Consider the following 72,089-nt stretch of genomic DNA (forward strand, 5'->3'; position numbering starts at 1 on the left):
CAGATGAAGCTTCTTAAGGTACCCCCCAAGTTTTGTAAACATTGGGTCAGGGGGTCCCGAGATATGGGCTCCCCCCTTTTTCTTTCCATGGCTGCAGGGGGCGCATTTTTAGGGGTACAGATCCCAAACTTTGAGCGGAGTTTCAGACCAGTGTTCTTAAGATACCCCCCAAGTTTTGTAAACATTGGGTCAGGGGGTCTCGAGATATGGGCTCTCCCCCTTTTCCCTCCCCCCTTTTTCCATTTATGTGGCTGCAGGGGGCGCTTTTTTGGGGATATAGCCCCCAAACTTTTAGCATAGCTTCAGTCAGTTATTCTTAAGATGCTACCCAAGTTTTGTAAAGATGGGTTCAGTGGGGGCAGAAATATCGCCTCCCCCCTTTTCTCTTTCCATGGCTGCAGGGGACGCATTTTTGGGGGTGCAGATCCCAAACTTTGAGCGGAGTTTCAGACCAGTGTTCTTAAGATACCCCCCAAGTTTTGTGAACATTGGGTCAGGGGGTCCTGAGATATGGGCTTTCCCCTTTCCCCTTTTCCCTATTGGGATGAATGGATCAGCCGTCCGATCCTGTGCATCTTCTCCAGAGCAAAACGTTCCGTGCCTAATTGGAATCATCTTGGATTACAAGTCCTCTCTTCAGCCCCTCTTGATGGAACAGAAGACAGCCACAGTAAGACCCCTTTGGGGGCTTTAATCTATAATTTTTCTCCTGTGTATGTGTGTGAGGGAGGGGGAAAGCAGAATCTGTGTGTGTGTGGGGAGGGAGCAGTTTCTGTGGGTGGGGGGGAAGCCAAAGGGGGCTTTCGTCGGTTCTGCCTGGGTGTGTGTTCCCCCTCGAGTCTCTCGCTCCCTGGTTTGAGGGGGGAGGTTTCAGTTGTGTGTTGCAAAGGTGTTGTTTAACAAGGTTGTGTTTGCAGTTGTTTTGCTAATTTCTCAGCTGTTGTCAGGGCTGGAGCTTTGTGCGTGGGCGGCAAGCTCTGCTGAGAGATGCACATTAAGGGTGGGGGGGACCCCTTTCAGGGCCCATATCTCAGCCCCCCCGACCCAATCTTTACAAAACTTGGTGAGTCTTTCAACAAACGTCCTTTAAAGCTCTGCCAAAAGTTTGGGACCTCTAACCCCAAAAATGCCCCCCCAGAGCCGCGGAAAGGCGCGATTGTGTTTTTAATGGCTTTATTCGGCCAAATTTTTTTCCGAACTTTGAATTCCCGCCGAATTGAATGGATCTGAAGTGGGGGAGTTCGGACTTCGGCACGTACCAAACCCACAAGGGCCAAATTCGGCCGAATCCGAACTGTACTGAATTTTTTTTTTGACAGCCCTAGATACAGATACCAGTAATAGATATGGAACTGTACCTGTCTTAAGCAATATCAACTTTTCTCAGTGGTGCCAGCAGTTTTCAACATAACATTAGTTATAGGAGTACAAGGTGCTTAAAAAAAGATAGTAATTGTTCTATCATGAATAGGCAACTTTACCCCTTCTATAAGTAGCCCTGAAAAAGATCTGATTATATCTGATATATTTATGATTCAGTGTCTACAATATGGAAATTATTTTATTTTTGGACTGTGAGCAATCAAAGAAGTCTCTAACTTGTACAGCTGTTTCACATTACCGCAAAAATTGGATGCTGCTTTAAAATACTGGCCATGGTGGCTAACATGTGGAAAGCTATTCATATGAAGCAGCCGGCCACACAGATTGTCTGATTTTCTCTGCATCCAAAAAAGGGCCAAAATATGAGTCTGCTACCATGTAGAGAAACTTTCCTTATCCACATGACAAGTTGCTGCAAACATCTGTCATGTGGCATAAGTTTGAGTGGTTTCCAGTTCACACCATAATGTGCAAACATCAGCCCTTGGTCATAGTCTCTATATTCTTTCGCTGTGTCACAAACAGGACACAGGGTCTTATTCCAAGACACTGAAAGACTGGACAATTCTACCAACTATTTTGTCAGATTGCACAGAGAAGCCATTGAAATTCATAAACATCAGCACAACTTTAACAGAAAAGAAGAGAGTTTAAGAATGAATAAGGCTTGGCTTCCTGTCCTGAAAACCTCCAGACTAACAAAGACTACAGTCCACAATAGCCATGCGGATTAGCTTTGGATTCCACATGTTAACAGATCACTTCAGGATACAATGGTTCCACATTAACATACCACACCCTCATTAGCACATTATCTTGATACTTACAGGACAATGATTAGCACATTACCTTTAATACTTTGCAGGACAATTACTCAGCTCAAACCCAACCCCTTTCTGACTATATATTACTCTTCCTACACACCTGACACTGAGAGACACTGTCCTTCAGTGTTACTCCTCTGAAGATGCCTGCCACAGCTGCTGGCGAAATGTCAGGAAAGAAAATACCAAGAGTACGGTCACACAGCCCGGATAACCTACAAGAACCAATGAACTCTGACGGTGAAAGCCTTCGACAATATTTTGAACACATACACTACTTGCTATTTTCCCAACTTGGCTTTACACATGCACTGATGGGATACAAGTATATTTCCTCAGTGGTGCAAATACAGTAGTAGCTTCCTGTGAGGAAACTCAACCTACACATTTATATCTGGGGTCCACTCACAAACCCCAAACCAAATTCAGTGTATCATGAGTTAGTAAAACAAACAGATTTGGTGCTAGAAGGCACAGCCTAGATAACACTTTAATGTGAGGTGGAATGTTATTTAGAATTACCCCTCCTCTTTTTTGTGCATATTGAATAACCCACAGAACTTAAAGCTTAACAAAGCTTTACCTGCCTTCCGGGGCGGGGGGAGGTCATGGAGTGTGTTATACCCCAATGATGACCCCTTCTGAGTTCCATTTTTTGAGACAAAAAAAAATACTTAGTAGTTTTATTGCACAGGATTTATGACTATGTGCTTTTTTTCTTAAAAAGAAAAAGAAAACCATCAGTGCAACCCCTAGCAGAGTTTCAACCTTCTAAACCCACAGGCTTGAAAGGGAAGTCTGCCTAAATGTACTGTGTAAACGGTAAGTGGTTGTGTTTTGGAGTATCATTATATTGTATTCTGAAGTGGGTCATTAGAGTGAATTAAAAAAAACCACACAATGGGGCAAGGGTCAGACAGGGTGTACTTTTCTATGGGCCTACAGAAGTGCCAGGTTTGCAAGAAAATATAAAATGTAAGAGAGAGAGAGAATTCAAGCCTCAGTAAGTGTCAGTGTGTGGGGGTTGGGGTGGAGGAAGACAGGTGAAAAAAGTAAAAGATAGAAGGGAAGGAAAGCAAAATTGTAGAGAAAAGTAGAAAATGAAAAAAAAAGCAAAACTGGGGATGGGGGGAACAGAAAAAGCTGGGTGAGTGCATGGGGGGACGGAGGCTTCTAGGGGAAAAACAGAAACCAGTATGTAGGTGGGTGGAAGAAAGAGAAAGAAAGGGGAAGGGCTGCAAGTACTGCTGGGCAGGCAAAAATAGAACCAAGAGGAAAACAAGGAATGGAAACATGAGATTCCATCCCTTGTGAGTCCTCACGGGAATCTACATATTCTGCCAAAAAATGCGACCAAGAATGACTTTCACCCCAGAAGATAACAGAACTATTACTACAGAAGGCTGCTTGTCTGTATAGAGGCCTAATGTTTATAAATTTGCTTTAAGTAATTGACAGTGCAATCCTAAACAGAGTTATTCCTTTCTAAGACCATTGGCTTCAATGGACTTAGACTGGTATAACTCTTCTTTGAGTTGCGCTGTTAGCCAGGGCCACCAAATACACAACAACAACAAAACACATTGGCAGGACTGAGCATAGAACACAGATGGTCTATATCCTAGCCACCCAGCGCTGTCCTTTGAAGATGATGTTAACATTTGTTTTCTGCAACATTTGTTCCTGTAAACTGTACCAGCTGAAAGATTTATGGAAAGCATGCAGCACGGAGAATACCATGCATTGCAATTATTTCATTGAAAATTCTACTTCATTGGGCCAATGAAAATAATATTGCAAAAAAAAAATCACTTTCTTAACCAACTTTACTAACCAGCTTGATTAAAATGTCAGTATTTTCAGATGTGCTTTATTATTTATGCAGTGCGGTACTGTTTCCAAGCAAAACCAACCACAAGTGGCAAGACCCAAACTCAGAATGAAATCCATATGTGAATTTGGAGAAGGGTCAACCACAAAATCTGCCAAGCTTGGCCAGCATTCTCCTGCCATCAAGGCTCTGGCCAGCAACACTGCTTAGGAATTCTGATGAGCAATAGTACTAAAGTATTTCAAATTGGATTGCGGGATAATTAAACAAATATACCTCATATTTAGGCTCTTTTTGGCTAGCATAATGAGCACATGAAGCTGCCCTATACTGAATCAGATCCTTGGTCCATCAAAGTCAGCATTGTCTACTCAGACCAGCAGTGGCTCTCCAGGGTCTCAGGTAGAGGTCTATTCACCTCACCTACCTGCCTAGTCCCTTTAACTGAAGATGCTGGGGATTGAACCTGGGACCTTCTGCATGCCAAGCAGATGCTCTACCACTGAGCCATGGCCCCTCCCCTAAAGTACTGTATAGCATAAGTCTTTATATTTTCCCTTTGTATTTATTCTCTCTCTGTCCTTCTGTCTCTTTGTGTTTGGCTGTTTTTCAATATGTCCAGTTCTGGCACCTGGCCCCACCTCAGCTGGGCTCTGGGCACTGAGCACAGACTTGCCTGAGTGGGCTCCCCCACCCCCCGGCCCTGCAGAAGCTGTGGGGAGAGAAAGGAGTGACTGGGACATGCCTGGAGAAGACGACAAAGCTGGAGCAAAGAGCAGGAGCTTTGGCTGTAGCAGAGGGAGGGAGCTAGGCTCAGAGCTCCCTGCAGCAATGTCCCAGCCACAAAATGCCCATGACATCATCAACTGGTGCCAGGGGAGCAGCACCAGCCAAGAATAGGACCCAAAGGGCTCAGCAACCCCCGCAACTACCCCCCCAGGACCAGGAGCCAGTGGTAGCCCACTCCTACCCCTCCTGAACATGCTGGGCAGGCGATGTTGGTAGGGCAGGAGAAGATGGGCAGCTGGGCACCACCTAGGGTTGCCAACCTCCAGGTGGGGACTTGAGATCTCCTGCTATTAAAACAGGTCTCCAACTGACAGAGACCTGGAGAAAATGGCCGCTTTGGCAATTGGACTAGGTGGCATTGAAGTTCCTCCGCTCTCCAAACCCTGCCCTCCTCAGGCTCCGCCCCCAAAATCTCCAGGTATTTCCCAGCCTGGAGCTGGCAACCCTAGCACCATCAGGCTGGGGAGGCCGTGCTTCACCCAGGAAGGTTGGGATGGGAAGAACCATGTCAGGATTGGAGGGCAGTATGGGATGGGATGGGATAATCACCTTTGAAAGGGAGTCTCCATGAACTGGCCAGGGAGAAGGTTGTTGGTCACCCCAGGTGGTGCACTAAGGCCTGAGCACAACAGGGATGAGGAGGAATTAGTTGAAGCAACCCCTTCCATTTGAAGGCCTGGGAAGCTTCCCTCAGACAGGGCACAGGATGGTGGAGTCCTGGCAAGTATCACTGGAGTGGGAGGAGCTTCCCATCATAAGGTTAACAAATGATAGCTTACTATTTTTACAGTATTGCAATAGAATGAGTTCCTTTCATATTCAAGGCCTTTCAGCAAAACTAACATTGTGGTTGTTAAGGGGGGGGGGGCTGTGGCTCAGTGGCAGAGCATCTGCTTGATATGCAGAAGGTCCCAGGTTCAATCCCTGTCATCTCTTGTTAAAGAAACCAGGCAAGCAGGTGATGGGAAGGACCCCAGCCTGAGACCCTGGAGAACCGCTGCCAGTCTGAGTAGACAATACAGACTTTGATGGACCAAGGGTCTGATTCAGTTGAAGGCAGCTTCATGTGTTCAAAATGAAAACATTCCAGCACACAGCAGAAAAAGCTCATAAGCATTCAGAAGGCGATACAACAGCCCTGATCCAGAAACCACCTACACAACAGCTGGCCTCATGACTGCTACTGAGGAAAGAGAGATCCCCCTGCTTACCTACTCAAATGATGATTACTGTTATCCATCTTGGCCCCACTGATTGCCTCCTGAGACAAAGGTGGGCTACTAGAACACAGCAGTATAGCACCAACAATTAAGATAAAGTGTACTTGTGTTTACTCAGCACAGCAAGTTTTGATTTATAGGACTGGCAGGCTCTTCCACCCTTTCTATTACTTTCTCTTTCCCTGGTCTGTCTTCTCATATACTTTGATGAAACCCTTCCGTGTGTTTTCCCTAATCCAGGTCTCACCTGCACACCTTGCTTATTTGATACCGTATTCCCTAACAAGGACTGGTGAGAACCTGGATAACTTGCACTCCAGGTCTAAGAAGATGAAGAACCTTTGTGTGCGTCTCAAGTATCTCCTCAGGGAGACCCAGGAGCAATAGTGAGGTGTATTTCTGCCTCATTGATGCAGGGACTTGCTAGAAGGCAGAAAAGCCAAACAGAGGGTGGGGAATGAAAAGCCTAAGACGACCTCCCCCAAAGTATTCAATGGTCCCTTCATTTTTTCCCTGGTCTTTTCAAAACAAGGAGTCTAATTAATAGACTCTGTGGGATACCGTTGCCTGAAAATATTTGTCTTGTGTACCAGATCTCCCAAACCAGAAAGAGAAATAATGGGAGTTTTTAATCAGATTTATTTACTTGTCCCACCTCAATAAGTTTGTATTTTACAGAGTAATGAAATCTGCTCTGGCAGTTCAGGTATTGAGATATTGTAGCTTAATAAGCCTTAATGTTTAAATCTTTTCCTTTTACTCTGTCAGACCTGTAGGATGTTACAGTTGTAACCGGTAGCCACTTGTAATGCTGTTTTCTTTAGCCATTTGAACAGAGTTTTGCGATGAACAATAACACTGGACAAAAAGACTTGACTGACTATATCAAAATTCTATTAAAAAAGGGCTTTTCATCTGGAGAACGCAACTGGCAGAATTACTGTAGACGCTTGTATCTGATAAAGTGGGCTCTATTTTGTGGAAGCTAATGCTAGAGCAGTAGGGTTGCCAGGTCTCTGTTTGCCACCAGTTTTTGGGGCAGAGCCTGAAGAGGGTGGGGTTTGGGGGAGGGGAGGGACTTCAATGCCATAGAGTCCAATTGCCAAAGTGGCCATTTTCTCCAGGTAAACTGATCTCTATCGGCTGGAGATCAGTTGTAATAGCAGGATATCTTCTGCCACTACCTGGAGGTTAGCAACCCTATAGAGTAGGGGTCCCCAATATGGTGTTCATGGGCACCATGGAGCCACCAACAACTTACTTGTTGCCTGCCAAGTGTTATCAGAAAGTGGACGGGCCAGGTGGAGCTCTTGTGTAGTATGGCTTCTGATTGGCCACTGGAGATCTCTGTATTCTGGAGATCAGTCATAATTCCAGGAGAACTTCGGGCCCCACCTGGAGGTTGGCAACCATACTGGAATTTCTTGCCTGAATTTCCAATACTGAGGTCCTAATAGGGGCTGGGGAGGGAAGGCGGCATGGTGTGGCCCAATCTCATCAGATCTCAGAAGCTAAGCAAGGTTAGTACTTGGAAGGGAGACCACAAAGGAAGACTCTGCAGAGGAATACAAAGGCAAACCACCTCTGCTTCTCTCTTGCCTTGAAAGTCCCTTACTGGGATCACCATAATTCAGCTGTGACTTGACGGCACTTTACACACACAGCAGGGGCTGACTGGTCCTTTAATTTACCAGGAAAGTTTTTTGTGGACCCCTGTCCAGAAGAGTCACTGGAAGTCGGCAGAAAGCTAAGTGGCCCTGAGCTTTTGGTAGTCTCACAGGATCCATGTGGCTTGGACTCAGGGAGTGACAAGGATGGCAACGGGTATAGGCTTGCAGCCTTGCAGCAGCCACTGAGTTCACCTTGCTGCCAACCTTCTGTTGAGCCCTCAGACAGGGATCGCCTGTGTGGGTTACTATGCTGGGAACATGCATGCTCTATTCCCACACTGACTCAAAGAGCTGAGCATATTGCATTGCAATAGTTTTTGTGCCAGTTTTGAATAACAAGTAAACAAAGCTGGGTTCATTAAAGGACCTTCTTACACTAAAGGGAAATTTTTTTTGCATCAGAAGAAAGCATCTTCCATTGGAGGAAGACCCACTGGGGGGAAAGGGGGGAATTGTTCAAAACAACTCATAATAGTTGCATTTGAAAAAACAACAACAGCGATATGTTTAACTTTGTCAATATCTCTAAAAATCCAGTGCCCATAAATACAATATATATTTTAAAAGACTACTTGTTGATCATTAACTTACAACAAATGTCCATTTTTCCCAGGCCATAATAAGACATTCTTTGGGGTGTATTGATAAACTTCTTCATGGTGCAGAGCTGCTGTATGCTTCTGACAGATGAATGTTTGTGAGTAGGGAATAGGAGCTCAGAAATTCTAGCTGAAGTTGTATTTTCAGCAAGGATGTTCAGAACTCTTAAACCCACTGAAATCAATAATTCCATCTTGGTTTGTGGCCAGTATTTGAATTTCATCTCTTTTTAATTTTATTTTTACATTAGTATCAAGAAACTCAATCTTGATTCAGGATGTATATTATTTTGATGATTACCACTCAGAGGTTTGATGGGTCTTTTTTAACATTGCTCTAGGGATATAACATTATCAGTGTACTGGGCCTTTTATAGAATGTTATGTTCTATGCTGAGCACATAAGCCAAAAATGCAATTACACTATACACAATATCAATGGGAGGATATCTTCCTCCTCTAAAACATTCAGCCCTTATGCACACTGATGGCAAATTTTTGAAATCTAATATTCTTCAGGATTACTGAGCAAAAATTAAATCTTTTTCACTCTTTCAATAGACTTGGACAAAATGTAACCTTGGAACAGGACCCAACATCATGAAGAATGAGAAAGAAAGAGATTAGAAAGGAGGGAAGCAGATATTTCCCTAAGGATGTATAAACAAAATAAAACCTTTAAACCAGAGACCAGATAGCGGGGGAATGGAACAAGCAAGTGAGAATTCCATTTTAGTCTAGTATTTTACGCAAGGCTGGCAGAGGGATGGACTCCAAATCTGAAGCATTAAACCATTTCAGCATTTACTTCCACGAGATCTTTTTGTACATAACAGAATGATGTCATATTACTGGAAATGTGACACCACATCCAATTGGCAGCCTTTTTCATACAAGTTAGATTGAATCCGTACAGCTATTTAAAAGAGGGGGGCTATTCCATTGTCACATGAAATATAGTAACATCTGACAAATGCATTCATGCCTAAATGAAACATTCCTTAGTGTATGTTTGTATGCACACACACAGAGTTCACAGAAGGACCCTTTGGAGGATCAAACCAATTGATAGCTGATCTTGTGTGCCCAACCTCCTCCAGCAGGAAACGGGCCCTCTTTAATTCAGTATTCAATATACATTATTGGCAAATGTAGCAGAAATGTTTTCTGTTCAAGCTGTTCCCAAGCGCAACTGTTGTCTTAGTGACAAGATGTATGCTTCTATCAGTGCCTAATGCAGTGAAAGTTAAACACAGCACATCTGGTAAGGCAGTCTAATGGCTGAGCCTTCTCTCCAGGAAGGCATCAGCCTCCTGTGAAAAGATACTGTGGATGCATCAAAGTTGTGTGCTGAGGAAAGCTGCACACTGAGAAACAGCCCCCAACCCTACCCCACCCCCACCAAAAGAAAGTCATTTAAAGTTCCCTCACAGAGTCAACTTTTTAGGGAAGCCTTTGGAAACCTGCCCTCAACTGGCACAGTCCTTTACAGTGCCATGCCACTCAGCTTCAGTTGACTGCAAGACATAGTTTAGTCCAGGTTGTCGAACTTATTTGCCCACCAGACCCTCACCAACAGGCTATATTTATTTTTTAGATAGGGTTGCCAACTTCCAGGTAATGCTTGTAATCATAAATAACAGCACGAGACTCCTCTTAAACAAAGCAATATTATTTGCTGCCAAATATAAGGGCTATAATACACACTGGAAACAATTCATATTACTGATACCAAACAAAACAAAAATTATATCCCCAACCGGGGTTACATCACCCAAGTCCGGAAATGCTCTCATAAACGGGAAAATATCTTCCCGCAAATTCAAGTCCTTGTGGTCTTTAACGTCGCCTCTGAACAAAGTAAGTCCAGATGATGAAGACGTTGGTATAGAAAAATTATATATATCCTTCCAAAAGTAAATTTATGATTACAAGCACTGCATTTTCAGAATAGGTTAATTTGTAGTAGATTGTATCAAACTTCCAGGTAATAGCAGAAGATCTCCTGTTATTACAACTCATCTCCAGTCGATAGAGATCAGTTCACCTGGAGAAAATGGTCACTTTGGCAATTGGACTCTATTGCATTGAAGTCCCTCCCCTCCCTAAACCCCACCCTCCTCAGGCTCCACCCAAAAAACCTCCCATCAATGGCGAAAAGGGTCCTGGCAACCCTATTTCTAGATGCTCTGTGACCACAACATGAATAAAACTTGACTTGTCTTGACAGGTGCTCCTGCCCAATAACATGAAGACATACAAAATCAAAAGGGAATTAATTAAAGATTTGACTCAGCCATATCAAATAGATCAGGAGAGTTACCGAGTCCTTTGGTGTTCTCACTGTGAATTATAACTCTGTTACCATGCTCCACTCAGGAATTAGGAGTCAGGAAATCACGCTCTGGGTAAGCAAAAGGGCTTGACCCACTAATGGCTGCTACTATGTGCCACAACACAAATGTGTCCTCATTCTATCTATATTAGCAATGCACATGTCAAGAACTATGGAGAAAATGATTTGTAAATTGGTCAGAATTAATGACCTTCAGTGCCTGGAAACAGAATAAGGGGAAATGCCACATGGTAACAGTGTTCTGTGACTGGAACTCCTGATATGAACTATGATCACAGAGCTGAACAAAGTGGATTAATTCTTCCCATTCCTATTCCTCATGCCATATTCCCAATCAAAATTGATGTCTTGTACTTACTTAAGCTCTAGTAGGGAAAAAGACAGGGGTGGCTGCTACAGGGTGATGGGAGGGAAAGGTTCTGAGGCAACAAAAAGCACTGCGCTCAGCTGGTAACAACTTACTGGTGGTCCCTGGCCCCAAAAGCATCTGGCTGTCCTTGACCAGAGCCAGAGCCTTCTTGACCCTGGCTCCAACCTGGTGGAACTCTCTGTCAAATTAGACCCGGGCCCTGTGGAACCTGGCTCAGTTCTGCAGGGCCTGCAAGACTGAGACGTTCCACCAGGCTTGGTTGAAGATAGCGACAGTTCCACTCCAGCTGGCCTCCCTGTCCCTGCCTCTTCCCTTTTCATTGTTTCTCGTTCCCTTTTCTCCTTTCCTTTTTCTTCTTTCCCCTCTCCTTGATTACTTCTCCCATTGTTAGTATTATAGGGGCACCGTCTGGAATATTAATGTTAGAAAAAATGGATGCTTTGGAGGGTGGACTCTATGGCATTGACCTCCACTGAGGTCCTTGTCCTCCCCAAATCTCCAGGAGTTTCCCAATCTGGATCTGGCAGCCCTATCCCCCACCCCCCACCAGTGGCCAGGGGGACCTGGCAAGCCTATATGTAAAAATATCCCTAAATGCATTCTCAGTACAAGAGCAAAGACATTTCATTTTGCTTAACGTTTAGATTGAATAGGTGTTGATGTTGTGATCCTAGGTACACTTACAGTACAATCCTAAAGTTACTTTCCTGGGAGGAAGCCCTGCTGAGAACACTTGGGCAGGATTGTGAGTAAACCTCCTTAGCATAACTCTTTTACTTAGGAATAAGCCCTATTGAACTCAGTGACACTTCCTTTCCAGTTAACATGCACAGAATCTTGTTTAACTGTTATCTTATTATGTCTCGCTCCTTACAAAGTGTATCTTTCTCCTCTGGATTCATAAACTAAACCCTTTATGGAGATTGCTAGGTTGGAAAGGTACTTATTTTTGTAGCACACCTCTCGTTGGTTTTACTTACTCTTAATATCATTTGGAAAATCTCAGTTAAAACAAAAACATTTACTGTAAAATCAAAAGCTGTCACCTATCACATGTGAAAAACTTAAGCCATCCTTTTAAAAATCTTGATATATGGATTTAGAACATAAGTGTCATAAACCATATTAGAACTGCCAAAAATGTTGAAAGTATGTGGGGAATCGTACTGATGAGAAATACGACAGGCTTTTGAAAATGCATTACACTTCAGGACTACTAAAATTAATGGGAATTTGAGGGTTGAATGAACGCCAGTTGCCAAGGAAACTAAAATGATGTACTTCTGGTAAGTCCCTTCCACCCAAAATAATTATCTTATGTTTGCTTTCTTTGTATCAGAGCAACTGTCGCCAGCAAAATACATTATCAATCAAACAGTGTTACAGGACCCGTTAACGATTCCTCCATGGTTCAGTTTCTTAATATGACCTCCTCCAAATTTCATGTGTTAATCATAGCATATATACTCATATTTTTCTTCATGGATAGTGCTTGCTAGTGGTGGTGGAAAGGGCTGTCAAGTCTCAACTGACTTATGGCAACCCTGTAGAGACAGTTCAGAGGTGGTTTGCCATTGCCTGCCTCTGTGTAGTGACCCTGGGCTTCTTGGGTGGTCTCCTATCCACATACTAACCAGGGCTGACTCTGCTTAGCTTCCAAGATCTGACGAGATCAGGTTATCCAGGACTATCCAGGTCAGGGTGAGCGCTTACTTGTGTTTCCAAAATATCAGTTTAGTTTGGCTAACACACTAAACACTTGATTCTCTTCTTATTTGTTAAAAGAGATCTTAAAATGATCCTGTAATATAACCTGGCTATAAGACTTACAATTCTAAGAGTTAATTTAATTTTTGGGACACAGTTGACTACTGAGAACCTCTAATGTGAAGAGAAAATTATAAAGGCCCCTTTAAGAGAATTAGCTTGAGCTACCGTTGAGGAGTATATGACAGTCAAAAGCAGAGCTAGATGAAGTCTTAATGCGAACTCCTTCAGACAACTATCACCGTATATTAATGATTACTGAGAATCCACAAGTTTCTGGTGCAAATATTGCCTTTGCTGCGAATCCACTAAGGCTGCATTCAGACATCTTATTCTTCCACATTTCTAAGTATTGTACAGAGTTTTCAGTTTCTTCCATTCATATGCATCTTGCGGTGCAGTGGTTGTGTGTGTTAAGTGCTGTCAAATCGCTTCTGACTCATGGCAAACCTATGAATCAATGTCCTCCAAAATGCCCTTATCATTAACAGCCTTGCTCGCAAACTGAGGACAGTGGCTTCCTTTATAGAGTCAATTCATCTCATGTTAAGTCTTGCTCTTTTCCTACTGCCTTCAACTTTTCCTACCATAATTGTCTTCTCCAGTGTCTTGTCTGATAATGTGACCAAAGTATGATAACCTCAGTTTAGTTATTTTAGCTTCTAGGTACAGGCTTGATTTGATCTAGAACCCACTTGCCATTGGCTTGCCATTGCCTTCCTCTGCAAAGTCTTCTTTGGCAGGTTCCTATCCAAGTACTGACCCTGCTTAGTTTCCGAGATCTGTTGAGATCAGTGTGTACTATGACATACCACATCCCATGGTGTATATATTACCAACATGAAATGCAGCAAGGCAAGAGAACCAAGAGAAGGGGACTATAGGGACAAAATTTTATTACCTCTGGTCAACCTGGGTGTCCATGAAGCAGGGCAAGCTGTGATTTACTTTCATATGCTGTTTTGGTTGAGTCTGGTGGGTTGAGTGGATTCCATAGGGAATCTTTGTCTGGGGAACCTGTGCTGGGTGTTGGCACTCCTGCAGGAAGAGAGAAGGGATGCTGTTAAGAAGACTTGAGGTAAGCAGAATAATAATTTGGAGAAGAAACATACATTGCAAATCAGAAAGATCTCTACTGACATTATCTTACATTCTTAAAGCAGAGAAGAGTACACACTTAATTTGAAGCACCATAAAGTAGCCTGAATTGTTGATAGACCAGCTCTTTTTGGAAATGTCTTAGTTCCTTCTGTCATACTAAGATACCTCAGTTAATTGGAAAAAAACAGAACAGCAAACCTATTTAAGGGCCTGTTGGGTGTTCTGCTTTATGTTTGGCTGGTTACACAACTGAGTCCTGCCCAGATCCAAAAAGCAATGAATGGGTTTGTAAATTAGTTTCACTAACTCCAGTCCAGTGAGAAAAGGATGTTAGCAACTATCGGCGCTCTCATGTGAACAGCTCAACAAACACCAGCATTATTTTCAGCCGAGTATTGATTGGACTTGTTCCCAGCAGAGAATGACAACACAGAATTGAAACCATATCTGCAGCTCACATCCTTTCTACACTATAATGCTGTTAGCACTTTATCAACTGAAATAGTATTTTAATAGTTTTTTTAAGCCTGTAGAAAACAAGAGCATGGGGGTCCTGAATTATTCTTCATAAAAATAAAGCCGCAGTATAGCATGCAAGAAATAATACCCTACTGATCCTACTGAGAAAAAGAATTTCATATAAACAGTATGCATAGGTAAGTCTGAAAGTAATAAAGAATGCAAGCCTCACTCTATTCTGGTCAGTAGAAATAGCATATTGTTAAAACAAATAGGATTGTCTCCATGCATATTTTACACTACCAGGAAAAGATGTTTCTAATTAGCACTGATAGTCTATGGCAGGGGTGCCAAAGGAGACTAGGAATATAAAATTTTGGGAGTCCTGATCACTCTAGGGACATGGGTAAATCATGTGAAATACTTTCATAAGATGATTGGGTTAGTACTGAGTGGTATGATGAGGAGTTCAGAGACAATCTTTTTTTTTTTAACTTCCTGTCAATCAGGGTTCTCAAACCGGTATAAGACATCTGCAGTTAGCTGTCCGTCACGTACTTTTTTTAATTGATGAAAATGCATTCCTTGACATGAAGTGTTAAAACTCCTTTCTGCTTTCCAGAAGTTCAAATAGACAGCATTGTTTTAGTTTTCCTCCCTAAGGCAAACTAGAAAGGAGAATGTTAATCTCTCATTTGGAAATAAATAGGACTTGACAGTATTCTTCCTCTCCTCTCCTCTCCTCACCAGTGGCTGTTGTGCAAACTGAATATTGGTCCAGATTGGTTGCATGCCATTCTTTTTCTTTTTTCTTTTTTAGCATGCTTTGTTTTAAACTGCAGAAGTTTTAAACTGATCAATATGACCTTTGTTTCACAGCAGTTTCTGTTGCAGTTTCTTCACATGCACACTCATAAACAGACACACATAGCCATGCATCTTCACCTCCATTCAGCTGGAAGTGGTTCCCATGGATACTTAACAGGCCCATCATAGGGCTGCCTCTGAACAATTAGTATCTGTTGGGAAAATATCAGCCAGCCATTCTTAGTCATGACCTGAATGAAGGCATGGTCAGTCAACATTCATAGCCATACTATTGCAGATTGCAATGGAATACTTGTTATGAGTCTCTGAGAAAACACACCCACCAGAGAACAATAATGACATCCTACGACATAAAAGAAACACAGACAAAACAGATATTCTTGTTGAAAAGTTGGTAAAATGTAGTTTGGATCCTATTACTATTTATGGTTGGTTTTTTTTAAATATCAGGAATACATTTTAAGGCATGGCTATCAGCACCCAAGCAGCTGGCGCAAACTAAGAGAAACTACAACTCAGAATTTTACTGCAGTCCAGTTGATGGAGCTCACACCCAAGAAAGTTTTCTTAGAGTGGGTTAGTTCTTCATTGGTTTGGTTAGGGTGCCACTTAGACTGCTGTACGGCACTGTACCATCTTATCTGACCACCAGCTGCTCTGCAAGCCAAAGACAAAGGATTTTCTCAGCAGAAGATTCTTGCAATTGTAGCAGCTGGAAATTGAAATAGAATTCTGCTATGGCCAAAGAAGTTACTAACTAGCTGTCCAACATTTTAATTCTCTATGACTTAAGCCCCAAAGTCTTTGCATTCCAGTTCCTTGGTAAATATAATTGCTGAAGGTCAGGGTATGCCTTCCACCTTTCATTTGATTTCTATCTTTGTTGAATCTTGATCAGTTTTAGCTCACAACATATTTGCTGTCATGTCTTCAGTCACTTCACTGTTTGAATTTCATTATTGTATGAAAAAGCCATTTGCAGTCCTGCAGAAAGTGAAATTAAGCCATGCAATACATAAGGGGCAAAACCGACAGGTTTTCTGCCAAAAAGCATAAGCAAATGTGAAGTGGCAAATAATTACCTGTTTCTTTACTGACCTGTGAGCTGCCATTATTTGTCATATGTTGTGACCATATTCAGCCCAACTGAGGAACAGGATTTTGCAATAGCACCAGTAAACACAGGCTGAGAGGGCAATCAGAGGGAGAAGTAGTTCACTACATTCATACTCAAAAGCCCTAAACTCACCAATATAGCTGGTATACAAGAGACAAGGGTGGGGGGCACTTACAAGGAAAGGGTATCTAACTGAATCACCTGCCAATTGTGTCCTGCATGTGAAACCCAAAGTCATTTCCTCTTCCAAAAAAAAAAAGTAACAAGCCTTGGGCTTCCTTACAATCTGGCGGCGGGGGGGGGGGGCTCTTTAGAAATGATGAGACTGATGAGCTTCTTGCTAAGCTGAATTGGTAGGAAAAGTAAGAGTTAAGCATTCTTTACTAGGGTTGTGCATATTGATATACCCGAACCAAAAATAAACCCAAAATTAGCCGTTTTGGCAATATTCGGGTTTTGGGTCAACCGAATACCAAAACCTGGGAACTTGCCCAAAGCCAAATCCACAATTCTATTCAGCTTTTTCGGGTTTCAGCTATTCACCTTTGCTCAGATGCACAGCTCTGTGCTTTCTCCCATTTTTTCTATCTTTGACTGGCTTTGTTAGGCCCCCATAGTTCTGAGGTAGGGGTCGTGTAATTGGAGCCAACTTGGTCTGACCAAACTAGTCTTGAAGGGTCATTTTAAAAGATGGGGCTCACCCAGTCCAGTCTCGGGGGATACACCCTCCAACTAAAAAACACCCACCTACAGCTACTTATTGGGCTTTCGAAGAAGATTCCTCACCGGCGTGAATGAGCAATCTCCTTCACAAGAGCTGCCTTGGTCATGACTTTGGCTGGCTCCAATATCACCACCACCACCCCTGAAAACCTCCTTTCAAACTGAAGGTCACCCCGAAGGCTTTATTTCCCCACACGGTGACTATCTATTGATGACTATAATAAAGAACTGTTCACAGGATGTAATTTGCCACCAAAAGAAATGTTTCCATGCCTTATTTTTCTTGCATTTAAGCCGTTTTCCTCAGTTTGGAAGTTAATTTGCATGGCCATCATGCTATGCGCCCCAGATATGGAGGCCCCAGACTTTGAGGTGCCAGTCTGTCAATTGGCTCTTTCCACCAGTCCTCGGCAACGCTGAACTTCTGAACTTGAAAACCGATGGACAGCTCGCAAATGCCTGGAGGATGGGGGTGACCCCTTTGCAGGTCCATAAAATTGGACCCCCTGTCCCAATGTTCACCAAACTTCAGTGTCTGTCTAAGGAGAATTCCTTGTAGCTACGGTGCAAATTTGGTGACTCTACCTCCAAAAATGCTCCATAGACTATTATAGACCTGATTTTTTTCGGTAAACCCGGAAATAAAGATGAAATACCCCTTTACTGGTATGGGTATCCAGCTTATTCTGGGTTTACCAAAAAAAAAATCAGGCCCAATAAACCCAAACCCAAAATTTACCAAAAGAATTTTTTGCATGACCCTGTTCTTTACTGCTTATTGATAGTTCCCTGCAAATGCCTCCCAGCCCTTATTAATGTTACACTGGAACCATGGGGTCACCGTCCCAGGTCAGGTAACATAATCCAAAGGCAAAGTCCAAAAGCAGCCCAAGGTCACAATCTAGGATCAAGAAACATATTTCAAGGACAAAGTCCAGAGGCAATCCAACATTCAGGCAACAAAGTTCCAAGAGTTAGCAACAAGCAGGTCAGGCTACTGGTGGGATAGTCAGCTCGGCTGCAGACAAGTGGATCCTACACTGGCTCCAGTCTCACTGCAGACTGATATAGGGTGTTTCCCTACAGGTGATTCTGGGTCCCACATTAGGCTCCTCTCCACAAGCTGAGTCACCTTCTGTACTCATGAGAAGTAGGGGGGCCCAGATCCTGTGATTTCATTTCTCTCTCCTGGCACTATCTCAGCAGAGCAGAGATAGTCTCAAGCTGCCAAGGGCACTCTCCTGTGCCTGATCCAGGCCATGACCCTCGTTCTGTGGCAGGACTGGCAGTAGGCAATTCCATGCTGGGGCCTTCTGGTCTGAGGGCCCCATTGGCTCAGGGGTAGGGTTGCCAACCTCCAGGTAGTAGCTGGAGATCTCCCGCTATTATAACTGATCTCCAGCTGATAGAGATCAGTGCCCCTGGAGAAAATGGCCACTTCAGCAATTGGACACTATAGCACAGAAGTCCCTCCCCTCCCCAAACCCCATCCTCCTCAGGTATTTCCAAAGCCGGAGCTGGCAACCCTACTCAGGGGTGGTGATGATGTCCATGAAGGGTCCCTTCGAGGAGGCCCTGAGGAACCCACTTCACAGGAAGGGTCTGCCAAGGGCTTGGGGGCAGGCTGCCCTCCTCCTCTGGTGAGATTCATCTTCCCATGCAAAACCAGGGTCATCCATAACCCCCTTTTGGGTAGTCTTAGAGGATGCCTCCTTCTTTTTTCATAAGCTGAGAAGCTAGTTGGATCCAATCTCATGGTTTGGGATACTGTATATTTCCTTCAAAGCATTTAATTCCACCCTAAATCTACCTGCCTTCTCCCTGTTAATTTGTAAATGTTGATAAGACTGTGCTAACACTGTTGCCAATTTTAGGAGAGTCTAACAGCAGTTTGAAATGTTGGTGGCAACTGTACTGTTTTCAGTGGGCTCTCTAAACTAGCACGTGTATTTTAAACTGGTAATATTTATTTTAGCACCAATTTCGTAAATCAACAAAAACATTTTCACAGTTGATGAAAACTGCTTCCCTTACAAGTCAAGAATTTAACTACAGTAAATAGACAATTTAATACACTGGCATTTATGTGCTTCTGTAGTCTTCCCTAATTTCTGTCTGTTTCTTCACTAGTGTACCCACGCACTATGTGGGGGGGGGAACCAAATCAGTAATTAATGGTTTTGAGCATGAGCATTAAAGTAGGGGGTTCATGTATAGATGGGGGGGAGAAGAGAGGGCCATAGGGAAGGGGAAGAAGAGAGGGGAAGGGCTGAGCAAGGTTGGGGGGAGAAATAGAGTGACCACCCTTGGGATTAGCTGGGGCAGAGCCAGGGAGAGGGGCTAGGAAGAGGAAGGTCTATCAAGAGGGACTCTTGGTCCTGGCCGAAGAGGAGATGGATGGAGACTGCACCTGCAAGCAAGGCTGAAGGCTCCACAAGGAAAAGAGAAAGGCAGTGGGTTTTGTCTCCCAGCCTCCTCAGTCCCCATTTCTGAAACCAAGAGAGACCCGGGATAGCGGGCGTGATGGAGAAGGGGGAGAGACCCCTGCAGCCTCTTGCGGACGCTTACAATATTCATAACATTCAAAACAAATTCTAGAGATTAACGTGCTTTCTTCTTCCTTCAGTCATCCTCTAACCCACAAGCTGTTTATGCTTCAGGGTCTTTCAGGGCTGTCCCAACCATTTGCCCAGATATGTAATTTTCTGCAAAATTGGAGCCATATTAATGTTTCACATTTTCCTTGATGTGCTTAAAAGCTTTACAGAGATTAGAAACGGCAAAAATAAAGAAAACATTTCATGCCTAATCTACAGTAATTTACTTTAAACAAAGTAAATGTGTTCAAAAGAGGAAGATGCTTTCCCCTGGGATGGCGACAGTTTCCTTTAAAGACACTGCATGAGGAAGGGTCCTTTAATTTTAAAGAAGATGTGGAGAAATGCTGATCATAAGCCACTTTCCTATCCACATGGAAATTTAGAAAAGTCCACCTTCCCTTACTCCTGAATTGCCTACTTCTCTCTAGGGCTGTTGAAAAAAAAATTCGGTTGAATTCGGATTTGGCAAAATTCGGCCCGTTTTTATTTGGGCAGTGCTGAAGTCCGAACTCCCCCGCTCGGGTCCCTAAAATTCGGGGGGGATCCAGAGTTCGGGGAAAAATTCGGCCCCCCGCGCGCCTTCAGGGGGATTCCCTGAAGGCGCGCGGGGGCCCTTTAAACAGATCTGCGCCTCCCAGCTGGGAGGCACAGATCTGTTTAAAGGGCCCCTTAACAAGCCCCTCTGCGCTGTCTGCGCAGAGAGCGCAGAGGAATCTAAAGACCCCCCCAGCTTTGCCGGGACTCCTGGGAAGGCTGGCGGGGGGTGTCAAGCCCCTCTGCGCCCTCTGCGCAGAGAGCGCAGAGGGGTCTAAAGACCCCCCCAGCTTTGCCGGGACTCCCGGGAAGGCTGGCAGGGGGTTGTCAAACCCCTCTGTGCCCTCTGCGCAGAGAGCGCAGAGCGGTCTAAAGACCCCCCCAGCTTTGCCGGGACTCCCGGGAAGGCTGGCAGGGGGCTGTCAAGCCCCTCTGCGGCCTCTGTGCAGAGAGCGCAGAGGGGTCTAAAGACCCCTTCCCAGCTTTGCTGGGACTCCCGGGAAGGCTGGCGGGGGGCTGTCAAACCCCTCTGCGCTCTCTGCACTAGGGGCCCTTTAAACAGATCTGCACCTCCCAGCTGGGAGGCGCAGACCTGTTTAAAGGGCCCCCTCCCCGCGCCTTCATGGAAGCCTCGTGAAGGCGCAGGGGGGCGAATCTGCCGAATTTATTCACCGAACCCCCGAAGTTGGCAAATTCGGCTCCCCCGTTTCCTGCCTTTTTTGAGTTCGATTCGTCCGAACCAAAAAAACAGCCGAATCGGGGGAAATTCAGCTGTTTTTTGGTTTGGCCCGAACCGAATCAACAGCCCTACTTCTCTCTGCCTATTTCCACTGCTACCTTTCTAGTCTTAAAATGTATCTCTTGCTGAAGGACTAGCACTTATTTATTTATTTTTCATATTTATAGCTCGCCCTCAATTCCTGGCCAAGCCGGGCTCAGTGCGGGTTACATCATCTAAAACACATAATCATATAAAACCATACATTTAAAACATCATGTCAATAAATGAAGATGGCGGTTAAAACCCTAGTTACTACTGTGAAACTGGATTACAGCCGATCACCCCACAGATGGCAGAGTGGGAGGGGGAAGGATGGGGAGGCCAGCAATAGCGGATAACTCTCGGCTGCCCTCAGTTGTAGGCCTGGCAGAATAGTTCTGTTTTACAGGCCCTGCGGAATTCCCTAAGTTCCTGCAGGGCCCTGATGTCACTGGGAAGATTATTCCACCAGCCTGGGGCCAGGTCCAAAAAGTCCCTGGCCCTTGTAGAGGACAGTTGCACTTCCTTTGGGCTGGGGACCACCAATAAATTGTTCTTCCTGGAGTGTAACGCTCTCTGAGGAGCATACCAGGAGAGGTACTTCAGCACTCTTTACCATGGCACTGCTTAAACACTCCACCGCTTTGCATCAACTCCTGCTTCAAACTTGCCAGCTCCTGTGGGGGCTTGCTTGCACACTTGCACATTCCGGGGGTGAAAGGATCTACAGCAATCCCCTCCCCTTCCTTCTCCTGGAAAAGCATGACTGAATTGGGTATGGTACGGGTCCAAAGATCAGGCTATCAGGCTTATTAAAGAAGTTTAATAAAATATTCAAAGACGACACATGGTCTATTTAACAGAATTGCTGTTTCACTATTCGTCTTCTGAACCTGTGGCGCCTATAGTAGAGCATAAATGGCAGCAAGCAGGCTTTCAAATGAGATTTGGAATTGGATAACATCTGCAGATTCACATACAGGTTGGGTCTGGGGTCTCCATCCTGCATAACAGTGAGAAGTGAGTAGCCAGTTCTCCTCATCTCCCATGCATACAGTGTCCAATCCGAATCAGAACCACAGCATCCATAGAGAAGAAGCATCAGCATTCTGCCCGAGCCATTTTCTTGGACCTGAAATAGCACCAGGGGGTGCTATTTAGTTCATTGGGTTAAATCACATGATCCCTGGGGTACATGTAAATACCCACCACCAGGGCCATTTCTGATAGGGGAAAGGTTGAAGCTCCTTCTCCACAAGTGGTATGGTTATAACAGAGCACAGGAATTGAGGTGAATCCACAACTTGCCTCTGACTCTTCCACAAAGTAGTGACCCCAGAGCCAGCCTGCATACTCGGCAATGTGTAAATAGGTTAGAGTCCAATCCTGTCTCTGCAGATATGAACTGCAAAATTGCTGTTTCTCACATTTTCCTCTGCCTCAATCTCTACTCCTCCCCTAGAGGTGAATTGACCATTCAAGATTCCTTCTGTTATTAAAAACATTAGCATTCTTTTGTCAAAGGCCCTGACTCCCTTCTTTTGTCACTTTAGGCAAAACCATTATGTTAGACCTATTCTCACAAACCAGAAAGCAAACTCACGCAAATCATAGCTGAATAATTTCATCACCCCTCATAGAAGATGGAGAATGAAAGAAGACCTTGCTCCCTTTTTTTTAAAGTAGCTAGCAACATCTTTGACACCCGATAAAAGTAACTGCAGTGGGGAAATGTCACTTCCTTGAGGTCACAGCAATCTCAAGAGTGGCAGTGGTCGATTCAGCATGATATATATCAGTCCGATAACCAGATAGCATGTCACGTTACTTTATAGGATATTATTAGGGCCCCCCAATCTTTTAAAGACAGCTAGATTTGCTAGTTCAGCAGTCTTATCTACAAATATTTTTAGTGTCCTCTTTTAAACTAGGGAGCCAGAGAGAGGCTAAATCTTGATTAAGTGACAGACAGGCCGCAGTACCTTGAATGACTAGCCTGATATGTGATTTCCTATCATCCTGCTCAGTTAACCACTAAGGTGAATGCAATCAAGAACAGAGACTCGCATGGGGAGTTTACAGCAGAATAATTGTAAGGAGTGAATACAAATTAAATCCTTTAAAAGGCAAACCCTCTGCAAGTCTCTATACCCAACATATTACATGCATATTTTAAACGAGGGGAAACATCAAACACTATGTGAAAAAAGCAGGGTCTGCTCCTTTCAGATAACAAAAATTCATGCATCGTAATCCAGGAACAAGTTGGTTAAAGAATTCTGATTTTTGCACCCTACTGTACCTGACTAAATCTAGAGGACTACTTGTTGCTTATTTCCTGTGAGCACTGAATGAATCAGGACCATTCAATTTCTGGGGGCTAAATTTTCTCCTTGGTACACAATTACCACATTTCCTTGAATGTGACAACCATTTATGCTAAGGGGAAAAGTGAACCCTGACATCCTAACTCAAGTGTCTGTAACTTTTTACCATTTAAGAGCCAAACTAGGTCAAAATTCAGAGCAAGAGAATGACAACATGAAAATAACATAAGATTATAAGTAGAGCCCTGCTAGATCAAAGCAGTGGTCCATCTAGTCCAGCATGCTGTCTCACATAGCTGCCAACCAGTTTATGGGAGAAAGAGAGACAAAGAGAAAGAGGTGTGATGGTTGGCATGGGGGGGAGAGAGAAAGAGAAAGAAAAGGAGTGACAATAGGAATGGGGGAGGGAGAAAGAGAGAGAGTGACAGTAGACATAGGGGAGGGAGAAAAAGAGAGACTGATAGAAGGGGTTGGGGGAGAGGAGAGAAAGCAAAGGCAGGAAGAATGGGTTGTTGCTTCCACAAGTTCCTTTTGGGTCCCCGCTTGTCAATATATTTAATTATCAACATGGCCGAATCTGCATATACTCCCCCAAAATAATAGAATCAATCCATGTAGTTTTAAGAAATGAATGTCCTCTCAGTGGCCATTGCAATACAACAGTACTGCAAGCCTCTAGGGCTGTTTCTGTCTTTGAAGGAGGACACCTCAGTGCCAATGAGCAACCGATGAGCAACTTGCTACCACACAACTTGCATGACTCACCCAAGACCAGCTGCTTGCTACTATTCAACAGAAGTTACCCCATGAAAGCCAATACAGAGGTTAGCGTTTCAGACTAGGAGCTGGGAGATGCAGGTTCAAATCACCACTCTGGTTGGGAAGCTCACTGGGTGACAGTCTAACTTACTTCACAGGGTTGTTGAGAAAATAAAATGCAGGAAAGGAGACTGATGTAAGCTGCTTTGGGTCCCCATTGTGGAGAAAGGATGGGTATAAATGAAGTAAATATATAAAAAATATAGCTGGAGATGGGGGCCAGATAAAAGGTAAGTTGGTGGGTGGGTGAGAAAGAGGCAGGAGGATGGAAAGAGGAAAAGGATACAGGGGAAAGTGAGGTGCCTCCTGCAAGTCCTTGCACGTTTCCTACCACTCAGCTAGTGTTGCCAGCTACAGTTTGGGAAATACATGGAGATTTGGGGGGCAGGTCCTGAGGAGGGCAGGGTTTGAGGAGGGGAGGGACTTCACTGCCATAGAGTCCAATTGCCAAAGTAGCCATTTTCTCCAGGTGAACTGATCTCTATCGGCTGGAGATCAGTTATAATAGCGGGAGCTCTCCAGCTACTACCTGGAGGTTGGAAACCCTACACTCAGCTAGGCCTGGTCCAGCAGCCAGCACCATGCAACTGGCTCCAGACCAGCAGCAATGTCATGCAACATAGTTTTCCTGGGTAGAGGCTGCTGGGAGGGGAGGGACAGGTGAAGACAGAGGTCAGGTAAAGGTAGTTAGGCTGTTGGATGGGAAGGGAAGAAGGAAGCAAGAAAAGGGGAGAGGCTAAGGAGGCTTATGGGAGGGTGGGGAGGAAATAGTGTGTGTTAAGCGCCATCAAGTCCCTTCAGACTTATGGCAACTCAAGGAATTAATGACCTCCAAAATGTCCTATCATTAACAGCCCTGCTCAGGTCTTGCAAACTGAGGGCCGTGGCTTCCTTTATTGAGTCAATCCATCTTATGTTGGGTCTTCCTCTTTTCCTGCTGCCTTGAATCATTGTCTTTTCCAGGAAGAAGTAGCAAGGGCGGAGAAATGAGATGCCCCCCACAAGCCCTTGCTGGTCCCCTGATTGTATGCTTAGAGTGGTGACATTTCATGGACACTACAATATACATTGACGCTTGGCAAGAAGACAATGCTGATTATTTCATTCATTTCCCTGAAGCCCTGGAAGGCTGGATATGGCCTTGTCCCAGGCATTTTTCTTGCTGAATTCCAGAACTGGAGCCCTGCTTGGAAAAGAAAGGAGTATGAGGGTCAACTACTGTGGAGGTAGGCCTTATGAGGACTGGAGGGGAGAAGCACTCATCTTCTCTTTGCTCTTAAAATCATTTCATGCACACTTCATCACTTCATGGGGTAGATTTGAGTTTCAGTAAATGGGTCTACTACCATCACATCTAGCTTCAGCCACAGATTCGCCCCGTCTGGAGCCTATTCTCAATGATACTATTTTAAGAACTCCAGCAGAAGAAAATTCTATCTTGGCAAAAACAAAGCATGCAATCAAGGAAGGAATAAATGAGCACTCTGGAAATATACTAGCAGGGAAGAGCTAGCATGAGTAAGTGGAATGATGATCCATTACTAATGAGTCTATTTTAGCCATCCTGTCAACCGTTTGTGCCACATATAAGAGAGTCCTATTAAGGCTTCACACCTGAATTCATTCAGCTGGAAAATGATCACTCGTGTTCGCGAAGTATTCATTTCATTCTTTTGGTATGGAAATTACTTTAGGTCCTACTTATCCTGCAAGTACTAGAAGGACAACTGAAGGAGGGTGAAAACAGGCAGACATTCAAGCAGGGCTGTAGCAGCATAGCATATTGGGAGAGGTAGCCTTGCAGATATGCAGGTCCCAGGCCATGAAGGATTTTACAGGTAATATTCAGCACCTTGAGTTGAATTCTGAAACGAATAGGCACCCAGGAAAGTACTTGTTGCACAGGGATAATGCATGTGTTGCACTTTTCTCTAGATAGTAGGTGAGCTGTCACATTTTGTACCAGTTGAAATTTCCAGATCATCTTCAAGGAAAGCCCCATGTACAGGGTGTTACATCTAGCTTTGAGCTTACTGTGGCATGGATTAGCATGGCCAGGTTGTGCTGCATCTAGGTAGGGGGCCAGCTGCCATGCCAAATGGAAATGGAAAAAGCATTTTTTGCAGCTAACCCAACCTACTATTTCAATAACAGGATTGCGTCAAACTTGACTCCAAGGCCAGTGTGATGCAGCAACAAAAAAAGCAAAGGCGATCTCGGGGTGCATCAACAGAGGCATAACATCCAAATCGCAAGATGTCATAGTTCTGCAGTATACAGCATTGGTCAGGCCACACCTGGAATACTGTGTGCATTTCCGGAGGCCTCACTTCAAAAGGGATGTGGACAGAATGGAGCGGGTCCAGAGGAGAGCGACAAGGAAGATCAAAATCACCTTCTACCATATGGGCCACAGGCCTATGCTCACCCCCCTCCCCAACATACAACTTCCAATACTGTATATGGGCAACAGGCTTTTCATAGAATCATAGAATCATAGAGTTGGAAGGGACCACCAGGGTCATCAAGTCCAACCCCCTGCACAATGCAGGAAATTCACAACTACCTCCCCCCACACCTAGTGACCAGAAGATGGCCAAGATGCCCTCCCTCTCATCATCTGCCTAAGGTCACAGAATCATCATTGCTGACAGATGGCCATCTAACCTCTTCTTAAAAACCTCCAGGGAAGGAGAGCTTACCACCTCCCGAGGAAGCCTGTTCCACTGAGGAACCGCTCTAACTGTTAGAAAATTCTTCCTAACGTCTAGACAGAAACTCTTTTGATTTAATTTCAACCTGTTGGTTCTGGTCCGACCTGCTTGGGCAACAGAGAACAACTCGGCACCCTCCTCAATATGACAGCCCCTCAAGTACTTGAACATGATTATCATATCCCCTCTCAGTCTTCTCCTCTTCAGGCTAAACATACCCAGCTCCTTCAACCTTTCCTCATAGGACTTGGTCTCCAGACCCCTCACCATCTTTGTTGCCCTCCTCTGGACACGTTCCAGCTTGTCTACATCTTTTTAAAATTGTGGTGCCCAAAACTGAACACGGTAGTCTAGTTGAGGTCTAACCAGAGTGGAGTAAAGCGATACCATCACTTCGTGTGATCTGGACACTATACTTCTGTTGATGCAGCCCAAGACTGCATTTGCCTTTTTAGCTACCGCATCACACTGCTGACTCATGTTCAGTGTTTGGTCTACTAAGACCCCAAGATCCTTTTCACACACACTACTGCTCAGAGAAGTCTCCCCCATCCTATAATTATGCATTTGATTTTTCCTACCTAAATGCAGAACTTTACATTTGTTTTTGTTGAAGTGCATTTTATTAGTTCTAGCCCATTTCTCCAGTCTGTCGAGATCATCCTGCATCTTGGCTCTGTCTTCTACTTTATTTGCTACCCCTCCCAATTTAGTATCATCTGCAAATTTAATAAGCATCCCCTCTATTCCTTCATCCAAATCATTTATAAAGATGATGAACAACACAGGGCCGAGCACAGATCCCTGAGGTACTCCACTAGTCACTTCTCTCCAAGTTGATGAGGAACCATTAACTAGCACTCTTTGGGTACGATCTGTCAACCAGTTGCAGATCCACCTAACAATAATAGGATCTAAACCACATTTTCCCAATTTGTCAACTAGAATACTATGTGGAACCTTATCAAAAGCCTTACTGAAATCTAGATAAACTATGTCTACAGCATTCCCCTGATCCAGCAAGGTAGTAATTTTCTCAAAAAAGGAGATATGATTAGTCTGACATGACTTATTCTTGAGAAACCCGTGCTGGCTCTTAGTGATCAGATCCATCCTTTCTAAATGCTCAAGGACTGACTGACTGATGATTTGTTCAAACACTTTTCCTGGTATAGAAGTCAAGCTGATGGTTCGGTAGTTACCCGGATCCTCCTTTTTCCCCTTCTTGAAGATGGGGACAACATTTGCTCGCCTCCAATCTTCTGGCACCTCACCTGTTTGCCAAGACTTTTCAAAAATAATGGACAGAGGTTCAGAAATTATATCTGCAAGTTCTTTGAGTACCCTTGGATGCAGTTCATCTGGCCCAGAGGATTTTATTTCATTTAAAGAAACCAGGTGTTTGTGCACTATCCCAGTGCCAATTCTAGGCTGCAAATCCCTTCCCTCATCACATGTTCTGATTATGCCAAGATTAGCACCACTTCCCTCACGAGAAAAGACTGAGGAAAAGTAGGAATTGAGGAGTTCTGCCCTCTCTTCATCTCCTGTTACAATTACTCTTTCGGGTCCACGCAATGGGCATATCTTGTCCTTGTTCTTACTCCTACTCTGTACATAGGAAAAGAACCTTTTTTTGTTGCTTTAGCATCTCTCGCTAGCCTAAGTTCATACTGAGCTTTAGCTTTCCTAACACTCTCCCTACAAGCACTAGTTATTTGTTTATATTCCTCTTTGGTTATAAGGTCCTCCTTCCACTTCCTAAATGAGTCTTTTTTATTTCTCAACTCTTTAAAAAGCTGTTTATGGAGCCACCCTGGCCTCTTTAGGCTCCTCCCATTTTTCTTTCTCATAGGAATGGTTTGGAATTGCGCCTTCAGTATTTCATTTTTAAGAAACGCCCACCCTTCTTGAACTCCCTTCTCCTTAAGTATTTCCGACCATGAGATTCTACCTAGCATAAGGTTAAGTTTGTTAAAATTTGCTCTTTTAAAGTCCAACCTATATGTCTGACTATGTACATGTTTTCCTTTCCCCAAGATTGTAAATTCCAAGAGTTTTGCACCCCCGAAAAACACTGAGCTAAATATAAAATGGAGATTGAAACATTTATTTATTTAAAGAAAGGTATAGCTCAGGGATGGGGAACCTCAGGCCTGGGGGACGTATGCGGCCCCCAAGGACATTTTTTGTGGCCCTTGGGAGCTCTGGGGCCCTGCCGCAGAGGCGGTGCGCAGGGCGGCCCTCCCCGAGGGTGTTCCTGGGGCCACGGCTTACAGGGGTACTGCGGCGCCCTTTGGACCTCCTCTCGCCAACTGTTGGCTGTTGGTCGGCGAGAGGGGAGGGAGAGGGACACTTCCCCCAAGGCTTCCTCCTACAGCCGTGGCGTGCAGGAATGCTGCAGCACATTGTGAGCCCCTCTCTTTTCACTTTGGAGGGAAGACTCTTTGGAGGGTAGACTCTATACTTCACTGAAGTCTGTCCCCTCACTAAACTCTGCCTTCTTCAGGATCCACCCCTAACATTTCCAGATATTTCCCAACCCAGAGCTGGCAACAGTTGTTGTTGTTACTATTACTATTGAGGTCACTGCTAGACTAGAGAGTCCTGGGTTCGTTAAAAAGTGAACTCAAAGCATATTCCTGTCTCTTTGAGCTTCCTTTTGATACTATCTGTGTGCAGCAACACATGTGAGGAATCCTGCAGTCCACCCTGATAATTATTTTGTTTTTGTATGTGATTAAATCGCTTCCGCTATGGTTGTCTTCATTATAACACTGCATGATAAGGACCCTTTCTTCTCTTTTACACTAGATCAGAAAGCAATCAGATGTTGCTTGTTTTTAAGTATTCATATTCCGTTTTAGTGGGTCCAACCACCTTCAAGTAAAAATCTGGCTCTAATGAAAGATAACATGCTTCTGGAAGAGTTAGAAGCGATCTGCAAAGAGGGTTCCACATAACTCTGTTGTTTCAGTAGAAACATGATTTCCCCAAAGTAATGCCACCCAATCTGTTATGAAGTTTGCTGTTTACTGAAGTCTCTGATAAATGGTTTAGAGAGAAAATGATGTCACCCCTAAATGGATTTTCCAGGTGCTGGATTTTCTCAGTTATTTGCCATCATACTTTCATGCACTGTAGCCCCCCCCCCAAAAAAAGCACATGACTTGGAGGTAAATGCTAGATAATACAGTCCTGATCCAGTGGAAGTGAATCACACTTAAGTGTCATTGAAATCAATAGGACAAGGGAGTTGTGACTAATGAAGTCCCGGTCATCTCACAGAGACTTTGAATTTCACTGTTTTTCTCTGTGAGGGGGTCACATTATGTGGCGAAGATACCTTTTCAGTACCTAGGCTATCATAGAATCAAAGAACTGGAAGGGACCACCAGGGTCCTCTAGTCCAACCCCCTGCACAATGCAGGAAACTCACAACTACCTCCCCCACCCAGTGACCCCTACTCCATGCCCAGAAGATGGCCAAGATGCCCTCCCTCTCATGAACTGCCTAAGGTCATAGAATCAGCATTGCTGACAGATGGCCATCTAGCCTCTTCTTAAAAACCTCCAGGGAAGGAGAGCTTACCACCTCCCGAGGAAGCCTGTTCCACTGAGGAACCACTCTAACTGTTAGAAACTTCTTCCTAATGTCTAGATGGAAACTCTTCTGATCTAATTTTAACCCGTTGGTTCTGGTCCAACCTTCTGGGGCAACAGAAAACAACTCGGCACCATCCTCTATATGACAGCTCTTCAAGTACTTGAATATGGTTATCATATCCCCTCTCAGTCTTCTCCTCTTCAGGCTAAACATACCCAGCTCCTTCAACTTTTCCTCATAGGACTTGGTCTCTTTGCCCTCACCTTTGCCCTCCTCTGGACTTGTCCACATCCTTCTTAAAGTGCGGTGCCCAAAACTGAACACAATACTCTAGGTGAGGTCTAAACAGAGCAGAGTAAAGCAATAGCATCACTTCACATGATCTGGACTTCTGTTGATGCAGCCCAAGATCGCATTCGCCTTTTTAGCTGCCGCATCACACTGCTAACTCGTGTTCAGTGTTTGGTCTACTAAGACCCCAAGATCCTTTTCACACACACTACTGCTCAGACAAGTCTCTCCCATCCTATAATTATGCATTTGATTTTTCCTACCTAAATGCAGAACTAAATGCAGAACATCTGATACTCAGAAATAGATTGCCTCTGAGTAGAGGTTCTACATGTACAGTCACACTCACAACTATCCTGGGTCTGGGAGTAAGCCCCACTGAACTGAAACAGAAACAAACAAATAAGCAAGCCTGGTAGGAAACTGAGGCACAGGGGCGAAGAAGAAACTTGCCCAGCTTGAACAGAATTGATCTTCCACAGCAGTCTCTCTAGCGGCCCCCAAATGCCTAAACACAGTAAGGTGACTAGCCCTTCCTGCTTGATCTTTTAGTAACGGCCCCCTATTCCTCAAAGTTCTCAAACACAAGGCTCTTTCCCTACCATCTGGGCTTTTGAGAATAACAGTGTTAATAGCTGGTTGCACATTGTCATTTCATATGAGCATTGTATCACTAGCAACAAGTTTGGGCTAAACATCCAGCTGGCATAACACAAACAAGCCTAAGATGATTTTACTCCCCATAGAACAATTACAGTAAGTACAACCTCCCCAAAGAACTGGAAGATGAAATGATAATCATCCTCTAGAGGCGGGAAGCACAATGCCGATTGAAAAGCAACTCCAGCATACATGGAGCAGAGGATCGAAAGCCATTACACTGGCAGAGCGTCAGTAGTCTGGTTTTGCATCATAAGTGATTGTGCTCTACTGACCGATTGTCCTAGTAATCCGAGGTTCTTAGGTTAGGGCCATGTGGCAGCCTCAAAAGGGCTTGCCATTAAATCAAATGCCAAAATACAATGCTGATCTGTAGGAGTCCCCATGCTCATTCATACTCTCACTATAATGATGTAACAAATAGTGTAAACTTTCTCCTTTTTCTTATACTACAATTTAAGCATTGTCACACTTAAGCAGTTCAACAAAGCAGAACACACGAACATTGCAAACAGAAAAGAATAAGAGCCCTAAATTGTTATAGACTGTAAAGGCAAGAGGTTCAAAACATAGGAATACAATTTCCATCAATGTATTCACTCCCTTTCATTTTTTTATTTAATGTATTTATATGTTATACAAATTTTCTTATAATTATTTAACTGGGCTCTTCCTTGTTCAAAAATAAGCTGTTCATATATTTGTATTAAGTCTGCGTTTTCATGGATTTTTTAAAATTTTGTTTGTATGAGGATATTTTTTGCATCAGTTGTCAGACATGGATGCCCTTCTTAGTTTATGTGAATGCAATGATAGTCATGCTGATATACATATTAGCACAAATGTGCATGGTAATTATAGTGATACTGTTCAGTATACTGATTGCCATAGGTTGGGGATTAACAATGGGGCATGTACAGCCATGAACTTTCAAACAAATGCATTAATCAAAGAAAGGTGGTCTATAAATATTTTAATTAACAAACTAATACACATATTTGGTCCAGAGAATGGTTGGGAGGCAGATGACAGAGACTGAGTTCTATTATGGGGGTGGTGGTTCTGTTGAAGCCCCCTGTACTGCCTCCAAAGCTTCTCCTGTGGGTCAGGAGACCGTCAAGAACTGTTCAGGGTTCCGCCTGGGGACGATAACTGGAAGAAGAGTCCTTGGTAAAGGGGGGTCCTCCTTCTGTGAGCAGAATTGACTTTTGGTTGCCGAAGATGTTTGGATCTAAGCAAAACTGCTAAAATTAAGTAGGTATGTAAACCACCTAGACATAAAATCATGTAGAACTGAGGTTACGCCTCTCTGAGCTCTTAAGAGGAAGAACAGGGTATAAGTGAAATTTTATATGTTTTACACCCACCCACGTGTTTGTGTGTGTGTGTGTATCGGGTCTGATAGTCACTGACCAATACATATAATATGATGGACCGGAAGGTACTGCAGGCTGTCATAATAGTACAAGCATGCCAATCAACCCACTGTTTGGGCACTTTAAAGAATAATTCTTACAACTTTTGTAGAATAGTTACCAGATAAGGTAACATTACAGAAATTATGGAATTGGGAAGCAGATTACTCTTCTGAGGAAATATTGAGGAATGGAAAGTGGGGGTGAAATATTACTATTAATACTTTTTCAGCCAATAAGTCGATAAGAGTGGAAATATACTGAAGAAAATTATGCTATGATCCCTCAGTTTCCAGGGTGTGCACATTCTCCTGAGTCATAGTATAAGCTTTGCGATTATAACAGTACTCATCAAGCATTGAGTGTGATTTTGTAAAGCAAATATTCCCACTTCCCTTCTGAGCATCTTTAGCTGACTATTCTGATAGGACGTAATAAATCTGTAATAAATCTGACTATTCTGATAGGACACAGAACAGGAATGACCAAAGGTCACCTTGCAATCGATATGGCATAAGCAGCTCTCAGTTCTGCAATTAACATGCTTATTGTACAAATCAAATAAAGGCTGTTTCATTGGTTGAGATTTATGCAACCTTTAAATTAATAGAAAGGGAGCCAAAACACTGGAGGCTCTACCAGTCAGACAGTTTCAGTCTCAATGAAAAAGATCAATTCTGCATTTCATTAGGAATTTATTGCTTATTAGAGACATCTACAGCTAGAGGTAAGTTCACCAGAAGGTTGTTTCACATATTAACAAGGTCAAGTGAACCCCAGTTTGGTTTCTTGCTGAAAGCATTTGCCTTGGAATGATTTTTGTATCAAGCCTACAGATAGGGTTGCCAACCTCCAGGTAGTATTTATATGAGACTATGGTTCCACGAAGATTCCCACGAAGTGAAGCCACAGTGAGAACCTTCATGGAACCATCATTGTTTAAGCTTTTCGCATCTATGCTGATTTCCAAACCTTAGGTACTAGCATAGAGTTGCCTATTTCCTACATACAACCTCCAGGTAGTAGCTGGAGATCTCCTGCTATTACAACTGATCTCCAGCCGATAGAGATCAGTTCACCTGGAGAAAATGGCCACTTTGGCAAGTGGACTCTATGGCATGGAAACCCCTCCCCTTGCCAAACCCTGCCCTCCTCAGGCTCCTCCCCAAAAACCTCCTGCCGGTGGTGAATAAGGTACTGGCAACCCTACCTACAGAGTAGAGGGATATTTTTGCATAGCAGATTTGTGCCTTATTAATTTAATAAGTAGGAGGGAAGGCGGCATGGTTTAGCCCAATCTCGTCAGAGATCTCGGAAGCTAAGCAGGGTCAGTACTTGGAAGAGAGACCACCGAGAAAGGATCTGCAGAGGAGGGCAATGGCAAAAGACCTCTGCTTCTCACGTGCCTTGAAAGCACTTTGCTGGGGTTGCTGTAAGTCAGCTGTGACTTGACAACACTTCACACACACACACAATTTAACACGTAGGTTGAAGAAAGCACAGAAAGTGAATCACAGTTCAGTCTTAGAGAGAGTGACTCCTGTCTAACTCCGTCAATTTTAGTGGGATTGGACTGGACTGGACTCCATATGATTACACTGAACAACATAGGAATCCTCAACATAGTCACCATCCAAACGTTTATTGGCACCCACATTTCTTCTCCAGAATGTCTCTTCTGGCTTTTCTCCACCCCACCAGAGCACTTTACATACACACACACATGTATTTTTGTGTTGGTCTTTGACCATATTCAGTCCTTCATTCATTCTTCTGATACTGCAATCTCAACACTCTTCTTCTGAAGAAAAATACCTGTTACTAACTGTTAAGTCCGCGTGGGGAGGACACACGAGGTCAAGAAGGAGTTCCAACACGTTTTATTGTCGTACAAAACAGAACTGAGAACTGTGAGAAGCGGCCCTGCCTATATTCCCCCTGGCCGCTTGCTGCCACTCCCCCCTGATCCGTGATAGGGGGGAACAACCCCCGGGTCGCCAATAGCGCGACCCGGCTTAGGGCCAATGGGGCACGCTGGCTCTGGCCAATCACACAAACAGGGTTTAGGAGCCTTTGCCTGGGACTCAAGCTCCTAGGTTTCCCCCCTGCTTACTACCCTATTTACATACATAACACCAACATTTACCAGAATGTTCTATAAGTCTTTGAACACCTACAATAAAACACAATGATATTGCAAAGAGAAAGAATGTACTGGAATAAATGATAACAGAAGACACCAAATCTCCCATCCTCTGCTATGAAACTTTGACTTCAGCTGACTTATCTGTCTAGAGTGATTTCAAAAACTAATCTTCGACTTTGCTACACTGGAAACTACATTCTTCAGCAATGGGTGCTAGGGGTGTGTACTGCAACAATTTTCATAATAATTTTGCATCTGGATTTTGGGTAGGACATTGTTTTTGTTATTCTGATTTGTTTGGAAGTATTCTTTCCAGTTCAGAGTTTTGGGAAAGTATTCTTTTCAGGTCCTAAAAATCTGGGATCATTATTTTTGTCATTCCCCTGGGTGGCTCTGTACAGCTTTCTCAGTGATTGCGCACACAGTGTGGATGATCTTTCACAATCTGCTTGTTTGGCCCCTTCAGAAAGCTGGCTAAGATGCTTTCATGTCTCAAAGTATTTGGTGGCAATCTTGAATCAATTTGCTGGCTCCAGTTCTGCAGCTAGACTCAGTTGACTGGTTTAATAGCTTGTTGTTACTGTCCTGCACTTGTCTGGCCTCCTCTTTTGTAGCCTTCTTGAAACTTCAGAAAATTATTCCATACCAGTGGGCATTTGCTGTACTTTCCCTCATAACATGAAGTTTTAATCTCTGGGTAGGGTTGCCAACCTCCAGGTACTAGCTAGAGATCTCCTGCTATTGAAGTGCTGTTGTATTATTTAGTAGCCAATGATAAATAACACAGTCGGAGGTTGGAAGATTAACGATCTGTTTATTGTGGCCAAAATAATGCAGTCGGGTGTGATTGCCCCAAAGCAAGCAGGGCAATTCACAGACCAGAACAAAGGATTGCCACAACATATATAACCTCTGGTCAGGGGTGTTACAATATATGTAATACAGAGCATAGACACACAAAGACCCAATGATGGACACCTTTGGATTAGCATAGGCCTATCAGTGGGGGTTGAGGCGGGGATTTAGGTGGCTACATGATCTGGGACGGGGAACCGAAACTTAACATTCCTTAAGCAGTAGGTAATTCTGGGCCGTGTATTGGTGGAAGGCTGTACCAGACACAGAGAGCCTGATTTACTGACTCATGACTCCCGGGTGCCACCTTCCCAAAGCCCTCATGTGTGCACATGAATACGTAGTGTTCCAAACCAGCTCTTATACTCTAGGCCTAGCATTTCCATAAGAGCAATTATGCAGACTGAACACAAAAGCATACATTCAAATAATAATAATGATTACAGGCATTACACTATTACAGATGATCTCCAGCCGATAGAGATCAGTTCACATGAAAACACATGAACGCATGAAGCTGCCTTAAAGTGAATCAGACTACTGGTCCATCGAAGTCAGTATTGTCTACTCAGACTGGCAGTAGCTCTCCAGGGTCTCAGTCAGAGGTCTTTCACATCACCTACTTGCTTAGTCCCTTTAACTGGAGATGCCGGGTATTGAACCTGGGACCTTCTGCATGCCAAGCAGATGCTCTACAAGCTGAGCCACTGCCCCTCCCCTGGAGAAAATGGCTGCTTTTGCAATTGGACTCTATGGCCTTGAGGTCCCTCTCCTCCCCAAACCCTGCCCTCCTCAGGCTCTGCCCCAAAAACCTCCTGCCGGTGGCAAAGAGGGACCTGGCAACCCTATCTGTGGGGTTTTCTTGTGCATTGCTATTTTCGGTAGTAGCTTTGGTCATTTTAATGTTTGATGCTGTTTTTCTGCTTTTACTCTTGCTTTGTCCACTAGGGCTGTTGAAAAAAAAATTCGGTCTAGTTCGGCTTCGGCAAAATTCAGCCCGTTTTTATTCGGGCCGTGCCGAAGTCCGAACTCCCCCGCTTCAGATACCCGGAAATTCGGGGGGATCTGGAGTTTGGGAGAAAATTTGGCCCCCCGCGCACCTTCAGAGGGCTTCCCTGAAGGCGCGCTGGGGGCCCTTTAAACAAGCCCCTCTGCGCTGTCTGCGCAGGCAGCGCAGAGGGTTTCCAGCCCCCCGCCAGCCCTGCCGGGAGTCCCGGCAGGACTGGGGGGGGTGCTTTAAATAGATTTGTGCCTCCTGGCCAGGAGGCACAGATCTATTTAAAAGGCCCTCCACGCGCCTCCAGGGAAGCTCCCTGGAGGCGCACGGGTGGGGGGGGGGGGACAGATCTTCGCCTTCCAGCTGGAAGGCGCAGATCTGTTTAAAGGGGCCGAATTCACCGAATTTATTCGGGAACACCCCGAACTCAGCGAATTCGGCTCCCCGGTTTCCCCCCTTTTTGAGTTCGGTTCATCCAAACCGAAAAACTGCCGAATTGCGGGAAATTCGGCTGTTTTTTGGTTTGGACTGAACCGAATCAACAGCCCTATTGTCCACTGCTGCCTGCAGATTGTTTGCCATTTTGGTGATGGCAGAAATATTCTAGAATCTTATTACTAATCAATATTTACATAGCATTACCAAAGTTTTAAAGCATTTCATGTATCAATCAAGTTTTATTTTGATACAATATCAGCTCTGAATAAAAATCAAAGTTAGGTTAAAATGATAAAATAAAATAATAAAAGTTGATGATTCTGGGAGGGATGATTTGAAGAAGAGGAGGAAAGACCTTCTATGGGGAAAGGTTTTCAGTTAGCCGTTTACAAATACCACTAGACCAGAGGCAAAATTTGGCTACTTGAATGGTTATCTTCCGAGAAGAGTCTGCTAAGAGAAGGGAAACTTTAGCTTCTTCTGATCTCCCAGGAAAGGATGACAATATGGGGAGAATGTACTGCGCTCTTATGTCGTCATTTCATGTATATCATCTTGTTATGAGTATACTGATTACATAGCCAATGCCTGCAGTGGTTGACCTGTCCCCATATTTGCAGGGCTAAGAACTGCACTTTACCAATTAAAACAATATGAGATTGCTGTAATGCAAACTCATATTTTCCAACAGAAATCTCGGTGCCGTCATATTATAATGTGTGGAACACTCTTAAGCATTTTACAAAACAAGAGAATTTTCTGTTCAGAAATCTGATTTTTTTTTTTAAAGCTGTACCTTTGCTGGAATAATTCACTGCCTAATTGGTTATACCGGCTTCAATATCTAGAAATGCTTATAGGCAATTGTGCAGTTTAATTACATGCTTTGCTGCCTCATGGAATCCCTTTGATTGCCCATGAAATCAGATAACGAGTGCATTTATAATTGAAGGAGTTAAGCATACCAAATACTTATACAAATTATTGATAATACCTTAACACTACTATACCAAAAGGAGGCAGATAAGATGGAATAAAACCTAAACCCAACAAACCAGCAGTAATGGGCTGCTTAGCATAAATGATGTTTATGTAAAGGTGAAGCAGAAAGTATTTGAGTATCCATCTGTGAAAAAAAGAGCAGTTTCATAGTTACACCTTGGAAATCTCTTGGAGAGAAAGTCATACCAGCAAAGCATATTTCTTCACATATGTTTCATAGCTGGGGAGGGGGAGAGGCTAGGGTTACCAGGTCCCTCTTTGCCACTGGCTGGAGGTTTTGGGGGTGGAGCCTGAGGAGGGCAGGGTTTAGGGAGGGGTGAGACTTCAATGCCATAGAGCCCAATTGCCAAAGCGGCCATTTTCTCCAGGGGAACTGATCTCTATTGGCTGGAGATCAGTTGTAATAGCAGATCTCCAGCTAGTACCTGGAGGTTGGCAACCCTAGGAAAGGCCCACAAAAAATGTTAGAGGCATTTGAAGACTGGAAGAAGATTGTCAAACGCTGTCACTCAGGAATGTTTTTAGCTAAACAGCTTTATTCACAATAAACAGTATGAGAAGAAGGAGGAGGAGGAGGAGTTGACTTTTACACCCTGCTTTTCCCTACCATAAGGAGTTTCAAAGCGGCTTACCATTGCCTTCTCTCCCCCCCACCACAACAGGTAGGTGGGGCTGAGAGAGTTCTGAGAGAACTCTGACTAGCCCATGGTCACCCAGCAGGCTTCTTGTGGAGAAGTGGGGAATCAAATCCAGTTCTCCAGATTAGAGTCTGCCACTCTTAACCACTACACCACACTGGATAAAAGAGAATGAGGTCTGTCTGAATCCTTCACAGTGCCAGCCTTTACTAAGCCATAAATAAAACCTGTTCTGGAAATTCTCTAGATTTTTATACCTTTGAACTATAGTAACACACACACAAAAAAACAGGTTTCTGGAGGGAGGATATGTCAAGGAAAGAAGTCAGAAGTTGGAGGAATGGGACAGGGGGTAAGGGTCTATTCAGGGAAGGGGACAAGTGCAAAAAGCGGCTGCAGGCTCTGAGCTTTCTTACCTGTCTGCATCCTCCAACTTCATAGTAAAATACTCAGCAATACTATAGCCTCAATAAGCAGCATCTAGTAATAAGCTTGTATGACACCAGGGGAGTGCATTGTTCTGTGAACGCATGACTGGCTAAGTGGAAAGATGTTCATGGCATCTATGGGAGAAATGTGTTTGACCTCTGTTAAAGAACATAATGAATGAGGTCAACGCAAGCCCAAGACAGCCTTAAAACCTGTTCCACGCTAGAGAAAAGGCAATGAGAACTACAGGAATAACCTGGCAAGGTACGCATACAGACTGAAAGACTTCAGTAAAACAGGCAGGCATTGAAAGGCACAACGAATCACAAAATATTTCACCTCAATTTTTGTTGAAAGTCACTGTCATCAAACCGTTTGAAGACTGATCTGTAGGCCTTGTATAATGGTTCCTCTACTGCCAGCGCTGAATTACAGACCAAGCTACTGCCGCCACCTCCTTCCCCATTTGAAAATGCTATTGATTCGGTCTGTTCTTTTGCCGCATCTGTAAACGAAGCAGACAGAAAGGGCAGGCTCAGTTTATCCATAATACAACTCCCACAAAAGCTATGCCAGAGATGGAGCTGGCCTCTTGCCCTTCTGTCCAGACCTATCCAAAGAGGCATAATCACCTAATTGACTTCCAGATGTTGTCATTAGAGTCATCTGATGGGGGAACACTTAGTTTTACATCATTTGCTTAATTAGTGGCTTTCTTCAGGCTTCTGCAAACCACCTCGTGTTCAAGCCTCTCCACAAGTCCTTGCGGGCTACATCTTAAAAAAGAAAGAAAGAAAGACAGGCAGCCAAAACTGGGTCACCTTTCCTAGGATGCTTAAAAAAGGAAAGTTATGCAAGGAACCCTCCTTTCAAAACTTCTGCTGCTTTCCCAGTACCTTCTGAAATCATTTGGTGTCTTTAAACTGTTTATTAGCATCAGTGTCAGACAGCAAATCTGCACCGGCAGACATATCAATCAAACATAGCAAGAATGACACTAGCCGCAAATCAGGAAAAAACTGCATTAACTCCCAAGGCCTCCCATACTTAGAGAAATACTTAATGAAGACAGCTGATTAACCCTTTCCCTCGCAGCCGTTTGTACTGTGTCAGCTGTAATAAACGTTCTAGATGACTTGTTCAAATAAGTAGCTTAAAGGTTTACCGTTAGCTCCTCGCCTGGGGACTGTATGCCTTGTGAGACAATAAGCAAGCTTCTAGCTGCCGTACCTCCCACCCAGTTGGTCCATTAGTCCCCTCACCCACCCTCTACTCCCGTCTTGCAAGACCAGCAGGACTCTAATTTGTTCCAAAGCAAATGGAAAAGTGAGAGAGCAAGAGTTAGAAAAGTTATCAATAAGTGCCTCAATGTATTTAAAGGTGTGGGCAGTACTCGGGGAATAGGCCTAGAAAGCCAAACAAAAAGTACATCATAAGGGTTTCCAGGTCCCTCTTCACCACCAGCAGGAGGTTTTTGGGGCAGAACCTGAGGAAGACGGGGTTTGGGGAGGGGTGAGACTTCAATGCCATAGAGACCAATTGCCAAAGCAGCCATTTTCTCCAGGTGAACTGATCTCTATCGGCTGGCGATCAGTTGTAATAACAGGAGATCTCCAGCTAGTACCTGCAGGTTGGCAACCCTATACATCACAGTTCTCTGCATTCTCCTGTTTGTGTTATGCTTACTTTTCATTACTATGTACATAAAACTTTGCAACGCTCATAGTGTTTATTGCAATGTATTGTAACCTAGGCATTCTCTGCAAAATAATGCAACTCACCTGTGTTTTGGACCTTCTGGCTTCCCTTTGAAATAGACTTTCCTGCCATACTTCTTGTGTGTGTGTGCGCACATGTGCAAACTTTCTTGTTGAGGGGAACTAGGTGGGGTTACAAAAAAAAATGAAGGAGAATCAGTAATTTCCTCACAACCAAAAGTAACAACCCTGTCACCAAGGCCAAGTGTTTTAGTGTCCAGGAATTGGTAGCAAGAAGCTACCTATAAATTCATAAGTTTTTTTTTCCTACTTATAATGAATGTGTGTGTGTAAAATGCAATCAAGTCGTAGCCAATTTATGGCGACTCCAGCAATTGGCTTTTAAGGCAAATGAGAAGCAGAGGTGGTTTGCCATTGCCTTCCTCGGCAGAGTCTTCCTTGGAGGTCTCTCATCCAAGTACTGACCCCGCTTAGCTTTTGATATCTGATGTGATCAGGCTATACATGCCACCTTCCCTTCCCTTATAAAGAATACCCTCCTTAAATAAATAAATAAATAACTTCCTTATCCTTGGCCCCCTCAAAGCACCCTGCCTTGCTCGGAGTTATAGTAGATGAAGGGGGGTTTGTTTCAAGATCACTGAAGCACAAATAGGCTAGCTATCTTTGAAAATTTGCCCTGAGCCAGGAGAAATGGTGGAAATTGGAGCACAAACCCCTGTGGTGAGCACCTGTATCACAGATTTTCTTTTTAAATAACCAGAAATTCTCCCCATCCAAAAGCTCTTATTAGTCACACTGAAGCTATCAAGTCACAACTGTGACTGAAAACAACGGCACCAGCTACTTCAAAAAATTATATGGGGGGGGGGGCGTCAGGTTGAACCACTGTTAATCCACTGGCCCTGCCCCAGCTATGGCTTTGTGTGCCTGTGCATTTATGTGCTGCAGAGTGTAACACTTCCTGCATCCAGCAAAACAGGACCTGGCTCGTGAAATTTTCTGTCACGCGGCATTTAAGGGGCCGCAAGACCCGTTGTTGTTAAGGCCACAACAGGCTAACATAGCTGCCCTTCTGGGATTAATTTTTGTGTCTGTTGGCTCTCACAATTACTCATGTGAGGCAAGTCATTACAATTCCCACTTTAACTGATGAGAAAGAAAAGCTGGGAGACAGTAGGGTTCCTTTATCAACAAATGAAGCCTGTCTCTTCCAAAGCTCCACAGCAGGATAACAGCTGTTGTATCTCCCACTGGCTGCTCTGTCACATCAGTCTCTCTTCTCCAGCCTGCAAGTCTCGCACACTAGGTGGGAGAAGGTTGATGAAGGAATTTGCAGCGCACAGAAGGCAACCTCAACGTATCGAGCTGGCAATGATGTTGGTGGGGAAACGAGCTCATTGGTTGAATACTTCCAGTCATTTTGGCCAACGGTTGAGAAAGGATATTGTTGCCATGTAGTGAGTGGGTGGGTATCCTGATAATGTAGGACATATGGTCCATAGCTAGGGCTGCCAAACTCCAGGTGGTGGCTGGAGATCCCCCGCTACTACAACTGATTTCCAGGTGATAGAGATTAGTTCACCTGGAGAAAATGGCCGCTTTGGCAACTGGACTCTGAGCATTGAAGTTCCTCCCCTCCCCAAACCCCGCCTTCCTCAGACACCACCCCCAAAATCTCCAGCTGTTTCCCAACCAGTAGCTGGCAGAGCCAGCGTGGTGTAGTGGTTAAGAGCGGTGGCTTGGAGCGGTGGCCTCTGATCTGGAGAACCGGGTTTGATTCCCCACTCCTCCACATGAACCGCAGGGGCTAATCTGGTGAACTGGATTTGTTTCCCCACTCCTACACACGAAGCCAGCTGGGTGACCTTGGGTGAGTCACGCTCTCTCAGCCCCACCTACTTCACAGGGTGTCTGTTGTGGGGAGGAGAAGGTGATTATAAGTCGGTTTGATTCTCCCTTAAGTGACAGAGAAAGTTGGCATATAAAAACCAACTCTTCTTCCTCCTCCTTCCATAGCAGAGTTCCTGCAGAACTAGTCTAACTGTATGGAGGCAATTGGCTTTTAATGCATGTGATAAAAGAGTAATATATATTCCCTTCCTGTGGCACAAAGGTCCACCACTAGCATAACAGAAGCCACACACACTAATGTGCCATTCCAGCCCCTACCTGTTGTACTTTTTTGGGATTGGGCTAGGAAGTGGTGAGAGACAAGTGAGTCCACTGATGGCCTTGTAACGTGCCAGATCCAGACCTTTGTTTTGAGAGGTCCTGTACCTCTGCACCAGAACGAAGTTGCTTGAGCTATTTCTTGTACCAGTGAGACAGAGGTGATTCAGAGGAAGATAGCTTACAGGTGAAACAAAGAGATGGATTGCACTGCCTCAAGGAGTTTTTCAGCAAGGGCATACATGGTAGATGTAGTGTTCACTAAACCTTTATGTGTGTGTTCTTCTGAGAATAAATTCAGTCAGGGGCTCACTAGGAAAGAACAGACAGTCAAAAGGATGCTATATTCAGTGCAGAAGTTAACTTGAGTTGGACAATGTGTAGTAAACAAAGTCCTATCATGATTAAAAACACTCAAAACAACATTTTGGCAGCATATCTGGTATGTGACTCCCAATGAACTGGATTTTGTGCGGAAATAGTTCATAATCATGAATATAAAGTAGGGGTGGGGAACCTTTTTTCTGCCACGGGCCATTTGGATATTTATAACATAATTTGCGGGCCATACAAAATTATCAGCTTAAAAATTAGCCTGCTATATTTGGTCAAACATTTAGCCAAGAGGCACGACCGAAGATGGCTCCGAGTGTCTGCCACAAAGAGCGACTCGCTTTTGAGCTCTGCCATCCCCTGCAGGGCCCAAGAGATTCAGGTAGGGCAGCAAACACAAGATGGAGCGACAAGCCACTTGGGACTTGTAGGTGAAGGAGCCCGGTCCAGTAACACCCCAATCTGGCACTTTCCCGCCCTACACATCTTTTGCAGGACTTAGAGGGGAAAGAACCAGAAGGGAGAGGGGGTACTGACCAAGCCCCAAGCAGGCAGCTGCCCAGATGACCCCTCCCCACCTGGGCAAGCAGGCAGGTAGCCAACCGGTGGCGCACTCGTCCACCTGGTGGCACAGGATGGTCTGCTGCACCAGCCGGGCGTAGCTGTCCAGCCGCATGACAGAGTTGCTCCTGCTCCACATGGCTGGAGCCGGATTCTACAGCCAGCTCCTGCTACCTCCACCTGCAGGGATGAAATGAGGACACACTGGCTAAGAACTCACCCCCATGCATTCTGGCCCTGCCCCTTTTAACCCCTCCATTGTCACCACTTCCGCCCCCAGCCCTCTTGTAGTACAGAGGGAATACATTTCTCCACAGCCTGGGTGGGAAAGGGTTAACACAGTTTCTTGGGCGGTCCTAGAAGCTCCATAGCTAATGACTGTTCTGCAAGGGGGAAAGAAAGTTCCTTTTCTCAGCAAAACAAACTCACATCCGCCTTGAATAGAGGCTATTCTTGTCTGTGGGAGGGGGCAGATAGACAGTCTTAGATCCTTCTGAGCTAGAGATCCGCCAGGACCCACGAAGGCCCAGACCAAATGATTTCGCAGGCTTTATATGGCCCCCAGGCCTGACATTCCCCACCCCTGATATAAAGCAGTGATCCCCAATATGGCACCATGGTGCCCACCAATGTGTTTCTATGCACATTTTCTTCTTCTTCCTTTACCTCATTGTAGCAGATGCACTCAGAAGTCCAAACCTTTCTGTCTGTAGGGATCACCCATCCAAAAATAGCTGCTTCTACCAAAACAGATTGCTTGGTAGGGTTGCCAGGTCCCTCTTCGCCACCGGTGGGAGGTTTTTGGGGTGGAGCCTGAGGAGGGCAGGGTTTGGGGAGGGGAGGGACTTCAATGCTATAGAGTTCAATTGCGGCTATTTTTCTCCAGGTGATCTGATCTCCATCGGCTGGAGATCAACTGAATTAGCAGGAGATCTCCTGCTACTACCTGGCAGTTGGCAACACTATTGCTTGAATTAGAACCTCCCAACATTTTATGACTACCCCTATGGCGGCCATTTTGTTATTGATCCCAACATTTTGTGGTGGTGGTCGCTAGTCCTACTTAAACTTCTAAAAGTGCCCACAGGCACAGAAGAAAGGCAGCAGTGGTAAGATTTACAAATCTATTTACCACAAATACTTCCTAATTTTCAAACACTTGATTTATTGTCGAAGGCTTTCACGGTCAGAGTTCATTGGTTCTTGTAGGTTATCCGGGCTGTGTAACCGTGGTCTTGGAATTTTCTTTCCTGACGTTTCACCAGCAACTGTGGCAGGCATCTTCAGAGTAGTGTTACAAGACCACGGTTACACAGCCCGGATAACCTACAAGAACTTGATTTATTATTCTTAACATACATTTATTTTACATGCAATCTTTTGTCACAGGTTAAATAACTATGATCCATTCATTGACTTTAAAGAACTCAGGTGCACTAACAATGTATTAGAGTTAATCCTGAAGGTTTTTTAATGTTTGTTTGTTTATTTATTTATTAGCTTTTTATCCCGCCCCTCCCCGGGGCAGGATACACAATGTATTTGTATAGCTGCTGCTGTGATAAGCACAAAGAATCATTTATGTAACAATAGCACTTAGCTACAGTTGTTCTTCTGGCAAGTGGAGTTATTTGCTGATAACAAACAATCATTTTTACTTGACTTGGAGCCAGAATCTAAAGGGGAACTGGCATCTTGGTTCTTGGTCAGAACTGGGCACATTTTGGCCATCACCAACAGTCCCACAGCACTTCTAGCTTGCCTATATTTACATTTGACTCAGCCTATACTGCTGGTGGTTTACTGAAGGTTTCTGATTGCACCAGGATAATGTTGGCTGCATTGGTGGCCAACACTCTGGCCAGATTACTAAGCAGCTTGAAGGACAGGTGAGAATTTTCCTTGAGCTAAATACAGCCTATCAGTCAAAATGTGCCCAGTTAAATGAATGGGTCCAAGCTGTTTAACCTTGGACAAAAGATTACATTGAACAATAATAAAGTATGCTAAGAATACCAAATCAAGTGTTTAAAAACTTAGAAATTGAGGCAAGACATATTTGCAGCATTTATATGCCACTTTTGCCCTTCAAGTCTGATAACGTTTAAAATGATCCCTGTAGCTGTCCCTTTAATATCTAAGCAAATTTCTGTGATAGATACAGATCTTACTATATTTTTTGTGAGCTGCTTTGGGCCCCTCTGGGGTCAATTTATCAACTTGAAAGGAAAACAAGTGTCCTGTTGCTTTAATAAAGATTTAATGAGCGAAACGGGCAGTTGAAGCTTTTCATAGTGTGCAGTTAAATAACATCACCTGACAATTGCTTGCAGACCATTAAACAATTGAGAGCCAGTGCAGTATAGAGGGTAGTTTTGATACAGAAATAACTAGGCTCAAAGTTTTGTGCAGGCATGAAGTTTTCAACTAATTCTATCTCAAACCTACCTCAAACCTACTGTTGTAATAAAATGGGATGGTTCGATGCAGTAAAACAACAAAAAGAAACATGTCAGGCTGGTTCTGTTTGACAAGGCTAACTAAAACAAGTCCCAAGCTGCAAGGCAAATTCCTTTCAGCTTGCACCTCTGGCCCCACCTAGGTTTTAAGTACCTGCAGGTAAAGGAAGACAAAACATAGCCCAGATGGAACTCAGCTGCTGCTAACTTGCTGCTGGCAAGATCTTTCTCACTCCTCACTCCCTCCCCAGCTAGTAGTCCCTTTTCCCTCGGATTACATTAATCACTGGATATAGTTTGCAGCAAATGTCATTTATTGATTGGGTACGCAGATTTTCAAATTCTCACTGAGTCTGCAAATGTCTTGAAGTTCTAACCCAAAATACTACAATTGATTTAGATGGGTGTGTCTTTGCTTGCCCAGGTGTGAGGCCCGTGGCACCTGCCCCTGTAGCTCCATAGCTATGACCACTAGTGCCCAACATGCCTGCTCCATTCTAATGCATGTCAATGTCATTCATCAGCAGCAAGGTATGTATCTTGCACTAAGGGAATGTCTACCACTGTCAGCTTATGGAGCTCTTCTTCCTATCCACCATCTTCTTGGACATTCAGCCACTACGTCAACATCCATCCTTGGCTTTCTCCCTGCAGTTTGTCTCAGGATAGATATGCTCTCTGCAGTACTTGTGTTGTTGATCACAGGACCCATCTCTCTTCCCTACACAGGGTCACTTTGTTTCTGTTTTAAAAAAAACTGTAATGTACAATGTGGCATTTTTAAAAAATCATCCCTTGTTGTAACTGTCCCTTCCCTTTCCTATGATTAATGTCCTTTGTCAGTTAGTTGAGGTCAGGCTTTGTGGGTAACCTGCTCTATTACTTGCTTCATTAGTTATCTAAACTCCTCTCATTTCAAATACAAACCTGTTCCGAGGGCATAAAAATCCTTCATAACCAACAAGAAAAAACATTAAGTGTTTCCACATTCAACACTTTCTTTCCCCCTTTGCTTTTAAAGAAAAAGTCTACTTATGAAGGTACTGTTAGTTTCCTAAGTCACGCCCTTCCAAGCCCATTGACTCCAATGGATTTAGAAGGGTGTAATTATGCTGAGGATGGCATGTTTATTCCTCATTATCTGCAAACACAATTAATTGTGGTTGCCAATATTTATGAAAGGTGCACTTTGAGCACTTTGATTATAAATAAGTTCCAGTATCTTGCCTAGAAGAATAAAAAAGAATATAAAAATACACGGTTTTGATTGGTCTCACTGCCATTGGAAACACTTTGTATAAATGGGCAATTAATATAATGGGTTCAATTCGATTCGATTTATTACGATGACTGGCCCAAGGTCACCCAGCAAGCTTCCATGGCAAAATAGAAATTTGACCCTGAGTGCCATAGATCCTAGTCTGACACTCTAAATACTACACCACAGTGGCTATCTGTAAAACATATTGATTAAAATCTTCTAAAAATTATACCTGAATACAAAATACGCAGTAATAATACTGTAACACAACTTGACAATCCCTGTCAACTGAACTCACCGTAACAGCCTTATACAGTCTGAGACCCTCGTATCTGCGGGACCGCCTCTCGTGCTATATTCTCCAGAGACTGTTACAAACTTCAAATACCAATCTTCTGGTGGTCCCCGGCCTGAAGAGTGTCCAACTGGCCTCGACTAGGGCAAGGGCTTTCTCTGCCCTGGCCCCTACCTGGGGGAATAGCCTCTCCAGTGAGACCAGGGCCCTGGGGGACCTTAAAGAGTTCCACAAGGCCTATAAGACAGAGCTGTTCCATCAGGCTTATGCTTGAGGCCAGCTACAGTTCCTTTCTCTGTATATGCAGGTCTCCCCAACCCTTCACTGCTATTTTCGCCCTCCTTTTACCATCTATGGGGGCCTATTCATCTATTCATCCCTCTGTAACTCCATATGACAATCTGGGGGGGCATCATCAGATAGCTTTATGCTATTTAGGATTTTACAGGGCTGTTTTAACTGCTCTTTTTAAATGTTTTATTCTATGTTAATGTATACTGGAGTTTTTATGAGAGCCGCTCTGAGCCCAGCCTTTGGCTAGGGCGGGTATAAATTAAATAAATAAATAAACATCAGAACAAGCTATCAAAACCAAGCTGATAAGCCAAGGGCATCCAGAGAGGTGGAACAGGTGTATATGTCAGAGGCAGAAGAGGTGATTCTATGGAAGAAAGCAAATTCAGTTCATTATACTTACAGACCCTTTTCTCATTGTTTTATAAGTGTAATCTTGCGAACAAGCGAAAATTCCTCAAAAGTGCTGCATTAAGAGAAATTGTAATAGTCTATTGACTGTGGTGTAGTCAATGATCCATTCATTATTGTGTCTTGAAGGCTTTTGGAGTTTGTAAGATAATGTATTTGATTCCTTCCAAAGTCAACAGAAACACAAATTGGTGACTATGAGGAGCCAAAACAATTCAGCTAGTGAGTATACTCCTTGACGCGGAGATCCAGTCACAACTCACCCACCTTAAAAGCAACAATTTATCATTTGGAATATTTGTCAAAGCTAAAGTATCCCCCAAATCAACTACAATAATTAGTAGTATTCCTTTTAATGGGAGGCAGTGGAGAAAATACTGCCACCTCATGGGGAACAGACAAGCTTCGTTCATGTGGAGGCACAGAGATCCCTTGAAAATTGGTTGTGATATTTCTAAGAAAAGCACACACAGAGGCTAAATAAGTAGACTTTGGGTCTAAGTTTATTGGCAAACAATCAACATGGAGGCATTGGGGCAGGGTGGGAAATGGGTACATCTTATTAAGATCTGATGATGTCAGTGGGACAAAGTCTAGGCTCTGAGCCTAATATTATAATGTGGTCCTTTTATATAATTTCATTGCCTATTACTGTCATTTTTTTTGTATCACTCATGAAATTATCCATGCCCAGAGAAATTATCCTTGGGACTTGGGCCTAATGGGACCACACTATACTAGTAACTTCAATGTCTTGTTGAATTCTCTAGCACCATGGCTCATCTGCCATATAAGGTTTGCCCCAACGTTACTGTCTACAGTTTCCTCTCCCAGCTAGGTCTCTTTGGGCCAAACTGCACAAGACTAGAATATTCAGCTTACAGAGTTGAAGAGGAAACCATTAACTGATCTACCAGTTTCCCAGCTGAAAATGTCTCCCTCTAGCGGCTTTAAACCCTAGTAGGAAGAAAACACAGGCATGATATTTTCAGCTTATTTTTTCCCCTACTTGGAAATTGTCAGGAGGAAGAGTTAAACCCTCCGCCTTGCACAACCTCCACAGTCCCATTCCAGTCCCCCCGCCCAAAAAAATTAAGTGCTGGAGTGACAATCCTAGAACTTTTACCACGTGTAGCTTGGTCATTGAGAGCCAAACTACACTAGACTTTTTAAATGAGGTGGGTCTCTGCATATGCAGCTCCAAGAAGAGGCAAATAACCTACCAGGGCATTTTGGCATGGAAAAACAATATAGGGGGAAGGCAGAAGCCCCCACCCCCCACACCATGGTCCAGAACTGAATCACACACCCCAGGGTTGCCAATCTCCAGGTCCCAGCTGAAGATCTCCCGCTATTATAACTGATCTCCAGCCGACAGAGATCAGTTCACCTGGAGAAAATGGCCGTTTGGCAATTGGCCTCTATGCATTGAAGTCCCTCCCCTCCCCAAACCCGCCCTCCTCAGGCTCTGCCCCCAAAACCTCCCAGTGGTGGCAGAGGGATCTGGCAGCCCTACCCCCCCCCCGGTGCTTTAAATGGACTTGGTCTGAGAAATACAAACCTGGCTCCTTAAAGAAGCCTCATGTGGTTTGGCCCTATGATTGCGTGCTGGAACTTCACCAGAGGAAAGCTGCACCAAAGTGCACAGAGGGACAAACCTAGTGGGACTGGGGGATGGGATGTGACCTGTTGCAGGATAAAGTTGTTTGCTCTGCTTTCAGAACAATCTGTTTCACATTCTGATCTGTACTTTCACATATAATGTAAAATCCAACAAAAACAATAAAGGAAAGAGAACTGCACCTGTTCAGGAGAAATAAAAAATACGACTCTCAAAAATCTGTAGCTATTCTATAACGTTACCAAAGCTCCAGCTGAGTAAAACCTCCAGAGGTTAGGCATTTCAGTGGATTGTGTAAGCTCCCTGTCTCCCTTCTTTCTCTCAGGCTCCTGAAACCATCATTTCCCCACCATCTAAGAGGACAAAGAGAGGGCAAAGATTATCTACATAAAATTGCCACATCTCTGTTTATTTTGAAACAAAACTGTGAACTTTTCAATGAAGAACATCAGCTTCGAGGCATTTAAAACATATGCAAATTGCCTGCTTCTTATTTCAATAAGACAAAGTGCTTTGGGGATTTAAAAAAAAAACAAGGTATAATAATATTCCTATCACTTTAATAATATGTTCTTTGCACTTGGAAAAACATTTCTTCTTACTGGCACAGCTTTTTTCAGATCTATTCAACTAAATCCAGGTTTTGTTTTGTTTTCACCTAGAATGAAATGGATTTTTTTCCCTGGCATCCATACAGTTCAATAATCTTTAATAATGCTACATTTTCTCTTCTGAAAGCCTTTCCCAGCAATATGCAGAAAAATATTCATGACTCAATAACTTCCCATTTTCATTTTTAAAAACTTTATTCAGATATTCAAATTGCATTTTCTCGATCTGAAAATGGACTGCTGCTCTGAATGGTGTTTTTTAAGGTCATGTAAAAACTCTCTCGAACTGACTCCAATCCCTTGGAAATTTCACCAATGCTGAGCGGCTAGACGCCACAATGACAGGGTCAAAAGTCTGTTGAGAAGATACACTCTCTGAGATGGCAAGAGGGCAAAGTGACCTTATCCATGGGTGATTTTTGTGCCTTTCAGACTCAATTACCTGCACATAAAAATGGAAATTGCCAACCTCATGGCCATGCACCAAAATATTAATAATGCACAGTAATAGTAAGACGTTGCACCTGGTCCACAAGCGATGTTTGGTTGTATAGATGAGATGGGATTGGTCAGGTACAGGCAAGGAGAGAAGCAGAAATGGGAAGTGACAGTTCTGTCACAATTGCCTGTTTCTGCTGAGCTTGCTTGTTCCCACCTGTTGAAAGACTGGTACATGGGTGGATTGGGGCATTACAATGGCAATCTGAGCCCAGTGGCCTCTCCGATGTCAGTAGTTGGTTGTTGTTGGGGTTTTTTATATGCCGACTTTCTCTACCACTTAAGGGAGACTCAAACCGGCTTACAATCACCTTCCCTTCCCCTCCCTACAATAGACACTCTGTGAAGTAGGTGGGGCTGAGAGAGCTGTAACAGAGATGTAACTTGCCCAAGGTCACCCAGCTGGCTTCGTGTGTAGGAGTGGGGAAACAAATCCAGTTCACCAGATTAGCCTCTACCGCTCATGTGGAGGAGTGGAGAATCAAACCCGGTTCTCCAGATCAGAGTCCACCGCTCCAAACCACCGCTCTTAACAACTACACCACGCTGGCTCACAGTAGTGCCACAGAGGCCAGTCAGCTCAGACCCAGGCCATAGCACCAATGCTCGGAATAATAATAATAATAATAAGAAGAAGAAGAAGAAGAAGAAGAAGAAGAAGAGTTGGTTTTTATATGTTGACTTTCTCTAACACTTAAGGAAGAACCAAACCAGCTTACAATCACCTTCCCTTCCCCTCCCCACAACAGACACCCTGTGAAGTAAGTGGGGCTGAGAGAGTGTGACTAGCCCAAGGTCACCCAGCTGGCTTCATGTGTAGGAGTGGGGAATCAAACCCTGTTCGCCAGATCAGAGTCTACCACTCCAAACCACCGCTCTTAACCACTACACCACATTGGTTCTCTTGCCTGATGGACAAGTTTAAACTTTTGTCATCATCAGCATGGTTCAGGTCTTAGCCAAATGACCTCTGTAGCACCGGCAGTACCAGGGAAACAACTTGCTTCAGCTTCACCCTGGTCACCAGTGGATTTCCAGGGTAGCACTCCATTAACAACTTTCTTGAGAAGTGCCAGTCCATCCATGACTACAGAAGATTCCCATAGAAAGTATTATTTTTATTTACGTTATTTCTAGTCCAACTTCCTCACTTGGACTCAAAGCGGATTACACAAAGTGAGTTAATATAATCAACGGGACAGGACATTTAATAAACAATACAATAGAATCAGGGTTGTAGAACCAGTCAGAAATCTAAAAACAGAACTGAAGCAATTATGCAAAAATTACATAGCAGGAACCTAGTTTCAGCAAGCTAAGCCACAATCCCTAATAATTTGTCCAAGTAACTTAACGAATCATTTAGTACAGTGCAACTATATTGCCTGTGTAGAAAAGCCCTCTTGAGTAATTCAGTCTTGCATAGTTTGTGGAAATCCAAGAAAGTAGGAGCCATTCCACAAGGTGGGAGCCACAACGGAGAAGGCGTGTATATGGGCAGTCGTTGATTTTGCCCTTTTACAAGTTGGCACCTGTAAAAGACCTTGCTCAGATAAGCAAAGCTGTCATGGTGAAGCATGAAGGAGAGGTGGTCTCTCAGATATGAGGGTCCAAGGCCATGAAGGGCTTTGTATGTGATAGCCAATACCTTAAATTGAGCCTGGTAACTGATGGGCAACCAGTGGAGTAACTGCAGAATGGAAATAATATGCCTGCTCCATCTAGCTCCCAATAATATCTGAGGTGCAGCATTCTGCGCCAATTGGAGTTTCTGAATTGATTTTGAAAGGAGACCAGTGTATAGTACATTAACCAAGTCAGCAAGGGTCAGCTGAACTCGATCAAAAGTGGGGAGCACAATGGCCTTCAAGATCTGCGCCCTCCCAACCAGACTTACCTCTTTTTTTTCAGGGTTCAGTTTCAATTTGTTTAATCTTAGTCATTTTACAGCAGCAGCCAGACAGCAATTTAGGACCTCTACTGACTCACCAGGAGACCAGAATAAGGATATATAGAGCTGGGTATCATCCGCATATTGAGGACAACCAACCCCAAAGCTACGGATGATTTGTCCTAAGGGCTTTACATAGAGATTGAAAAACATGGGGGATAGAATTGCATCTTGTGTAACCCCATAAAATAGGTCCCACACTGATGATAACTGGCTTCCATTAGCAACCGTGCAGTTCCGTGCACATCTGCCCCCCAAGTACTTCAACAAGATGGTATGATCTACGGTATCCAAGGCTGCAGATAAGTCCAGTAAAAACAACAAAGAAGCATGGCCTTTCTTTACACTCAGACAGAGGTCATCAACTAACAGACCTGTCTCTCTTCCATAGCCCAACCTACAGCCAGCCTAGAGCAGTTGAGTCATCTAAGAATACCTGGAGTTGGTCTACCCTGTCAATCACTTTGCCCAGTAAAAGCAGATTAGAGACCGGATGATAATTTAAGTACAAAATGCAATGCCAACCTTGAAACATCAGCCATATCATAATCCTAGGGCACTGAAAACTAACAGTCCAATCCTAATGTGTGTGTAGTAGTGTTTAATGTATTGGTCTAGGGCTGGGGAAACCAGCAATGAAGTTCACTGGGTGATCTTGGGCATTCATTCTGGAGAAAGGATATCAATAACTCATTCTCCCCTACCCGTGTCATCATAAATGCATCTCCTGAAATGTTTTTAGCTCCAGTAGGAGAAAAAGACTAGTATATACTTGTCTCTTTTTCTTACCAGGACTCAAAGCAGTCTCAGAGGGATAATGATGCAGGGGCAGGTGTTAAACCCTTCCTTTAATGTTCTCAGCTGCTTTTTCTATAATTCCAGCTATGAAATGTCAATGTCATATGTTTTTTGATCTTAATCATTACTCATCCTCTGCTAACTATTCTAGCTTGTTTGTTAATTAAAATATTTATATCCTGCCTTGCCTTATGGCTCAAGGCCACAAGTCACAGTTAAAAAACATCATGACATATTTGTCATTTAAAAAATGCAAAGTATGATAAACCCCAGTTAATACCCTTTCCCCAGGAAATTCCCTTAGCCACTACTCCACCAAAAATCAACAAACAAACAAACCCCCTAGTAAATAAAATGGCCTTGCAGTTTCCCAAAAACCTTTAAAGATGGTGCTTCCTTCACCTTCTCATGAATACTATTTCACACTGTAGGATGAACTCTACTAGATATCAGATTGAGTTTCTTAAGTGGGGGAACAACCAGATGATGGCAATGTGAGGATCATTGTTGGTTCATTGGCACATAAGCGAATGGACATGATACATGATTCCTAGGCCATGAATGCTGTAAAGGTCAACCAACACCATGAAAAGCCAAAATGTGTTCCTGTCAACTAGCCCTGACAGTGATTGGGCTGCCACATTCTGAACCAGCTGCAGTTTCTTGGTTGTCTTCAAGGGCAACCCAGTGTACAGCATGTTACATTACATTAATCCAGCTGTGAGGTTACAAGAGCATGGATTAGTATGGCCAGGTTGGCGGCCATGCAGCTGATAGGATGTACTCTTGGCCATCACACCAACCAGACTTTCAAGCGGTAAGACTGGCTCCATGAGCACCAACAAGCTCTTAAACTGCTCTGCAAATCTCAGCTCCACTCCATCTACTACAAATGGATACAATCCCTTTGACATATTAGCCTTTCCAGCTAGCATTGCCTGTGTCTTTTTATGATTATGAATATATGAAGCTGCCTTATACTGAATCAGACCCTTGGCCCATCAAAGTCAGTACTGTCTACTCTGACTGGCAATGGCTCTCCAGGGTCTTGGGTAGAGGTCTTTCACATCACCTACTTGCCTAGTCCCTTTAACTGGAGATGCTGGGGATTGAACCTGGGACCTTCTGCATGCCAAGCAGATGCTCTACCACTGAGCCACAGCCCCTCCCCTATTTGTGCTAACTTCTGTTTCTTGGATTAAATGGTTGCTATATTGCCCTTTGGGAGGGAAGGGGGCATGGCATAGCTTGATCTTGTCAGTTCTTCGAAGCTAAGCAGGGTTGGTGCTTGTAAGGGAGACCTCCAAGGAAGACCTGTATAGGAAGGCAATGGCAAAAACACCTCTGCTTAATCACTTGCCTTGAAATCCCAAGCAGAGGTCACTTTAAGTCGGCTGTGACTTTACAGCACTTTACACACACATATTGCCTTTTATTTGTTGAAGCATATAAACTGCCTGAATCCTGTTTTTATCTTTCTTCTTGAACACTGTGCCCCACCATGGTGCTAGTGCTAGATTACACAGTCTGAGAACCACCTCACCTTCTGGTTCATAGAAATTCTTTTATTAGAAATACAATTCAGGTGCCAGAGATGTTTCCAACAAGAAAAAAATCCTCACCATGTTATTTCTATGAAGAATATTATTCTCAAAATGAACGCTGAATATTAAAATGCTATAATTTCATTTCCAATGAGAATGTTCTTTCTTCTAAGACTGGAGATAAATCACCAAGTGCTTTCTAATCCATGAATTCACATCATTTCTAAGATTTATGATCCATTATAAAGACAGTTTCAATTTCCCTTGCCCTCGCAAGATTTTAATGTATAGCTAGCAGAAAATGCATTTACTCTGCATGCTTTTCATAGAAATAATATCATTTATTGATAAGCCTTTTCCAAGTTTTTTCTGTTACAAAGAAATAGCTGGATGTGTTGTACAGTAAGTGGTAAAAATGAAGAGCAAAACATAATATTAAGAAGAGCAAGTGGCTAGAACTTCTGATAAATAACAACAGAAAGGCAGTTTCTAGTTGTAAAAAATTGCTATATTGCTAATGACAAGTAGAACATGTAATCTTTGAAATATAATGCTGTCCATAACATATGGGGTTGGAACCAACCAAATTTTATGTTAATGAAAAAAAAAGGAGACATCATCTTTGACTTCCCAGAAATGCTATGCTGAGAATCATGTAACCTATATGTTAAAAACCATGAGGGATGGAAGATTGGCTTTAGCATGGAGGGAAATCAAAAAAGATTAAATGAAAAGCTGGCTGGATTCAACCCATAATACAGAAACACAAATTGGAGGAAGGGAGGAGAGTTGGACATAGTCATTATGCCCTGGAGTGTAACTAATATAGCATTCTCTAATGCACTGGTTCCCAACCAGGGGTCCATGGACCCCCAGGGGTCTGCGAGAACTAAATTAAGGTTCGTGAAACAAAGTTATAAACCCATAATAAATTAATATTTTCAATTAAAAGTTCTCTATTATAAAATATATATATTCAAATATTATTCTAAGTTTAATGTTTAACTAACAGTTATGATTAAAGTTTATTTTCAAATTCTCAGAATTTTTATTTTGAACCTTGGGGTCCCTGCACCGAACAAAAAAGTCCTAGTGGTCCCTGGTCAAAAAAAGGTTGGGAACCACTGCTCTAATGCAATGCTTTTGAATCTACTGACAGATTGGATACCAAAATATATATGTCACACTAACTTTAACTCTGTGAGGTGAGGAATACAGAGAGTATTGAAAGGGACTGCATCTACTCATTACCGCAATGAGGATTGTGGCTTCAGTTCAAGCTCTCATATTCCGTCTCAGGATCTCCTCTCGTCTCAGAGTCCAGGTTTCCTGAGCAATGCCCTATTGGGAGTACAGTCAAAAGCATACTCTCAAAAAACTGAGAGGCTTTTGAGCAGTAACAAAAGTGAAAATGAGCTGTTGTTGGGCTCAGTTCCACCACAGACAGCACTATGTAAATGTGTGGATCTCATCTATGCCTGGACAGAGAAGTCTGGGATTTGAGGTGTAATTTTTGTGAAGTCCTTGTGAAGATCGAGCATTTGCTGGCTCAACCAGCTCCATTGAGGCGACTCAATGAAAGATGATGAAATCATATGCAGGAAGAACACTTAATCAGGCAGCATCTGGAACTGATTGGATTCAGTGATGCTGACAAATCCAAACTCAGCTCATGCTCTGCAGTAAATAAAGAGTCCTGGCATGGATCCAAAAGTGAAAGCATACAAAAACTTCACTGGTTTGCTTGCTCAAATGTCTTTTGCAGCCCAAGAAGGAAAACTACACACACACACCAGACTCACTGGCACAGCACAGAGTGGCATACATTGTCATACCTGTAGCATCCTCCAGCTATGCACTGCATCAGTGGTGTCCCATTTATCTTGCTGCTTTCCATATCTCAGTTTGTGCCCACACTGCTGGTTCTAAGACGATAGAAATACTTTTGTGTACTGTCATCAAGCCAGGGTCTCTGCCCACTTTCATGCTGTGTAGGAGCTTTGCATTACCCCCCCCCCACATTCTGCCGTGCCAATAGCAATGGGACAGCTAATGATGCTTGTGCCACATCACAGGTCATGGCATTGTGCTGGGACAGCAGATGTTATGCTTCAAGTAGACTTATTTGCTAGAGATGCAAACTCATAGGATCTGGTTCTTGGCCAAACTTAATAGATACTACCTAGTTTCATTTAAGCTACTCAACAAATTCTAACACTCATCTCTCAAATTAGTTTTCATTAGAAGAAGAGTTGGGTTTTATGCCCCAATTTTCTCTACCTTTAAAAAGTCTCAAACTGGCCTTCCCTTCCTCTCCCCACAACAGACACCTTGTGAGGTCGGTGGGGCTGAGAGAGTTTGGAGAAAACTATGTCTAGCCCAAGGTCACTCAGAAGGCTTCATGTGGAGGAGTGGGGAAACCAACTCAGTTCATCAGATTAGAATCTGATGCTCATATGGAGGAGTGGGGAATCAAACCCGTTTCTCCAGATGAGAATCCACCACTTTTAACCACTACTACACCAAATTGCATAATGAACCTGCACTGAACTAGTTGATTAGTTGTTTCAACCCTGAACCACTTAGAAATGAAAATAGGAGATAGATTAAGCTCAGTGGAAGAGAAGGACTTCCTTTGCATTGGAAAGTCCCAGGACCAACACCTAGCATCTCCAATTTAAAAAGCATCTTAGGCTGTTTCCACACCAGGGTGGTTTTCCATGGTGGCCAAGTTACTAATGCAATCGTGTGTGAAATTTCCCTTGCAATGGAGATTCTAGGTGACAGAGGGTAATCATTTTCTCTCCATTTTCTCTTTGGGCACTTTCACACAGCCCAAATAATGCACTTTCAATCCACTTTCAATGCACTTTGAAGGTGGATTTTTCTGTGTGAACTGGCAAAATCCACTTGCAAATCACTCGCTGTTACCGCACTAGGTATTCCCAGTGATGTATCAAGAGTTTGGAAATGTTATAAAAAATTATGTTCGCACTTTCAGTATATTCCCACTGATGTATTAAGAGTTTGAAACTGTTATAAAAAAATAATGTTCGCACTTTGTTTGGCCCCTTTAGCTGTGAAGATGTCTTCCAGCCATTTTTTAGCCATGGCATCCAAAAACCCTTTTAAAGCGATGTTTTTTATAACATTTTCAAACTCTTAATACATCGCTGGGAATACATAATGTGTCGGTAACCCCTATCGTTAAGATGCAGTGAAAGTGGATTGAAAGTGCATTATTTGGGCTGTGTGAAAGTGCCCCATGTGTCTGACAAAGGGAGCTTTGACTCTCAAGAAAGCTTATACCCAGAAACTCTTGTTGGTCTCAGGTGCTACTGGACTCGAATCTGTTTTACTGCCGACCAACATGGCTACCCTCTGAAACTTTCTCTCCACTGTTAGTCATACTTTTCCTTTCATACCTAATGCATATTAATGCTCCCCTCTTGTGTTCTCATGAGACCGTCAGGATTCTGCACCCACTTCATTTTATTGTGTTTTAATTTGGGGCAGCATCAGTAATGCTACACAGGAATAGTGTAACACTATAATTGCATTAAAAATTCTCCATGTATCTGAATAGGTACAGTGGGAGCATCCCCCTCCCCTTTGTTTAAAAGGCAGGTTGAAGTGTGGGTGATTCTCTTTTGTTATGCTAATTGCTGCAATTGCTGCAGGGGACTGGCCCCTTGAGGTCATTGCAATGAAAAGAGTAATTGATTAGACAGCCCTTCATAGAAGTCCTGCAATTGCGCTGTTCCGTCCAGAGTCCTTTTTTTCTTTCTGAAAAGTTTTGAAGTTTTTGGCAGTAGAAAAAGGCAGCTATCCCCTCTCCAGCAGTAATAGAATTAACTAATGACCTGTCATTTTCGTGAGTGTAATTGCACTGTTCTGTAGTATCAAAAAAAATTAGGACAAATAATGAAGGACTGAGGGAAGACATACCCACAGATTCCTCAGACAGTCGGAGAGTGATGTAGAGGGTCCAAGCAGTGGAATTGGACTACTACATCGGTGTGATCTTACCACCCCCCAAAATGGTGGCAAGAATGCCATGTAGTGGGGAGGAGCAATTTCCCAGCAACTACAGGTCACATTATGAGAAGGCAAGAGTCACTAGAAAAGACAGTCATGCTAGGAAAAGTTGAGGGCAGCAGGAAAAGAGGAAGACCCAAAAAGAGATGGATTGACTCCATAAAGGAAGCCACAGCCCTCAATTTGCAAGACCTGAGCAAGGCTGTCAAAGATAGGACATTTTGGAGGACACTGATTCATAGGGTCACCATGAGTTGGAAGTGACTTGACGGCTCTTCACACACACACACACACATAGGGCAGTTCCCCAGCAAAATGTAGAGGGAGGAATGGAGTGCTTCCTTAGATTCAGACACCAGGTGTCGTTTCCCTTTCAGACACAATAAACTGCTTATGCCAATAGCATCCTGCCAGGGAAACACTGGGCTTTTTTTTTACATGTTTAAAATAGAGTTTTTTTATGAATGAACAGGTTGTTCTTGGAGTATGAACACAAGATGACATCATGCACGAACAAACAAAACCAAACCCTCTTGCAGGAATCAGCTGATTGAAAAGTGAAAAATCCTGTGTGAAAGCAGCCCTAGTTAACATGTTCTGGAAAGTTGCTGCCATGCACCAATCATCTGATTCAGTGTTATTTATATGAAATATTCATATCCCACCTTTCCACAATGCCCAACACGGCTTACAAAATGTAAACATACTCAGCTGAAACATAGTTAAAACACATAAAGATAGCTAAAACACGATGCTGCCGCAGATTCATCCATATTGTGAATGGTTTTGATCTATGACTACTAACCCACAATCCAACACTGAGGCATATTAAACAGAAGTGATCTCAATAAACTTCACATGGAAACTTTAGCAAAAGAAGCTGCCTTATATTGAGTCAGAACATTGATCCATCAAGGTCAATATTGGTTATTGTGACTTGTGGTGGCTCTCCTGCACTCAAGCAGAAATCTTGTATGTCATCTACTACCTGTGGCTCAGTGGAAGAGTCTCTGGTTTGCATGCAGAAGGTCCCCGGCTTAGTCCCTGGCATCTCCAGTTTTAAAAAAGGACCAGACATTGGGTGATGTGAAAGACCTATGCCTGAGATCCTGGAGAGTCTCTGCTAATCTGAGTAGAAAATATTGACCTTGATGGATTAATTGTCTGATTTGGTGCAAGGCAGATTCGTGAGTGTATGTGTTAGGAGTGTGCATTCAGATATGCCGAACCGAAAAAAGTGCCATTTTGAACGGAATTGAAAAGCCGAAATCTGAAAAGCTTTTTAAAAATTGACTTTTTTGGCTTTTTGGCTTTCTCCTGGCCAGGGGATATTTGTTAAACAAAAAAAAAATATTACAGCCCATTCACAAGTTTTCAATTGTTTCCAATGGAAGATGAAGGCACCCCCTTTGGGTGCCCATAGAATTGGACCCCCTGACCCAAAGTTCATCAAACTTGGGGGTTCTTCTAAAGAGAATCACCTGCAGCTGTGTGGTAAATTTGGAGTCTCTGCCTTGAAAAACAGCCCCCCAGAGCCCCAACATTTTCCCATAGACTTTTAATGGGCCCAGAATGTTTCAGATAACCGAAAAAGTCAGGGGGGAAACATACCAATATGAGTATTCGGCTTTTTCCAGCTTTTCTGAAAAATCTTGGGTCTGATAAACCCAAATCCAAAAAATACCGGAAAAATGGTGCACACCCCTCGTATGTATAACTGGAGGTGCTAGGGATTGAACTTGGGATCTTCTATATGCAAAGCTGATGCTCTATCACTGAGCTTCCTATCTCCCATTTAGTATTGTGGCTGGGCTGGTTGTTGTTGTTTTTTCTGTGCTCCAATTTGTTGTCCAGTTTACATTTTTTCCTACAGGAGCGAGACTGAATGATAACGAGAGGGGAGTAAGGAAAACTACTCCAATAAGCTCCACTGATAAAACATATCTAACAATTCATTTTTATTTATTCACACATTAGGGAAGGATGCTTATTTTTCACTGTAGCAATTTTATAACAGTCAGCCATCTCATAATTCTGAAACAAAATGATGTTTTTATCTAAGAACAGATTATCCTCTTGAAATAGTAAGGATTCACACTTTTGTAATCAGACATGGATATGGCTATTTGGGTTTTGTACCGCAGGCTTAAATCACAAGTATATGCTGCCATCTAAAAGTGTTTCTATAATGATGTTTGCTTTTGATTGTCACACAAAGCTTTGTGTGCCTACTTCCACAAGCAGAGTCACAGTAAGGCAAATTGCTGCTTATAATGGATAAATGAAGTGTGCCCCTACAGTAGACACTACAAGCATGAAAAGTTATCACAATACTCTCAACGTCTTGGGAAAAGTCATGATAAAAACAGTGAATTACTAGTTAGTTGTTTAACTATTTGTGACAGATGGGTCCTCCAACTATTAGGGATGTTCTTCACCATCACTCCTCCATTTTATTAGTGGAGAACAATTAGCCTCACTTAGGAATGATGACAGGTTAGAAGAAAGGAAATGATGAAAAGTTAGAAGAAAAGGTTTAAAAACCTATGCTGTACCTTTGTTGTGTAACTACAAGTGAAGCTTCAGCAAAGAGTGGAGGGTTCCTATAAACATTATGCTTGTGACAGAAACCCTAATGCCTGACTCAGGCAAGAGCACCAACTAGTCTGGGATCTTGGACCCCTGGAGTTTCCATTAGAATGATCCATTCATTTCCATTCCACATTGGACCATCCTGACAGACCCTTTTGGACCAAAGACAATCCAGTTTGGCCCAGACCACCTATTTGTCCTGGAAGTTCAGAGCCATTACCAGGTATTCGATGGAGGTGGGACTTAATATGGCTCTCATCGCTAACAGAAGCCTCCAGCATCAGAGATGAAGCTTCGCTAAAGTGCCCCATCACTCTCAGAAAGGACTTAGGTCCTATTCCATTTACCACAAATATCTGGACATTAGGGATATTCCCTTGCCTTCAGTTTTCAGTCTTCAGTGGAAACTGAAGATCACAAGAGGTTGGGTGGAGTTAATGACCCCTTCAACCTTTTATTATCACAAGGATCTCTGTACATGGTCTGAGGAACCTGCTACAGCATAGGTGACATGTGTTTAGCTTAAATACTTCAAATGTACTGCTTTTCATTTGAATTTCTCTGTGCTGTTGTTGCTGTGTGCCTTTCCCTGAATTTTGTTTTTGCCCCTTTTCTCCCACCTTTGGAATCCAACCACCCCTTTTCTTTCCCCCCTCTCTTTTACAATAAACTTTAAAAAAAATAAAGTCATTTTTCTGGCTTTGCATAGTACAATTTATTTCTCTGGGATATTTCTCTTAATCTGTTCCCTACATGCAAGACTGCACGGGTGCTACTGGCTTGGTTATAAGGTATTTCCTAGGGCTTCTACCCTGCTACTTTGTTATTGCTCTAGTACTGTGCTGGAAGAGTGCCTTCTCGGTGGGTCAGTCTAGATGTTGTCTGGAGATCCTGAGTGGTGGCAGTGGGTTACCAGTATATTTTTCAGACAACATTTGGTCTAAGGGAATTTCCCCTCTTGGATAGTTCATTGCTGGAGATCACAACAATTATGACGCAAGACTGAAGGAATCATCAGAGTTTGAGACATCTGCAGAAAACCTTACAAGTTCCCTGGCAAATACCAGGAAGAGAGAGAGTCTTTTCTACCAATTAAAATGCTTTCCAATACTGATTCAAAACACATTTCCAGCTTTTGTGCAAACCCCAAATTTCTTCTCAAACTATACCAGATGTAAGCTTTATTAAGATGCCAAATTGGCTGCTTCTGTTGGTTAGTTCAGCCTCTCTTGGTAGGTTTGTGCCTGCAAACATTTTGGCCTAAAATAGAAACTGATGCAGGGTAGCTTATTGATTGTCGTTTGTCAGCACAGAATAATACACAGAGAATACAAAGATGCATTTTCTATTGATACACTAAACTGTATGTGCAGATCTAGTTCCCATCAGTTTTCGAGCAGAACAGTAGACAGCTTGGGTGGAAGTTGCAGTAGCAAAAATTCCAGAAAAGCCTTCAGCTTCATACATGATTTTCATACTCTTAAAGGGAAGCCTATACGGTTTCACAGAAATGAATTAATCTGGTTTGCTTAGTCTAAATTTATCCAACATGCCTTCCCACATTCATTCCCACTAACACAGTAAATCCTTTGCTGACCTCAGCTCGTGTGAACATTTCTCTCAAAAATGTCCCATGACATAGGAGTTAATCCAGTGGTTATAGCTGGAGCTCAGAATCAGGCCAAATCTCCTGCCCCATCTACTTCTTATTTCTTCACCCCTTGCTTAACATTTACTTTGCTCAGTTCACCTGGTCTCTGCTCCCTACCCCATTTCCCCTCCCAAAAAAAGATGCTACATATAAGCAAATGAGTTCAACCAGGATTGATTAATTATAGGTGATCTGAGCCTTATTAAGAACCCCCTCTCCACGTACGCGCTGTACTAACTGGGCTGCCTGATGCATGTCGACATTATGGGCAATCCCACTTAGGTTCCAAGTGCAGAGTGACTGTAATCCACCAGTGCCTTTTTCTAGCCTAAGAAAAGCTGTTACTCCACTACCCTAGCAAACACGAGGCTTCAAATTGTGAAGCTTCAGCCCTGAAGGAGTCCCTTCTCCAAATCCCCTGGCTGGTAAGCCACAAGAAGTCCCCTCCCCATATTATTTATTTGTTTAGAAAAATGTCTATGCTGCCTCTCCTGAGGACCTACCCTTAAGAGCTTAAGATAATTCAGGATTCTTACCAAGCATCCCTAACCTACGTGAAAGTCAGCACTGATCCAGGCTACCTCATAGGGTCGGAGGCGGGGACATGGTGGGTGGGCCAGCATATGAGTATGATGATGTCGCTTAAACCCACAGAGTTTCCAGCAATTCCTAGAGTTACCACCATTGCTTCCAAGTTTTCCCTGGAAGTGATCACACTTGTGATGCCAGTGAGTTTTTTTAATCCCCACCCCACCATCACTTGGACAGGCAGCAAGCAACAGGAGCTTGGGGAGGGGCGTTCCCTGCCCCAACTGAGGGCTCAGCAGCCCAACTTTCCCAGTCTTACTACCTCTAGTTATACAAAATAGCCCACCCTGTAAAAAGTGACAGAGGAGGCTAAAAAAAAAGATTCCATTCACAGCCAATCAGACTGGATCCCAAAAATCCCTGCTCAGCCCTGAAACAACCAGCTAATCCCACTTTGCCAGATTAGAGGGATGGATGGGTGGGCAGCTCCAAATAGGAGTGGCATTACAAAAGAGCAACAAGCCTTGAAACCTGCGTGCTTCCAATCCCTGACTGGGGAGGAGCCTGGTCTTCCCCAGTTCTCTTTCTCGAAGCTCAACACCTTTCTTTCAGGGAAGGACGAGGGTGGCCAAAGGCAGCTCCTGAAGGGCCAGATCTGAATTTCTGGTACAAATCTGGATCTGGATGGCATAGGCTAATTCATGTAGGAGTTAGTAATGAGCCAACACTACTTGTTTTTTGATCTCTTCCAGTTATATGATTTTGGTGCTTTGGGTATCTTACTCACTGCTTTGTATTCTACGGATAGATTTTCATTTTTCCCTTTTAATATATTACTTCAGTAGATTTCCTCTGATCTTATGCAACTGTTGTGTGATGCCATAAAATGACCCTCCAAATGATACAAAAATGTAAAAGGCTATATAACATTTTTAATTAGATTGAATTCAGCAAGGGAGATCCAGGCACAAGGTTTGATATGGCAGATGCACAAACAATAAGAAGCAAATGGAGGTTAAATAGGGAGCTCATTGAAATTCTTGTTTGCTCTACTTTATTCTCTTTTGCTGTTTTGCATTTAAATATTTGAACTGCACTCTTACAGAAGCAACACAAATACAGTTCAGAACTAAAGCGGGGCTCTGGCAAGCATTTCATGTCAAGTATTCATTACATCAGACTATTCACAAAGTCAGAGTGTCTGTAATTTGTGCATGATTATGAAAGCAGACGTCTATTTGTGTACATGGGATCCAAACTTATTATAATTGTCAATGTGTCCTTTTGAAAGATAAAAACTAAATGTCAGCGTACAGAAGTCACTTTGCCTCTGAAACTGAGCTGTATCTAAAGATCAGTTTCTCGAAATATGTACAGCCCATCCTGTTGGCCACTGAAAGGAAAAAAGCAACATCTGCACAGTTTCACAGGTAGTGTAGAAGGCATGGATTATCAGATTTAATTTGTTTTCATTTTAGGAGATTGACTCTGAGACACTGCAGGATGCTGGCTTTAGCCATAGGAAGCACTGAGCCTTGGGTGGTTTTTATATGCCAACTTTCTCTACCACTTAAGAATCAAACCCGCTTACAATCACCTTCCCTTCCCCTCCCCACAACAGACACCCTGTGAGGTAGGTGAGGTTAAGAGAGCTCTTACAGAGCTGTGACTAGCCCAAGGTCACCCAGCTGGCTTCATGTGTAGGAGTGGGGAAACCTGCCCGGTTCACCAGATTAGAGTCCGCTGCTCTTGTGAAGGAGTGGGGAATCAAACCTGGTTCTCCAGATTAGAGTCCAAGTACGCCCATTCCCCCCATCACCATGCTGTTCCTGAGACTGATGTCTGAATTTCTCGGTTTAATCTATTTTACTGGATTCATGCGTTTTTCAGAGGAATGGCCAAATACAAAAAAATAGTTTTATATATACATTTCCTCCTATCAAGCATATGTTACCTGGATGATAATTCCAGGTCAGCAGAGCCCAACTAGCTGAGCAGTATGTACAGAAGAACAAAAAAATTCAATGTTGTCAAACCCAACAAACCTAAGATAGTGTTGGTTGGGAAGGTGGCTATCCCTTGGTAACCCGTTTCTTTGCTTGATATTAACAATTAATACTAGTGGCATAAACTGGCTAGATTCTTCTTTTCAACAGCAATGGTCAAAACAGCAATTCGTATTTTTCCCCTCAAGAAGATTCCCCAAATTGAGCACTAACTCATGAAACCTTATATCCTTGATTTTTTTTTCTTCAGGCGCTGCTGGACTTGAATTTTGTTCTGCTGCTACAGCATTCCTTTCAGAATCTTTATTAGGCATTTGGAACAGATACTAAACAATCTAAAACACTACATAGCCAGTTAACACAAATATGCACCTCAGAAAGCACACTAATAAATTATCATAAACTTAAATAGAATAAAGATACAATTATTCATGATCATTCACAATCAACCCGGAGATCCTCATAGTGGCTAGGAGAGATCTAGGAACTTGATAGGTAATATAAGGATTTCAGTCAGATAAATGATGTAAGACCAGCCTCTCATCTGGGTAACCCTGATATTTATGTAGGAAGGGGCTAATGATGGGATTCCTCAATTCAGAATAAACACTACAGCACAGCTAATATGGCTACCCACCTTAAACATTCAGTAGCATAGTGGGACGAAAAGGTCTTAGATATGAGAATCAGAGCCAAAAACAGCTATAGCAGGTTCTGTAGGCTGGAAGAGAATTTGAGCTTCCTGTGCTACTTCTTTGTGCTGGAGTGACCTTGGGGAAGCAATCATTCCTTACCAAAGTACATGTAGCTAGGAAAAAGACTATAACATTCCATTTTTCATCTCAGTTGACCAATGTTGTTGATAAACATAAAATGATAAACATTTCCTGTTGATTATGTAATACTGGTTATTGCTCCAATGGGAAAAAAATCAATTATTTTTGTAATCTTCCCCCTTGTATGGAAAGCTTCCCAAAAGCAGTTTTTAGATGTTTTTATCTGTGATGATGGCAAGGATACAAGATTGAGTCTACAACTCCTTTACATTTACATCTGGCTGTCACTACTGATGGAAGAACTTGCCCATGTTTCTAAATAATTGTTTGGCTTTCCAACAGAAAATTTATGCTGTTTCTCAGAAATTGTCACAAAAGTATTTTAAAATTTGTTGGAGATGTAAGTGCTGAAAGCTGAGATAAAAAGCAAACTCAGGTTATTCCTTCCCCCATCCCACACTTTGCTTTGTATTATTTATAAGCTGAGGATGGGGGGCGTTTGGCCATTCCCAGGCCTTGCAGTGGCTATTATATTTCAAAATGAGTGCCATCTGTTAACTTAGGAATTTTTTACGGAAGTATTATGGGGCTAAAATTTATTGATATTGATATTTTATGTGATTTTACTGTATTTATTGTACTGGTGTAGAGTACCATGTTGTGAGCTGCCCTAGGCCTGGCTGTGGCTGGAGAGTGAGGGTGGGATATAAAACAAACAAACGGACAGACAAATAAATAAATAAGGACAACCTGAGTTTTCCATGGTTTCTCTGGTGTGGGCCAGAGCCATGGTGGTACCTAGTTTTTTCTTACTCTCGAAGGGCATGCAACTCATACCACACAATCTATGGATCCTCTATACTGACTTAATTTCTCTTCTAGGTCCAGGATGGCTAAATTACTCAAGCAATCAAAGCAACAATGTTTTTATAGTCTGCATATAGTAAAACAAATGCTTCCATTAGGTTTTTTTAAAGTATATTCTGACCTTGTCTGCATGGTAAAACTGAAACAATATGCTTTCATAATTTTGGACACTCCCATTTGAAAACTTTTCTTGTGAAATCAAATATGGATCCAGTGGAATGATGGAGGGCATTTAGGTCAGTTTATGTCCTAATAAAAATGGATGTAGCACCAAAGTTTAAAAATTGTCTTGCAATATTGCTATTTGGATAATTATGTCGATCTGTCTCCATTATTCTTTCGCGATGTTTTATTGAATACTGTGATACTGATGGAATACATAATAGTAATAAATTTCAGAGAAAGAGAGCGACGTCCATCTCATTAATGCAGTAGATATTTCTCCTATATAATGTTAATATTGAATGATTAATATTATATGGGAGAAATAGCTAGTGCATGCTAAATAATTATTACCTATCGTTTTAGAATAGGTTGCTATATATCAACAGAAGGAAGGGAAAGGAAACACATATCAAACTCCTCTCATGCCAGTTAAGCTGTTTTAATTTGACAACACTCTGTGACCTCGAAGTATCCTTGGACTTGACTGACTCTCACATAGCCCAAATCCTCCTTGGATCAGCCAGTCACAAATTTACACTAAATTAATCTCATTCAATTCAGTACCAGTGCATGAAGATTAGGACTGTCGTGGGGAACTAATCCAGACACTGAGAACAGATTGGACCATACTCCCCCACCTTACTGACATTGATCTGCACATGAAAACACTCCTGCGGTTATTTTGCCATCAAATCTGCCTGTTTAAATGGGTTTACAAGATCTTATCATACTCAAACATCTATGTACGCCCCTAGGATGATGATGACTCATTCAAATCACTGCCTGATCAACTTTTGATGGTACTTTCTATGCCTATGACAATGACTAATGGGAGTCAGATTCAGTTCTGAAACATGAGAAATAGCTACCCATCCAAGGAAGACAGCATGTGTACAAATTATGCGTCCTTGAACAATCACAATACGGTACTGTAATAATCAAATTATCATTGTGATTGTATTGTGCTGTTAGCATGTGTTTATGTGTTAAATGCCATCAGTTTGCTTCCGACTTATGGAGACACTCTGAATTAATGTCCTCCAAAATGTCCTATCATTAATAGCCTAGCTCAGGTCTTGCAGACTGAGGGCCATGACTTCCTTTATAGAGTTAATCAATCTCATGCTGGATCTTCCTCTTTTCCGGATGCCTTCAGCTTTTCCTAGCATTATTGTTTTTTCCAGTGACTCGTCTTCTCATAATGTGACCAAAGTACGATAGCCTCAATTTAGCCATTTTAGTTTCTAGGGACAGCACAGGCTTGATTTGATCTAGAACCCACTTATTTATTTGGGGGGGGGGCTGTCCACAGTATCCGTAAAACTCTCCTCCAACACTACATTTCAAAGGAATCTGCTTTCTTCCTGTCAGCTTTATTACCATTGTCCAACTTTCATACCCATATATGGTAATAAGGAATACCATGGCATGAATTACCTCGATCTTGGTCACCAGTGACACATCCTTATACTTAAGAATCTTCTGTATCTCCTTCATAGCTGCCCTTCCCAGTTTCAATCTCCTTCTGATTTCTTGGTCTCCTTTTTGGTTGATGAGGGAGCCAAGGAATAGAAAGCCTTGAACAATTTCAATTTCTTCATTGACAACCTTAAAGTTGTGTAATACTTCAGTAGTCATTACTTTTGTCTTCTTGATGTTCAGCTGTAATCCTGCTTTGGCCCTTTCTGTTTTAACTTTCATCAGTAGCCATTTCACATTTTCACTATTTTCTGCCAGTAATGTGGTACCATCTGCATTTTTCAAATTGTTAATGTTCCTTCCACCAAATTTCACTCCACCTTCAAATAAATCTAATCCAGCTTTACCTTGATATGTTCTGCAAATAGATCAAAGAGATGGGGAGATAAAATATATCCTTGTTTGACACCTTTGCCAATTAGAAACCATTCTGCTTCTTGTTCAGAGTACAGGTTGCGCATCAGAACAATCAGACGTTGTGCTACACCCATTTCTTTTAAAACCAAACATAGCTCTTCATGATTGTCCCAGTCAAAAGCTTTGCTGTAATCTATGAAACACAAACTGATTTCCTTCTGAAAATCTCTTTTATGCTCACATAACCAGCATAAATTTGAAATATGATATCTTCCTTTTCTGAATCCAGCTTGAACATTTCTCTTTATACGGTAAGAGTTACGATACAATCACAATATTGTGCACAATCACAATACAGTACTGTTCTGAGGGCATGTAATTGGAATGAATACACCTTTGATTGTTGATATGCACTGAATTTAGATGTTGATAGGTCTTAAAATGGTAATATGTTTTAAAAAATGACTATACTATTAATATTGGTCTACATTAAACTCCCCACATTCAAAGCTGAATCAGAGAGACTGAGCTTGCCTTAGGCTACCAAGATGAATTCATGGCAAAGACTGCAAAAAAGATTTTACTGCAACTCTCAAGATAAGATTTGAACGCCAAGGCTTTTTCTTCCAGCAGGATTTTGATACCTGAAACTGGGAGAAATATCCTGAAAGATATGGAATATCTTGGCCCTGAACTGAATGGCCCAAATTAGTCTGATCTCGTGAGATCTCAGAAGCTAAGCAGGGTGAGCCCTCCTTTGTACTTGAATGGGAGACCACCAAGAAAGTTCATGGTTGTTACACAGTGGTAGGCAATGGCAAACAACCTCTGAATGTCTCTTGCCTTGAAAACCCTACAGGATGTCCATAAATGGGCTGCACTGTGATTGTACTTTCCACCACCATAGCAAGATAAGATGAGGAAGGACACCCTTTCCCTCATATCGTTCTCACGACCCTTCACACAGACACATATGCTTGACAATGATGGGAAAGGATTCAGCAGCTCATTCCCAGTGTGCATGTGCTATACAAATAAGAATTTTCATTGAACGGTTGCATTTTCTTATCAGAAATTTGGAAGGGAGGATCCTTTGTGAGAGGGGTTCCACTGTTGGGAACTTCATCCCAACCGAGTGAAGAAAGTCATACTTGGCATAATCTTCTTAATGAAACTGATGAAAATGATTATCGGATTGATTTTCTTATAGCTTTGATTCCAATATAAAGTGTTTAAAACCATAAAAGAACTAAATTGGAATCTGGATCTCTTTTTTTTGTACCTCCCCTAGCACATGCTAAAAGTTTTGACATTTACTCCTTTCGACTATTTTTAATTCAAAATAAATACACATTAAGGTTTTTTAACTATTCCACATGGATAATTTTGAATATGTGCCCTTAATGGTATTGATTGTTGAGGTCAATGACATACACATGCTACCCCAGAAATATCCAGAGTTGCAAAGAAGGAATGCTGCTCTGTGCTTTTCCTGATATACAACACCTTATGTGTGCAAGCAAGTATGTGATAATTCACAGTGGGAGAAGAAATAAAAATCCTTCCTCTGGTTTATCAGCTTTTTCTTCCTTCTACTGCACATCATATATCTTTTTTCCCCTTATCCATCACTTGTCTCCATAAAAATATTTCTATGCTCTATTCTGGGCATATATCCCATTCTATTATCAATGGAATAAAATTCTTGCTTAGGTTATACTGCTAACTTATTGGAGAGATACCTTTGTGAACAGCCAATTGGCATGCTGCCTCGGCACAATCCAAGTGACGCTTGTGGTTCAAGGGACAGGAAGATAACCATGCAGCTGAGAAA

The sequence above is a fragment of the Euleptes europaea genome, chromosome 11, assembly GCF_029931775.1.
Source record: "Euleptes europaea isolate rEulEur1 chromosome 11, rEulEur1.hap1, whole genome shotgun sequence".
NCBI classification, from domain to species: Eukaryota; Metazoa; Chordata; class Lepidosauria; order Squamata; family Sphaerodactylidae; genus Euleptes; species Euleptes europaea.